At 37.9% G+C, this 57,847-nt stretch overlaps 1 protein-coding gene across 2 annotated transcripts; it reads left to right on the top strand.

Moving 5' to 3' along the window:
• The first annotated feature begins 16,778 nt into the window (after positions 1-16,778).
• LOC132509317 (UPF0547 protein C16orf87 homolog) lies at positions 16,779-43,602 on the top strand. 2 transcript variants are annotated; one of them, XM_060130210.1, is made up of 4 exons: positions 16,779-16,902; positions 22,958-23,054; positions 35,574-35,756; positions 41,942-43,602. In XM_060130210.1, exons 1-4 carry the CDS (start codon positions 16,837-16,839, stop codon positions 42,058-42,060), a joined length of 465 nt encoding a protein of 154 aa, XP_059986193.1. In that variant the 5' UTR covers positions 16,779-16,836; the 3' UTR covers positions 42,061-43,602. The 2 variants fall into 2 exon arrangements, with proteins under 2 accessions (XP_059986193.1, XP_059986194.1); XM_060130211.1 differs by lacking the exon at positions 41,942-43,602 and adding an exon at positions 36,970-37,041.
• The last annotated feature ends 14,245 nt before the right edge of the window (positions 43,603-57,847 follow it).

Below are 57,847 nucleotides of genomic sequence, written 5' to 3'. Positions count from 1 at the left end.
CAAAGCACAAGTGACAAAACAAAAAATAAATTGGACTATATAAAAATTTAAAACTTTTTTTGCTGCAAATGATATCATCAAGAAAGTGAAAAGATGATGCACAGAATGGGAAAAACTATTTGTAGATCACATATCTGAGAAGGACTTGTGTCCAGAATATATAAAGACCTCTTACACCTCGATAGTGAAAAGAGAGAGCCAGGACATGGAAGCAACCAAAGTGTCCATTGACAGATGAATGAATAAAGAAGATGTGGCACATATATACAATGGAATATTACTCAGCCATAAAAAGGAACAAAATTGGGTCATTTGAGAGATGTGGATGGATCTAGAGACTCATACAGAGTGAAGTAAGTCAGAAAGAGAAAAACAAATACCGTATGCTAACACATATATATGGAATCTAAAAAAAAAAAAAAGGTCATGAAGAACCTAGGGGCAAGACGGGAATAAAGACGCAGACCTACTAGAGAATGGACTTGAGGACACGGGGAGAGGGAAGGGTAAGCTGGGACAAAGTGAGAGAGTGGCATGGACATATATACACTACTAAATGTAAAATAGCTAGTGGGGAGCAGCTGCATAGCCAGAGAGATCAGATCAGTGCTTTGTGACCACCCTAGAGGGGTGGGATAGGGAGGGTGGGAGGGAGGGAGATGCAAGAGGGAAGAGATATGGAGATATATGTATATGTATAACTGATTCACTTTGTTATATAGCAGAAACTAACACACCATTGTAAAGCAATTATACTCCAATAAAGATGTTAAAAAAATAGTAATAACCTGATTTTAAAAATGGGCATAGGATTTGAATAGCATTTGTCTAGAGAAGATATACAAATGGCCAATAAGTACATGAAAAGATATTCAGCATTGGAGAAATGCAAATCAAAATCATGAGATACTATTTCACACACTGATGGTAATAACAAAAAAAGATGGCAATAATAAAAAAGACAGGAAATAACTATTGTAAAGAAAGTAGAAAATTGAAACGCTCATACACTGCTGATAGGAATGTAAAATGGTGCAGCCACTTTGAAAACAGTCTGCCAGTTTCTCAAATGGTTAAACAGAGTGATCCAATGTGATCCAGCAATTCCACTCTTAGGTATATACTTAAGAGAATTGAAAACCTATGTCTACACAAAAACTTATACATGAATCATGCTTGTACATGCTGTTATTAGCAGCGTTATTCATAATAGCTAAAAAATGGAAAGATTCCTGATGTCTATTTGATGATAAACAAATGTGGTATATCCATATAATGAGATATTATTTGGCAATGAAAAGAAAGGAAGTAACATATGTTACAACGTGAATGACTTGAAAATATATTACGTGAAAGAAGCTAGTCACAAAAGATCACATACTGTATGATTCCAACTATAGGAAACATCCACATAGGCAAATTTATAGACAGAAAATAGATTAATAGTTTAGGGCTGGGAAAGGGATAGAGAGAGAATGGGGAATAACTTAATGGGTACAGAGTTTCTCTTGTGGGAGGTGGAGCAAGAAATGTTCTAAAATTAGATTCACAGCCCTGGGAATATACTAAAAACCATTGAATTACACTTTATTATTTTTTGTTCCATTTGTTTTTTTCTCAAGCCTTCCCAATAATTCCATGTGATCTGGCCAGCTGTCTTCAGGATTAAATAGTCTTCTTTAAGGTAATTCTTAAATCTTGCCCTAAGTAAACAGCCTCTGAAGTTAGTGCAAAGTCTACTAAGGTTTATTTTTTTTTCTTCCAGTTTTATTGAGATATAATTTACATACAGCACTGTGTAAGTTTAAGGTGTACAGCAAAATGATTTGACTTTCATACATCATGATATGATTACCTCAATAAGTTTGGTGAACATCCATCATCTCATATAGATACAAAATAAAAGAAAAAGAAAATTCCTTCTGATGAGAATTCTTAAGATTTACTCTCAACAACTTTCATATATAACATACAGCGAGTTAATTATATTTACCGTGTTGTACATCACGTCCCTAGTACTTATTTACCTTATAATTGGATATGTGTACTTTTTGTGCACTTCATCCAATTCCCCTTCCCCGCCGCCTCTGGTAACCACAAATCTGATCTCTCTCTCTTTTTTCTTTAATTTACCCCTCAAAGTCTAGAATTCTTTTTTTTTTAATTTTTGGCTGCGTTGGGTCTTAGTTGCGGCACGTAGGGTCTTTGTTGAGGCGTGTGGGATCTTTTTTGTTGTGGCGGGCTCTTCGTTGTGACGCGTGGACTTCTCTCTAGTGTGGTGTGCATGTTTTCTCTCTTTAGTTGTGGCGCGTGGGCTTCAGAGTGCGTGGGCTCTGTAGTTTGCAGCATGTGGGCTCTCTCATTGAGGAATGCGAGCTCAGTAGTTGTGGCCTGTAGGCTTAGTTGCCCTGCAGCATGTGGGATCTTAGTTCCCCGACCAGGGATGGAACGTGTGCCCCCTGTAGTGGAAGCGTGGAGTCGTAACCACTGGACCACCAGGGAATTCCCTATATTCTCAGTATTAATCTCCTGTCAGATATATGATTTGCAAATATTTTATCCCATTCTGTAGGTTGTCTTTTCACTTTCTTGATAGTGTCCTTTGATGCACAAAGTTCTTAATTTTGATGAAGTCCAATTTATCTAATTTTCATTAATTTTTATTGTTAATTGTGGTAAAATACACAACATATAAAATTTACACAAAATATAAAATTTACCACATTAACCTTTTTTTAAAAAAATTATTTATTTATTTATTTATTTTTGCGGTACGCGGGCCTCTCACTGTTGTGGCCTCTCCCGTTGTGGAGCACAGGCTCCAGACGCGCAGGCTCAGCGGCCATGGCTCACGAGCCCAGCCGCTCCGCGGCATGTGGGATCTTCCCGGACCGGGGCACGAACCCATGTCCCCTGCATCGGCAGGCGGACTCTCAACCACTGCGCCACCAGGGAAGCCCTTATTTATTTTTATTTCGGCTGTGCCGGGTCTTAGTTGCGGCATGCTTGCGGGATCTAGTTCCCCGACCAGGGATTGAACCCCGGTCCCCCGCATTGGGAGTGCAGAGTCTTACCCACTGGACCACCAGCAAGTTCCTATCTTAACCATTTTTAAGTGTATAGTTTAGTAGTAGTAAGTATATACACATCTTTGTGCAACTGATCTCTAGAACTATTTTATCTCCCAAATCTAAAACTCTATACCCATTAAAAAACAACTTGCCATTTTCCCCTTCCCCACAGCCTCTGGTAGCCTCTATTTTACTTTGTATCTCTATGAATATGATTACTCTAGGTACCTCATATAAGTGGAATCATACAGTATTTGTCTTTTTGTGATTGGTTTATTTCACTTAGCATAATATCTTCAGGGTTCATTCATTTTGCAGCATGTGTCAGAATTTACTTCCTTTTTTAGGCTGAATAATATTCTACTGTGTATTTACCATATTTTGTTTATCCAGTCATTGTTTGATGGACATTTGGGTTGCTTCTACCTTTTGGCTATTGTGAATAATCCTGCTATGAATTTGGGTTTACAGATAGCTCTCTGAGACTCTGCTTTCAATTCTTTTGGATATATTCCCAGAAGTGGAATTACTGGATCATATGGCAATTCTAGTTTTATTTACTAAAAAAATTTTTTTTTTAATAAATTTATTTATTTTTGGCTGTGTTGGGTCTTTGTTGCTGCGTGCCGGCTTTCTCTAGTTCAGCGAGTGGGGGCTACTCTTCATTGCGGTGCACAGGCTTCTCATTGCGGTGGCTTCACTTGTTGTGGAGCACAGGCTCTAGGCACGCAGGCTTCAGTAATTGTGGCACGCGGGCTCAGTAGTTGTGGCTCGCGGGCTCTAGAGCACAGGCTCAGTAGTTGTGGCACACGGGCTTAGTTGCTCCACGGCATGTGGGATTTTCCCTGTCCAGGGCTCAAACCTGTGTCCCCTGCATTGGCAGGCAGATTCTTAACCACTGTGCCACCAGGGAAGTCCTGGTAATTCTATTTTTAATTTTTTAAGGAACCAATGTACTGTTTTCCATAGCAGCTGCACCATTTTACATTCCCAACAACAGTACCCAAGGGTTCCAATTTCTCTGCATCTTTGCCAACTCTTGTTATTTTCTGTTGTTTTGTTATTGTTAACAGCCATCCTGATGGGTGTGAGGTGATATTTCATTGTGGTTTTGATTTGCATTTCCCTAATGATTAGTGATGTTGAGCATTTTTTCATATGCTTGTTGGCCATGTGTGTATGTTCGTTGGAGAAATATTTATTCAAGTCCTTTGCCATTTTTTAATCAGGTTATTTGTTTTTTGTTGTTATTGAGTTGTAAGAGTTCTTTATATATTCTGGATATTTAACCATTTATTAGATATATGATTTTCTTCCATTATGTAGGTTGCCTTTTCACTCTGTTGATTGTGTCCTTAGCATGGAAGTTTTAAATTTTAATGTAATTCAGTTTACCTACTTTTACTTTAATTGTTGCCAAATTCAATGAAAATTTCCCCAAGGTTTTCTTCTAAGACTGGTTTAGTTTTAGTTTTTACATTTAGGTCTCTGATCCATTTTGAATTAATTTTTGTATATAGTGTGGGTTAGGGTCCAGCTTCATTCTTTTGCATGTGGATGTACAGTTTTCCCAGTACCATTTGTTGAAAAACTGTCCTTTCCCACTGAAAGGTCTTGACATGACCGTGTCAAAAATATATATATATATATATTTTTTGGCTGCACCACGCAGCATGCAGGATCTTAGTTCCCCACCAGGGATTGAACCTGTGCCCCTTGAAGTGGAAGCACGGAGTCTTAACCACTGGACTGCCTTGTCAGAAAATCAGTTGACCATTTGTGTGAGGGTTTGTTTCTAGACTTCCTATTCCACTGGTCTTGATGTTTGTCCTTACGCCTATACCATAGTTTTAATTACTGTAGCTTTGTACTAAGTTTCAAAGTTCGGAAATGTGAGTCCTCCAGCTTTCTTCTTTTTTAAGATTATTTTGATTATTCAGGGTCCCTTGCAATTCCATATGAAAATGAGTATCTGCTTTTACATTTCTGTGAAAAAGGCTATTGGAATTCTGATAGGGATTGTGTTGAATCTGTAGATTGTTTTGGGTAATACTGACATGTTAACAATGTTAAATCTTCCTATCCATGAACACAGTTGTCTTTTCATTCTTTAATTTCTTTCAGCAATGTTTTCAGCATATGTCTTTTACCTTCTTTGTTAGATTTATCCCTAAGTGTTTTATTATTTTTGATGCTATTATAAATGGAATTGCTTTCTTAATTTTCTCTTCAGATTATTCATTGCTGGTATATAAAACAAAACCGATTTTTGTTCTTGGACCCTACAACTTTGCTAAACTTGTTTATTAGCTCTAGTGGCTTTCTTACGGATTCTTTGGAATTTTCTATGTATAGGATCATGTCATTTATGAATAGAGATAGTTTTACCTCTTCCTTTCCAATTTGGATGCCTTTTCTTTTCCTTGTTTAATAGCTCTGGCTAAAACTTCTAAGTACAACGTTGAATAGCAGCAGTGAAAGTGAGCATACTTATCTTCTTCCTGATCTTAGGGGGAAAGTTTTTAGTTGTTCATCTGTGAGTATGACGTTAGCTATGGGTAAAATAGACCTCTTAATACTAGTGCAGGGACAAATGGGTAGCCATTTGGAAAATGATCTACTTTTATCATGGAATAATGAATGATCTACTTTTAGCATTTTCCAAATGGCTACCCATTTGTCCCTGTAATATTATTTAAAAGTTCACCTTAATCTACTGCTAACATGAACTAATTCCTCTATAATCTTGGTGTAGAAAATAAAGGTATTTAACTCTGACTTAAAATCCAGAAGCATTAAAAGAAAAGTGATAAATTTCACTAAATTAAATTCTTGCATGAAAAGAATCCCATAAAAGAAGTTTGTGGGGAAAAGTATTGACAATCTATGCCACAAAAAAGGATAATTTTTTTTAGATGAGAATACTTCTATAATTCTTTTTTTTTAATTAATTTTTATTGGAGTACAGTTGATTTACAATTGTTAGTTTCTCCTGTACCGCAAAGTGAATCAGTTATACATATACATATATCCACTCTTTTTTAGATTCTTTTCCCATATAGGTCATTATAGAGTATTGAGTAGAGTTCCCAGTGCTATTGTCCTTATTAACAATATTTTTTATGTACAAAGAGGTCTTAAAAATTGAGAGAAAAAGTTATAACAACCAAGTTATAACAACCAGATATAAAAGTGAGAATTAGCCATGAGCAGACAACTCACAAAAAATAAGCCATAAACATGACTCTCAAATATATGAAAAAAAGTTCACATTCACTCATAATTAGAGAAATGCAAATTAAAACAATACCTGTCAATGGCAAAAATTTTAAAATATGACAGTATTCTTTGTTGGTGAAGCTGTGGGGAAACAGGTGCTCTCATACATTGCTGGTGAGAATAAAAATTGTTATAATTGTTGTAATTTTTATAATTCTCCTTCTGAAGGGAGATTTGGCAATACCTAAAAATACTACATAGGTATTTATTTACCCAGCAAGACCATTTTTGGGAATCTACCATGAAGATATACCTCCAACAATATGAAAATACATATGTAGATATTCATTACAGCATTGTATGTAACTACAAAATACTGGACACAATCTAAATGCCTATACATAGGAAAGTAATTAAACTGTTGTGTATCCATACAGTGGAATAATGGAGCTATAAAAAAAGAATGAGGATGATCTCTATCAATGGAGATGTGGATATGGAGTGTTTTCAAGAATATACAGTTAGGTGAAAAAAGTAAAGCACAATAGTACTTAATAGCATACGCCTTTTATGTAAGAAAGAAGGAGATATAAGACAATACACATATTTCTTTTATGTAAGAAAGAAGGAGATATAAGACAATACACATATATCTGTTCATCTGTGCAGAATCAGTACCGGCAGGTTAAACCAGAAAATGAAGTGACTGATAACCTGTAGGGGGTAGGTGGGAAAGGGGTGCAAGGAAATGGAGAGGCGGGAATTCGGTAGTAGGAATGAGGAAGGAGTGACATTGAATAGAATGGGGAAGAAAAGAACTAACCCAAGTAATTTTGAAAAATATCATCTTGACTGGATACTGTAATGTTAAAGACATAAAAGAACTGTGCATTAATGCTGTAATCTAGTCAGTAAATGTATTTCTAACAGGGGTATAGATTAGCAATTCTATCTATGCTTTATGTGTATACTAACTGAACAAATAAATATGTTTTTAGATAATAAGAACTGGGTTTCTCATAAGGAGAGGAGGAGGCTAAAATGAACTCTGTTGGGTTGGATTGGAATCTGTGATATCACTATATGTGTGGGTTAGTATGCATACATATATTTCCTAACTCTGTCCACTGTGAGGAACTAGAAGTGATGACACCTCAGCAGTAATGAACAAACTTAGCATCCAATTTTTTATTTCTAAGTATGATTCTCCAATAAAAGGAACCAGGGCTCCTTAGAGAAGTGGTCGACTGCAGGACTTAGACGGGGTAAAGGTCCCTGGAAAATCTTTAGGTGTGCCAGATAATAACAAAGCGCTTTAAAAAAAAAAAAAAGAAAAGGGGGAATATTGTTGAAGGAACATGGGAGCCAACCTGAAGGAGTTCCTAATGGCCAAAGCTGGAACAATTTGAGCAAAAGAAATAATGATATCATTGAATTAATAAAGTAAATATCCATGAGTCCATACTGATATAAATTTAAAAATGGGGGGGAAAGGGACAGTTCTTCCTTTATAGTAGAATTTCAATTAATAACTGTGGAAGAATTGCAGGAAGTAGAAAGCCAGCATTAGCTAAACAGTAATTATTGTTGCAGACAAGATGCACTGATGGACAGTAAAATTAGTGAGTTAAAATAAAAGTTTTGTATAGAATCTAAGTATAGTAGTTTATACAGATTCGGTTTTCTTTGATGATTGAGTTTTTATTGTTTATTTTCTCTACAGAAGTGAACAATACCATGTCTTTGAAAGATTTACGAATTTTTTTTTATATGAATTTAAACTAGGACGTAGTGCAGCCACCGCAAGTAGAAACATCAATTCTGTCTTTGGAGAAGCCTCTGTTAGTGAAAGGACTATCCGATGGTGGTTTGAAAAATTTCATTCTGGGGATCTGAGTCTGAAAAATGAGCCTCGAGGGAGACCCAAATCTGTTTTAAATGAAGATCAGTTGAGAGCCATGGTGGAAGCTAACCCCAAAACAGCAATTCGAGGTCTTGCAGCAGACTTAGGAGTTTCTGCTACAACAATTTCTCGACACCTGGCTGCAATAGGAAAGGTGAAAAAATTGGACAAGTGGGTAGGTACCACACCAGTTAATGGACGATCATAAACTCAGATGGTTAGAGGTATGCTCATCTCTTTACATTTGAAAGAACAGAGACATATTTTGGAGAGGATCATAAGCTCTGATAAAAAATGAAATTGAAAGTGGTTGGGACAATGGTTGGATTTTGATGAAGTTCCCGAACATGTGTTCAATCACTGCAACCAAAAAAGGTTCTGGTAATGGTATGGTGGTCTACAAAGAGTGTTTCATTACCGCTTTTTTAACCCAGGTATAACTAACAGTAGCATCTTCACTGTCAAAAAGTTGAAATTATATATCAAAAAAGGTGATCTAAAAGCACTCTGTATTGGTTAGCAGACATGGACCTATACTGTTGCACGACAACATTTGACCACAGAAATCACAAACCATCATAGAGAAGTTAACTGAACTGAACTAAGAAAATATCCCACATTCATCATATTCACCTGACTTTTTTTCAACCAATTACCACCTTTTCTGTCATTTGGAACTCTTTTCTGAGAAACAAAACTTTCTCCAATTGAGAAGCAGTAATTGGAGGATTTGAATAAACATTAACAATGCTAAATTTTATAAATATGGTACATACCATTTAATATTTGGGGAATGCAGTTAATGCTAACAGTGCATACTTTGGTTGAATAAAGCTTTTCTTTTTCTCCAAAATATTTAACATTTTAATTTGACCCATAAAAATGCAATTTCATGTGGTTCAACTTGATACCTTCCCAGACCCTGGCAGAATGTGAAGACTGAAAGGTACCTAAGGTATGGAAAACTACAAGCTGCCCATGAGTTTTGGGCTTCTTCACTGGAGGAATGTGGAGCAACCCAGTGTATTTGTGTGTGAAAGATGCTTAGGAGTCAGCCATGCAAAGGTCTGGGTAAAGTGGGTTCCAGGGAGATGAGCTGCCTCATTAGAGGCTCTGGGGCTCTCAGAAAAAAAAAAAATTTTTTTAATTAATTAATTTATTTTTGGCTGCTCTGGGTCTTCATTGCTGCATGTGGGCTTTATCTAGTTGGGGCGAGTGGAGGCTACTCTTCATTGCAGTGGACAGGCTTCTCATTGTGGTGGCTTCTCTTGTTGTGGAGCATGGGCTCTAGGTGTGCAGGTTTCAGTAGTTGTGGCTCGCGGGCTCTAGAGCGCAGGCTCAACAGGCTCACTTGTGGCGCACGGGCTTAGTTGCTCCGCGGCATGTGGGATCTTCACAGACCAGGGCTTGAACCCGTGTCCCCTGAATTGGCAGGCGGATTCTTAACCACTGCGCCACCAGGTAAGTCCTCTCAGAAAATATTTTTTGACTAAAGAAATGAAAGTATGTTTCTAACACTAGAAGGCATGCACACATGGCTCAGTGATGCTTTTGGGTGTTAATACTTACTCTGTCACACAGAGCCAGTCATTTCTTTCATATGTTTTCCATTCTGATTTTATATTTTTTATAAATGTAGGTGGCCTGTCAGAGACCATAATTAATGGCCTCTTTATGATTTTTTAACTAGATTGCAGTTATTCTTTGTGGCATTTAGGGATTAAGTTGGGATAAAGATACCAGGATGGTCCTCTTCCTGCCTCTTTCGCTCATGACAACATGCTATGTCTAATCCATGAAGGAGAGGAGAGTTAAGGAATCTTGAAAGGTTAAGAGGTGAGAGGACATCCTGGAATGGATCTTACCTGGAGGGAGAGAGAGACACAGAAAGGGAGGGAAGAAGGGAAATGGAGGGAGAGATGGAATGGAAATTCCCTAAAGTAGAATTGACTATGAGCCCAAGGATTAAGGACCATGGAATGGATTACTGCAAAAAAGAAAAAAAAAAATTGTCCTTTCCTTTGGGTAGATGCAACCCTGCACTATGACACATGGCTTGGTGAGCAGAGCATAGGGTGCTTTCAGTCCTAATTTATTCCCTGGCTGGATGCCCTGGTTGGGAGTCACGTGTTCATTTACTACTCCATCTTTGGGTTTATCAAGGAATCTACAGAGTTTCTCTGGACTCTTGCTTACTCCCAGGAGAGTGAAGCTTCTGATTAGTTCAGACTGATAGGGTAAGAGGACTAAGACCAGAAGTGTGGGAAGGACTTTATTTCAAAGACAGCACAAGGGTGAGGCTAAATAGTAACAGGGTGAGAGGCAGTGGCTTGGCCAATGGGAGAGAAAGTGGTGTTTCTGGATGGTAGTTGTTCTATGACCCATCTGTCCTTCCCTCAATTCTCAGACCCCTTGTCAGACTTCCAGAGCTGGATGCTGAATTTTGGTCTAAAACAATCAGTGGATATCCTTGTCCAGCCCAAATCAGTGTTTCCGGGATGGGTAGGAAACCCAAATAGGAGCAGTGAACATGATGAGACAGGAAAAGGAGCAAATATAGGATTGTGAGCTATCTTAGCCATCTTCCCTACCATCTCCAACAAGGGGTGTAGACCCAAGAGACAGAAATGGGCCCTGTGTTTCTTGTGAGGACGTGGATCCAGTTGTGCCTGAAACTGGTACTACTTATCAGTGTTTTTTGGTTATGTGAGCCAGTAACCTTTTTTGCTTAGGCCATTTTGAGTTGGGTTTCTATTTGGGAAAAAAAAAATTCCTGACTGATAATGCTCCCTGAGCCTTACATTATTTAATTGTAACCTTTGCAGGGCTTGGGGAGGAAGAGGGACAATTAATGTAAAGGACAGGCACAGAGTAGATGCCCAATAAGTAGTATTTAATACTATGAGAGAAAAAGCAAAAGGAGGCAAAGCGAGGCGTAGGACACTTCTGGAGGCCCCTCTGTGTTCAGGGCAGGCCAGTGGGCTGAGTTCAGTGCTCAGCGAAGGCTGGTACCTGTCTCGTACTGTCCAGAGGTACCCAGCTGTAAAGGAGGGCTGGCTTCTTGAGTTGAGCCTGTGGCTTTCCTGCAATGAGTGTTCCCTGACCCAGTGTGTTACTGGCCTCACAGGAAGGAAAGAAAAGCTCTCTTTCAGGACAAAGATGGCATCTTCTTTGTTATTTGTATCTTTTTTTTTTTTAAGTCATAGACCGTTCCATTTTGGAAATATGGAGTATAATGTGAACAGAATCAACACAAAATGACTACATTTTCCTCATTGTGATGATCATCTCTCCGTTGCTTTGGAAAAATAGGAACTACAGCTTTAAACTTCTAACTCTTTAATTTAGGAGCTATATTGGGTTTTCAAGAAAAATAAGAAATTTTATACACACCAAGACCTCCCAAGTGTCCCAGTGCTCTTGTTATCCTTTCCCAGAAAAGAAAGAAAAGCTTTAAAAGGTTCCTTGGTAGAAACTTTGGCTTGTTTTAGTGTCAAAATAAAGGAGTTGAGATGGAGGCTGTTACATCTCACCTCCCCTTACCCCCCAAGAACTTGGGTTGTAATTACAAAAGGGGATAAAAAATGGCTTTGAGAGAATTCCCCGGTGGTCCAGTGGTTAAGACTCTGCACTTTCACTGACAAGCGTTTTGGTTCGATCCCTCATTGGGGAACTAAGATCCCACAAGGCGAGCGGCGCGGCCACAAAAAAAGAAGAAAAAGAAAAAGGCTTTGAATGGCCATTTTGGTTTCTCAAGTACATAATACCTATATTAAAATAGTTCCTGGGGACTTCCCCAGTGGCGCAGCGGTTAAGAATCTGCCTGCCAATGCAGGGGACACAGGTTCGAGCCCTGGTCCAGGAAGATCCCACATGCCAAGGAGCAACTAAGCCCCTGCCCCACAACTACTGACCCTGTGCTCTAGAGCCCATGAGCCACAGCTAGTGAAGCCCATGCTCCTCAACAAGAAGCCACTGCAATGAGAAGCCTGTGCACTGCAACGAAGAGTAGCCTCCCCTCGCTGCAACTAGAGAAAGCCCATGCACAGCAACGAAGACCCAATGCAGCCAAAAATAAATAAATCAAAGGAAATTAAAAAAAAAATTCCTGCCTGGTCTAATTGCTTACTATGAGACTAGAGCACCTACAGCCACTTCAACAGCACACATGAGGATCTTGAGCAAAGTTAGAAGTAGCATCGAAAGCCAGTGGAAAGTGGGCTCTTCCAGCACCCATCCTCAGTATGTCAGATTCTCTCTTCCTCTTTCTTTTGGTGCTTCAGCCATAATAGCTTCCTTTCATTTCCTTTTACCTCAGTTAATTTGCCCATGCTGTTCCTTCTGGCTGAATATTTGCTACTCCTCTTTACCTCATTAACTCTACCCATCATGCATATTTCCTCCAGGAAGTCTCCACTTCCACAGGGAAGCCCCACCCTACCACAGGTCAGATCTCCTTGTCAGTGGCCTTAGAGCCCCAGAATAGTACCTTCATAATTGTGATCACTGTAGTTATATATTTATTTGTATAATAGTATGTGTTTGTATGAGATTCACAACAGCAGGAACTTTATTTTACTCACAAGATTGTATCCCCATCAAGAGCACAAGGTCCAGCACATAGTAGGTACCTAGTAAATATTAAATGAATGAATAAGTGTCAGGGCCAGTATCATCCATTTTGTAGAAAGCCCTTGTTTTGGTAATGGTGTAAGTAAGGAATATGTTTGACAGCAGATAATTGAAAACCTAATGAAAAGTGGTTTAAAAAGTAGGTCTTGTTTCCTATAATTTATGAAAAATTTCAGACATACAAAATACTTAAATTTTACAGTGGACACCTGTATGCCAACAGCCTAGATTGTACCACTGACATTTTACTATACTGTATTTGCTTTATCACTTATCTACCCACGTAGCCATCTTTTTTTATGCATTTCAATATAAGTTGCAGGCATTAGCACATTTCCCCATAAATACTTCAGCATACATATCATTACTTAGATTTCAATATTTGCTTAAGGTTTTTGTTGAGATAAAATTTAAATTCAATAAAACGCCTAAATCTTAAGAGTACTTTTCATTTTGACAAATGCCAATACTTGTGTAACACAAACCCCTATTAAGATACAGACTATTACTATCAGCCCAGGAAGTTCCCTCATAACCCTTTTCATTTTATCCCCACCCTTATCCTCCAAGAGGCAAATGCTGCTCTGATTTTTTTCTACCATGGAATAGTTTTCTTGTTCTAGGACTGCATATAAATGGAACTACAGTATGTGCTCTTTTGTGTAAGGCTTCTTTTACTGAGCATAATGTTTTTGAGATTCATCCATTTTGTTGTATGTATCAGTAATTTGTTCCTTTTAAAAGCTGATTCATATCCCATTAAGTGAATATACTACAGTTTATCTATTTATGTTTACCTATTGATAGACATTTGTGTGTTTTTTTCCCCATTTTGGGTCCATTATGAATAAAGCTGTTATGAATATTCTTGCACAAGTCTTTTTGTGGACATATATTTTCATTTCTCCCGAATAAATACTTAAGATTGGAAATATGGGTCATAGGCTATGTGTATATTTAGTTTTCCTAGACCTTTTTCGAAAGTAATTACAGTATTTTATACCCCCTTCCACTAACATTTGATGTTATTAGTCTTTAATTTTATCTATTCTAGTGGGTGTGGAGCTGAATCTTATTTTGAGCTATTTTCTGCCTTTCACATTATAGGGCATCTAGGGAGGCAGGTCACAACTGGGGTGCTACTCAACAATGAGCAACCCAGGCATTTTCTAGTTTTCTATTCATCCTTCTTAGTGGATTGATGATAATTCCATGCATGTCACCTAGGGTAGCCAGCCTCTAAGATGGCTCCCAATGATCTCTGCCTTTTGGTGTTCTTGCCCTTGTGTAATTTCCTCTCATTGAGTGTGGGCTGGACTTAGTGACTTGCTTCTAATAGAATACAGCAGAAGTGATGTGATGCCACTTCTGAGATTAAGTTATAAAAAGAATGTGGCTTCTGTCATTCTTTCTTGGATCACTCATTCTAGGGGAAGCCAGTTGCCATGTTTCGAGGCACATCTGTGAAGAGCCCATGTGATGAGGGACTGTGGCCACCAACAATTAAATGAATGAACTTAGAAGTGGATCTCCCCCTAGCTGAGCATTCAGATGAGACTGCAGAACCACATCTGTTTTAAGCCGTTAATTTTGGGGGTAATTTGTTATGAAATGATAGATAACTAATACAACACCTCATTGTCTCACTGTCATAAGATGGCTGCTTTACCTCTAGGGCCTCATATTCATGCTCCAGACAGTAAGAAAAGTGTGAAAGGCAAAGGACAAAGAGGTTTTTTCGTCATGAATCACTTCATTTTTATCAGGAACTCAGAGCCTTTCCAAAAATCTCACTCAGCAGACTTCGGTTTACATCTTATTGGCCAGAGATAACACCACATGACCCACTCCTACTTAGAAGATGGCTAGAGAGAAGGGGGGACCTGGATGAAGTTTGCATCAGACAGTTGTCAGTGCCTGCCATGTAAAGCACTTCAAAAGCCCCACAGAGATGAAGACCTCTTCCTTAACACCCACACCAGCCAAGTGCCCTTTTGGGGAGATTTCCATAAAAAGGACCCAGTCAAATGAAATTTTTAGAAAACTCCTCAGGGCCAGGATTGCTGGGCCTGGGTTCCCGATTCATGCCCTACACCATTCTCCTGGGAAAACTGAGGTACTATCTTCCTCTGCTACTTCTATTCCTCCATTTCTTTGCATTAGAAACTTCAGAGTCATCCTGAAAATGTCCATGACCACCACTCTCCCCCAGCAAAATAGCTCCTTAAGTTTTGCTAATATTATGGCCTTCATATTTAAAAAATTCCGCCCCTCTCTTTATTGTCCATCCTCTCCCCATGCCTCAGGTCTAAAACCTGAGGTATTTTTCTGGCCCAATCATTATCAACTTCAAATATAATCCTGTTACTCCCCAACTTAAAACCCTTACTGCCCCATTGAACTCAGTATGAAGTCCAAACTCCTTCCCATGGTAGCAAAGACCCTGCCTGCATAGCTGGATATGATCCACATCTCCAGCTTTAACTGTTTGCCTTGCACTTGGTGTGCTCACAACGCTAAACTCCTGACCTCTCTGCTTTTGCTTACACTGTCTCATCTGCCTGGTGAGTTCTCACTTTTGATTGGGCAATTCCACCTGACTTACTTAGGGATTCAGTTTTGGAGATAACTCTTCTAGAAAGCCTTCTAGGACCACCAACACCCTCAACAGTGGGTCAGGTGACCTCATTAGCTGTGTACAAATCCTCTTCCCTTTTGCGGGGGTGGGGGGGTCATATTAGGTTAACCTAGTAGAAAATTCAAATAGTACAATAGGATATGGAATATGTCTCCCTCCTCTTCCTGCCCTCCAGTTCCTATTACCAGTTTCTTAATGTATATGCAAGCATAAATAAATATATTTTCATATTATTTTTGCACAGTCTTAAACAAGGTGTACTATACTTTGTTTTTCTAGTTAATACTATTTTCGAGATCATTATATCACTTTACATACAGAACTATCATTCTTTTGAAGAACTGCAATGACATTTTTTGTATGCATAACTTAATTTGCTCAAGCAATTTGTTGATGGACACATGGGCTGTTTCTGATTTTGCTTTGAAAAGCAGTGCTGCGAAGTGCAACATTTTTGCACAAATCCATTTGAGCACATGGAGAGTATCTTTCCAAATTCTTAGGTATGGGATTGCAAGATCAAAGGCGAGGTGAATTTTAAATTTTGATATAACACTCTAGTCAACCGACTTATTCTTTCCAACAACAACCCAAATCCCCTGTATTCGAATGTTGGGCCGTCTACACTTCTAGACTACGTGTTTGAGGGCAGGCACCTCCTAGTATTCACATTTGTGTGGCAGAATTGGCCCTCAATACATATTTGACTTAACGAATTTTATACCTCGCAGAACCGAGTCCAGGGCTGGCATATAGCAGATTCATCAGATGTCTATTACAATTCCTCAATGATTAGACTCGCTAACATTTACTGAAGTTTATCAAACGGCAGGATCTGTGCCAAGCGCTTTACTTCCCACCGCCTTTTTCACTCACGTTCTCCTTCCTCCGGGGGAGGGGGCGGGCTCAGCACCACGACCCGCCCTGTCTGTGCATTCGTTGGTCGAGCCTGACGCCCGTTACTGCCGAGTCCCGGCCAAACCACGCCTCCACGCCGTTCGTCTGGCCCAGAGAGGGCGTGTCCATCGTCCCACCGGACGATCCAGTCGGTCTCCTCTCGTGAGAATCTATACGCCCTAGAGGACAGGAGCGGCGTGGGTGGGGGCGTGTTCCGCGGTCCCTCGGAGCCCGCGCACGCCGCGCCCCGCCCCCTCAGCACGCAGGCTCCGCGCGAGCTCGCGCACGCGCGCGCGCGCGCGCGCTCTTCAGAGCCTCACTCTGGCCAGCGGGGACCGACGGGCGGAGCCCGGGCCGCTGAAGTACGAGGGGCGGAGCCCGGGCCGCTGCCGCCGCCGCCGCCGCCGCCGCCGCCGCTACCGCTGCTGCCGCCGCCGCCGCCACTGCCGTCGCCGCCGCTGCCACCAGAGAGGAGCATGTCTGCAACTCGAGCCAAGAAAGTGAAGATGGCCACCAAATCATGCCCCGAGTGCGACCAACAGGTGGGCGCCGGGGGCCGGACACCGGGCACACGGGCCGGTGGGGCGGGTGCGCGCGGGCGGGCGTCCGTTGCCGGCGGCCGCTGGCTGTGGAGAGGCCGCCTCGCCGGGGTCCCAGCGGCTGAGCGTGTGGGCCGGCCCTTGAGCACTGGCCACCATGGGAGCCCTCAACCGGCCGGATAGAGCCCAGGGGTTGCCGGGGAAGCGCCCGGGGCCGCGGCCCGGCCGGTGCCCACCTGGCGGCGATCAGACGGGCGAGTATCTTGCCCTGTGGCCAGCGGCGTGAGAGGGGGCGTGGATTTATCGTGAGCTGACGGGGCGCCCTGTTCGGACCCTCCCAGAATCGCCTGTCCGGCTCCGGTGACAGCGGCAGGAGTGTGGGGCAGCAGCCCAAGTGGACGAGTTCGGTCCCTCAGCCCCCTCCTGCCCTGAAGAGAATCCTCGATGTGTCGACTCTGAATCTGGGCTCCTGGCTCCGAAATCCGCCTTCTGCCAGGCAGGGTTGCTTTGTTCCCGTTTCAGACGTGTACGGTAGACCCCCAAAACTGTCCCCCCGCGACCTGGGCGGATGCTTGAATGTGACAGGCCCGCAGTGTAATAGTTTTAAGTTTTGGCGAAATATGGAGATTTTTTCTCTTAAATATATTTATTATATTTTTGACGTAAATAATCGTGAATCCTTTCTGTACATTGTTTTAAATGGAACGTTATTGAATGACGCCCCCATTGAAGCCCTTCCTGAGCGCTCCTCACTTGCCCCTACCCGCCGCGGTATCCACTGTTAAAAATTTGGCATTTTCTGCTTCCAGATCTTCTAAAATATATATATGTGGTTTTATGAATTTTAAATGACTGCTTTCTACACAGAATTAATGGTGTCATAGCTGTAAGTTAAAAAAATCTCATCTTACCAGGCGCATTAAGGATGCCTCATTTTTTACTAGAATAATAGAAGTTCCTCTAAACCTTATAATCGAATGAGTTAAGACTCTCAGTTAAAAGCATTAGTAAGGGCCCTATTTCACGCCAACATGCAGATCTGGGTGTGTTTTTTTCTTTTCCACTGAGAGGATTTTTTTCAAAATGATTACCTCTTCTCCCTTTTTCTTTCTTTCCTTTTTTTTAAATCAGGAGTAATTTGAAATGGATGAAGTTTTTTTTTTTTTTTTTTTTTGCGGTACGCGGGCCTCTCACGGTTGTGGCCTCTCCCGTTGCGGAGCACAGGCTCCGGACGCGCAGGCTCAGCGGCCATGGCTCACAGGCCCAGCCGCTCCGCGGCATGTGGTATCTTCCCGGACCGGGGCACGAACCCGCGTCCCCTGCATCGGCAGGCGGACTCAACCACTGCGCCACCAGGGAAGCCCTGAAGACTTTTTTAATAAGCTGATTTTAGTGCATACTTTAAGGAGTAAGCTTAAAGGTTGATCAAATCTTTTAACAGAAAATGTTACATGTTTTATTCAGTATCTTTTATGGGCAATGATAGATATGCTGATCAGAGGAAGACTGTGCAAGGAGAATTACGGTTTATTGATTGTTTGAGTTTATTGAGTATGCATTCTAAAAACAATTTAGCCATGTTTTCCAAAACAGAGTTAAATTTCCTTTCTTTTCTTTTAAAATTTTTGTTTGCGTTGGGTCTTTGTTACTGCGCGTGGGGCTTTCCCTAGTTGCGGCCAGCGGGGGCTACTCTTCGTTACGGTCCACGGGCTTCTTATTGCGGTGGCTTCTCTTGTTGTGGAGCACGGGCTCTACGTGCGAGGGCTTCAGTAGTTGTGGCTCGCGAGCTGTAGAGCGCACACACAGTAGTTGTGGTGCGCGGGCTTAGTTGCTTCGCGGCATGTGGGATCTTCCCGGACCAGGGCTCGAACCTGTGTCCCCTGAATAGGCAGGCAGATTCTTAACCACTGCGCCACCAGAGAAATCCTAAATTTCCATTCTTACCATTAAACTAAATTTGTTAAATTCTGAAAAAGTTGGACTTTTCTATTTAAGTCTCCTTGTTGAAGATTATTTCAATATTTAAATCATTTCCATTTGTTCCGTTTAATTGTGCAGAAGTATAAGGTTTACATGGTATGCATTATGCATTCCAGTTTCTGTAGGGCATCAGTTATTGCAAATCCTGACCTTGTTGTATTTGGCATACAGTAACCTTTTGGGGAAAATAACCTGTTTTTAATATCCTCGTTAAAAAAAGAGGAAAGGATAGTAAACTTGTAGGAGTCCCTGTAACTATTCAACAAAACGTGATCAGCATTTTATTTGGAAATATCACATTCTGTTTTGTTGTTACACACACAACCTCCACTCCAGCTGCCATAACAAAATACCATAGATTGGGTGGCTCAAACAACAGTAATTTATTTTGTCACAGTTCTGGAGGCTGGAAGTCCCAAGATCCTGGCAGAAAAGAGAGCTTTCTGGTGTCTCTTGCAGGGACACTAATGCCATCCTGAGGGCTCCACCCTCATGACCTCATCTAAACCTAATTATCTCATCTCCAAATAATACTATCACGTTGGGGGGTTGGGGCTTCAACATACGAATCTGTTGCTGGGGTGTTTTTGCGAGGTGGAGACACAATTCATTCCATAACAGGCTACAACAACATAATTTAAAATGTTGGTTTGTAGTGTTCTTTATTCTAAATAAGATAACATACATGGTGACTAATTCAAACTTTTGGTGATTCTTAAAAGCGATTTATCTTTTACTAAAAGTAACTCAATTGAAGAAAATAATAGATTAATTTTAGTTTTCTAGTTATTTGAAAGTACAGTTTCTTATAAATGAGAAAAAAATTATAATCCAGAAAGCCATTTTTAAAAAAAGCTTTAGAATACTGCTGTTATTCTAAGTTGCCTGATGAATATTAAATTAGAATTTAGATATAGTTTATAAACATAAATATAAAATCTTTAAAGTTTGAGGAGATTGCCTCAGTTGAGTAGATTTACATAAATTCTGTCTATGTGTGTGTAAGTTTAAAAACAGGTACAGAGATCAGCAAACAAGAAAGACCTAGATTTTCAGTTGCTTTATTACGTCCCCTTTTACATTCCCCCATTTGAAAATATAGTTCTGAAACATCTAAACCACAATACTTTTCATTTTCAACGGGTTTCACATCCACTAACTCAAGTTACTGAGCCATTTTGAGTGTAGTAGTAGTCAGGATTCTTATTATTTTTCTGGGATCTCTGGTGTATGTTTCTGTTTTTGCTTTTTTTTTTTTCTTTATTACATCAGCTTTTTCCCCCTTTTAGGAAAAAATGTTAGGAAATTTTATGTGACATTTAGCAAATATATCTACTGTACGTAACTTAGATGCTCTTAGCAACAAAGAGTATAGATGGATTCTCTGTATTGTGGTTATTTTTGAGCTTTTTAAAGTCAGTGAAACAATATAGGGTCAGGATTTTGTTTTTTGCAGTTGTTTTTTAAGCCTGTCTTACTTGTAAAACATGCCTACAATCTAAATACCTATTTTTCAAGGAATAAATTGATTCACAAGCCATCAGTAAACAACACTTCAAAGTTTTTTCCTTGCATTTTAAAATCCTGAAAGTATAGCATTAGAACTTTCATTACTGTTGTCTTTGGCATTACAACTGAAATTTCATGGAAGTTTAGGTGTTTGTTTAAAATCCAAATTATACAATAATTTAAAGAGATTAATATAACTGAAGTTGTCTACCTCATTTAATAATTCTTTTTACAGGATCTGTATTGTGGTGGTGGTTAGTTGGGTTTTCTTCAGGGTTGGTGTGAGGGGAAGGAACTTTACATTTTCAAAAGGACCTTAGGGTGACTTAGCTCAGGCGCATGAATGTTCCTTGAGCATAAGACACTTTCATTAAGGGACGTAAATCAGCCTGTCAATTGAATTAGTCATCCCAAAGCCGAATGTACATTTCTCATCTAACTGTAGCACACTGTTAATTCTGGACATGGGTTGATATAATTTTTTTGTGTATAAGACAATTAAATTTCAATTTGTTGAGTTTCAATAGCTGAAAGAAAATGGTTGTTGAGTAGCAAAGGGTATGTTGAATAAGAACATCACGTTCTGTGTTTTTTTTGGGTAGCATTAACTTAAAACAATTTATATTGCTGTGGATGTCGTTAATGATGTGTTTAAGTATAAAGGAAATGAGTCAGTACCTTTGAGCTTGGTTTCTCTGAAGATGTGAAATTTTTAAAATGACAAAACATACCTATTTTAGGCAGATTTTACACTATTAAGAAATGTAACATTACATTTTCTGTCATGGTTTGGAAGAATCTCGTTACATTCTTTTTTTTTTTTGCGGTGCGCGGGCCTCTCGCTGTTGTGGCCTCTGCTGTTAAGGAGCACAGGCTCCGGGCGCGCAGGCTCAGCGGCCATGGCTCACGGGTCTAGCCGCTCTGCGGCATGTGGGGTCTTCCCGGACCGGGGCACGAACCCGTGTGCCCTGTATCGGCAGGCGGACTCTCAACCACTGCGCCACCAGGGAAGCCCTCGTTACAGTCTTGATAAAGCAAGCTGTTAGACATACCTGGAGTTTGATTATTTTTATAGCTTCATTGTTATTTTTCATAAATACAAACTAGAATTCTTTGTTCAGTATTTTTATGCAAAGAAAAGGAATTCTGCCAGAATTCTGATTTAGCTTATTTAGATCACATTTATATTCTAGAACATGAGGCATTCTCTACATAAATGGATGAAAGCTTTATAGTAGTGATTAAACTTTTACATAAGCAGAACAGTGGGCAAATGGAACTTATCTCACAAAGGGAATTGTAATTGGTATTCTGTGAGTACTTTTTGTTGAGATTAATTTCTGGTTTTCAGTGAATGTGCCCTGAGTCCAAGGATCATTAAGGTTAATATTAGTGAAACAATTGTGGAGGGAAAGCTAAAGCTTTTTTCAATGATTTTCAATAATATTTGGCTTTATAAATTTATTTATTTATTATTTTTGGCTGTGTTGGGTCTTCGTTGCTGCATGCGGGCTTTCTCTAGTTGCGGTGAGCAGGGGCTACTCTTCATGGCCATGTGCGAGCTTCTCATTGTGGTGGCTTCTCTTGTTGCAGAGCACTGGCTTTAGGCGCTCGGGCTTCAGTAGTTGTGGCACACGGGTTCAGTAGTTGTGGCTTGCAGGCTCTAGAGCACAAGCTCAGTAGTTGTGGCACATGGGCTTAGTTGCTCCACGGCATGTGGGATCTTCCCAGACCAGGGCTCAAACCCATGTCCCCTGCATTGGCAGGCGGATTCTTAACCACTGTGCCACCAGGGAAGTCCCTAACATTTGGCTTTAGAAAAATATTGACAGACTTGAAATGGAGAAAGGAGACACTTGTAAAAATAGTTTACAGATTTAGAAACAGAAGCCTGAAGAGCTTGTGTTTTATCCGACGTCCTTCCTGGAGCTGAGACTGTAAGATACTAGATCTCAACTCCTGCTTTGTCCCACATTCTCTTTTGTTTGTACAACACTTTTGCCCCTCAAACGGGTTGTTGTAAACTTTTTTTTTTCTATTGGTAGTAATAGGCATCTTACCTGCTCATGTTGGAACCTGGGTTGTTTTCAGTTCTTTACCCTTTTGAAATGTCTTGTAGATCTACCTTCTCTCCATTTACATTCTCACTATTCCAGTGGGGCCCATAATATTATGCTGGGATTACTTTAATGATTTCCCAATCACGCCCCCTTTTCCAATTTATTCTATATAAACTGCTTTCAAACTAATATTTTAGGAAATGCTACCTTTTTCCCCGTATATTTTCCTTGGCTCTGACCCTATTGTGGTTTTCTGTTGTTCACTCACATCAGCACATGTTTACCGTGCATTTGCTACATTCATGGTTATTGTAGTGTGTTACTAGAATGTGAAGATTTAGAGGACACAATACCCATCTCATAATTTGTTGTCAGGAGGTGGGGTTTAAATAAATCCACGATTCCTACTTCAAATAATTTATCATTCAGTTTAGGAGAGTACATAAACACTGAGAAGTTAAAGAACAGAAAAATAGTAATAATAAATTGTTTCTTTTTTTTGTCTACAGGTTCCTGTTGCATGTAAATCATGTCCCTGTGGTTACATATTTATTAGCAGAAAACTTTTAAATGCAAAACACCCAGAAAAATCACCATCTTCTACAGGTAATTGTGAGAGTTTACCACATTTTTAGCTTTTTGATGTAGAAATTTAAAATTAATTTTTGTGAATTTACTATTCAATTTTTGTTGAAGTTAAAAATTAAAGTCTATTGAAGTATGTGTTTGGTTTTTATTAGCTATTGGAAATCAGCTTATGACATTAGTATGCCGTTTATTCTATTTAAATGTTAACTCCCTTGTAATGCTGATAACGCTTGTAACAAATTTTCTATTTTTTATTTTTGGAGTATGGAGAGCCATTGAAGGCTTTTAAGCAAGGGAGTGACCTGATCTGATTTTTTTTAAAAAAATTTAAATCTTTACTAAAGGTATAATTGACTTCCAGGAAATTGTGCATATTTAAAGTGTATGTTTGATAAGTTTTGTCATGTGTTTACACCAATCAGTCACCACAGTCAAGATAATGAACATGTCCATCATTCCCATAAGCTTTCTAGTTCCCCTTTGTAATCTTTCCATCTTGTTTCCCACTCCCCCAGATAACCACCGATCTACTTTCTGTCACTATTTTAGAACTTTACATTATATAAATGGAATCATACAGTATGTAATCTTTATTGCCTGACTTCTTTCACTGAGCATAATTTAAGATTCGGCCATATTGTTGTGTATATCAATAAGAATTCATTCCTTTTTATTGCTTAATAGTATTCTTTGTGTGGATATGCCACAATTTGTTTATCTGTTTACTGCTTGATGGACATTTTGGTTTTTCCTCTCATAGTGCTGGTACAATGTGTAACAACTTTAAAGTAGGTTTTTGTTTTTTTTTTTTTAAACTGGTGACTGAAAAAATATAACCTGATTTTGGTGTGAATATAATTTTTAGATACATTGGTTATTTTTTGTAATTCCCTGATATAGAATATCTAAAAAATTTTTTGTTTGAATTTTACCTTCCCATTAATATAGACAAATTGGATTTGTTCAGCAGATATATTTATTAAAAAATGAAATGTTGTTATTTGTTCTTTGATAAAGTCAGAACTTTATATGTTCATGATCCCCAAATAGGAGTAGATTGATTGCAAGTGTATATATGAGCACCTGCTGTATGCTAGGACTGTTCTAAGCCTTGGGCCTAAAGTAATGAATGAATTTACTATCAAGGCGGGTTCACTGCTGTCATGGAGCTTAATGCATGCTTGTAGGCAGGAAATAGAGAACAGATAAACAGGGAGAATATCAACTTGTGAATAAACGCCTTGTAAGAAATTAAAATAGAGTGCTGAGGTGTGTGACTGGAAGGCTACTTTTGATTGAGTGGTTGGAAGCTTCTCTGAGAGGTGACATTTTAGGCTGAGGCTGAATAGGAACAGGGGGGTAGTAGCCATGATAAGATCAGGAAGAAGACCATTCTTGACAGATGAAATAGCAAATGCAAAAATTTTAAGGTTGTTAAATTTTGGTATATTTTAGGAACAAAAAGGCCAGCGTGGTTGCAGTGTAGACAGTAAAACCAGGAGAGTGTTTGATATGAGGCCAGAGGGATAAGCAGAGGCCAGATTATTTATTTAAGGCTTTGTAAACTAGAGTAAGATTTTGGTTTTTGTTCTTACAGTGTGAGGAGAAACTATCCCTGGGATGTGCAATGAGGTGAGGGGAGGGTGGCATGCTCTGATTTGCCTTTTAGAAAGATCATTCTGACTTCTGTCTAGAGAATAGTTTGTGGGGTTACAAGGTGGAAGTGAGCTTTTGCAGTATGTTAACTGAGTGAGGATGCTGAGTTAAGCAAAGAATGGTTATAGTAGGAGATGATTCAAGAATTACATATATTTATGTCTGTGAGAGGTCTGTTTATCCTAGGTCTGTGGAGAGATGGGAGGAAAGTAGTTTTAATTCCATTTCTGCCTCTGAGTTTGCTCCCTTTCAACATGGTAATGGACTTACTATTAATTCATTAGTTCTTAAAGGCTGTTGCTGGATTGGTTATATAGGAGTCATCCAGAGAACTGTTAAAAATCAATTCCTGGTTCTTGTTTCCTAAGAGTATGATTTGGGTATGGGAACCTTGGAATGATTCATTCAGTAGATTTGCTGGGGTGGCATGTCAACTCAGTTCTGAGGCTCCAAAATGAATAAGACATGGTCCATGCTATTAGTGGGACAATTGTGTTTATTAGTTTTTCACTCAACAAATATTTTTGAGACCCTTCTATATACCAACAATTCAGGTGAGAAATGAGGTAAGGAAGAAATGTAAATGAGGACAGAGAAAAGGGACAGATGCTACAAGTGTTAAGAATTTAGAATCATTTGAAGGAAAGGGAAGACTTTAGAATGACTTTCAGATTTCTGACTGGGATTACTGGTTAGAAAGGGAAGATAAAAGGGAAGACAAGTTTTGAGGGAAAGATGAAGAAACTATGTTTGGATATAGTTGTGAAATATCATCCGTGTGGATTTTTTTTTTTTTTTCCCAGTTGGACATACCGTCTGAAGCTCAGGGAATAGCCTCAGCCAGAGAGAAAGGTTTGAATCATCATGGTTGTTGATATCATGGAAATGGATGAGCTAGTTCTATAGAGTCTATAGGGTAGGAAGAGGAAGCAGGTTCAGGGACTGAACTCTGGCAGACTCCAATCTTAAAGGGTAGAAGTGGGTAGGGAGGTCATGTCAGCTGAGAAGAAATGTCAGCCGCAGGAGAACAGCCAACAGAGGTGGTGTTACGTAAGTCAGTGTGATGAGTGAGAAGCAGTTCATTATTATTTTACGTTTGGAGTTTCCTAAGGTTCTGTTGTTTAATAAGAGTAGACTTGCGACCTTGAAGTGAAGATGAAACATTGAAGCCTAGAAATCCTAGGGAGGAGGAAGAAGAACCAGCAAGACAAACAAAGAATAGAAAGGACAGAGAAATATCAGGAATAGACTGTGCTGTAGAACAAAAGGAGGAAAGGGTTTTAAGAAGGATTAAGAGTACTCAAAGCCTGGAAATCAGTTTGGTGTAGTACAGACATGTACTGTATGTTGTTATATATTATATGAAGATCTGGCTTCAGATTCAGATTCCAGTTTGGACACTCTCTAACAGGTTAATTAACCTCCAGGGGCAGCTGCTGTTTAGTTGTGTTTATGTAGGTTTATAGTACCAACTTAGAGGATTGAAGTGTAGGTGAAGTGTATATGAAAATGTCTAACATAAAGAAAGCTTGGTATGTTATAGGTACTCAATAAATACTAATTTTTACAATTAAATTTCTTTTTAAAAATTTTTTCTGGCTGCATTGGGTCTTCATTGCTGCACACGGCCTTTGTCTAGTTGCAGCGAGCGGGAGCTACTCTTCGTTGCTGTGCGTGGACTTCTTATTGTGGTGGCTTCTCGTTGTGGAACATGGGCTCTAGGCACGCGGGCTTCAGTAGTTGTGGCATGTAGGCTCAGTAGTTGCGGCATGCAGGCTCAGTAGTTGCGGCATGCAGGCTCAGTAGTTGCAGCATGCACAGGCCCTAGAGTGCAGGCTCAGTAGTTGTGGCGCATGGGCTTAGTTGCTCCACGGCACGTGGGATCTTCCCGGACCAGGGCTCGAACCCATGTCCCCTGCATTGGCAGGCGGATTCTTAACCACTGCACCACCAGGGAGGTCCCCAAGGAAGACTGTTATTTGCATAATTAAACATTTAAAACAAAAAAGAAACATCCTTAAAGCTCAGATTGCACTTATCTTAAAATCAAAGCTATAAAAGATTATTTGAAATTTCAGTGGGTTGAAACCTCTTATTTAATTATTGTAACTTTGTGTGACCTGCAGGAGGAAAATAATCTGTTAAGTCATAGATTTATCTAGATTTGAAATGTTGAAAACTCACATTTTGCAAATATACTAATCATCTTTATATCTTCATAACATACATGAAAATAGGGAGATGGGACGCTAGAACAATATAGAACTTTGCTAGCTGAAAATATAGATAAATAAAATCTATTACAGAAGTTAATTTTAAATTGTAAAAATATATTAATTTCGGTGAGAGGAAAAGATGAGTGTTACAAATAAAGCTGTATTAATGCTCAGTGTTTTGTACAAGTGCATAGAACCTCAAGGCAATTAATTATTCTTTGATTCTTTTCTAAATGAGTTAGGAATGTAGTATTGTTTCTTTTATCCTTTTTAGGGGGTCAATATTAAATGGAGATAAATTTTTAAAAATTGACTATGTTGTTCATGTAGGATTTCATTTCTAAATTGAATGGTTGACTGAGAGTTTAAAAAGTAGCCTTGGGCTTCCCTGGTGGCGCAGTGGTTGAGAGTCCGCCTGCCGATGCAGGGGACATGGGTTCGTGCCCCGGTCCGGGAAGATCCCACATGCTGCGGAGCGGCTGGGCCCGTGAGCCATGGCCACTGAGCCTGCGCGTCCGGAGCCTGTGCTTCGCAACGGGAGAGGCCACAACAGTGAGAGGCCTGCGTACAGCCAAAAAAAAAAAAAGTAGCCTTGAGGTTGAGTCTTCATCTGCCAATTTGAAGAAATTTTTAAAAAAAGAAATTAAAGGAAATACTGTATTTCCTAAAATTGAAAGTATCTGTACTGTGGCCTAAACCTTCAGTACTGTAGGTAGTAATCTATTCAAGTATTTGGTCATTTACCAAATACTGACAGAAGCAGTTTTTGGTGAGAACAAACTCTGTTCCAAATCTTTAAATTTAGTTTTCCAAGTGGGTGTTCTGGGTGGTTTAGTGACATCAAGGGTGCTATTTTGCATTTAATAACAATGGATATACCTTTAAAATTTTTTCATTATAAAAACTGTAAAGAAAAAGTAAACTGAAAATCTAACTGAGATACTAGTTTATACAAGACTTCCGCTAAAGGTAAGAAAAAGGTTTAAAACGGTAAGAATTTTGGGGCTTCCCTGGTGGCGCAGTGGTTGAGAGTCCGCCTGCCGATGCAGGGGATACGGGTTCGTGCCCCGGTCCGGGAAGATCCCACATGCCGCGGAGCGGCTGGGCGCCATGAGCCATGGCCGCTGAGCCTGCGCGTCCGGAGCCTGTGCTCCGCAATGGGAGAGGCCACAACAGTGAGAGGCCCGCGTACAGCAAAAAAAAAAAAACGGTAAGAATTTTGAACAGCTTATTAGTATTTAACTGTTAATTTCTCAGTGAGTATAAACTTTGGGTTAAGCTTAGTCAAATAAATAACAAAATTAAATAAATTCCATTTTTTATTGAGGGAAGGAAAAAGGGATAAAAATATTAAACCTAATTTTTAAATTATTCTCTAACAGGGAAAGGCTGATAAATAAGCAAAGTCCATAAACGACATACTCGCTCATGTAGTTAAGGAAGAAAAATGGGGAAATGATTATCACCAGTACCTTTTAGAAACCCAAAATGATTGAACGTTAATCAGTAGTAAGTGATCCTCAACTCTGAATTACTTGACAGTGAAGATTTGGTTTTGTTATTTCAGAAAACATTGTTCCTTACATGCTAATCACTTAAAATTGCTGTACATTCATATATGGAACATAGTTTTTATTTTGCCTTTTGATGAAAAAATACATACCTTCATCTCTGTGCCTTTCTTTAAAGTTCTTAATCATATAGTTTATATAATGATATCTATATTCATCTTTAAAAGACATTTTTCATAGAATCCTCTGATTTCTTCTAATCAAGACTGATTTTAGGTCTGCTGCACAGCTGTCATGCTAAAATTTCTTTCCATTGTACTATAAGGATAATCCTACTTTTTCTTTTTCTTTTTTCTTTTTTTTAAAGATATTTTGATGTGGACCATTTTTAGTCTTTATTGAATTTGTTACAGTATTGCTTCTGTTTTATATTTTGGTTTTTTGGCCATGAGGCGTGTGGGATCTTAGCTCTCTGACCAGGGATCGAACCTGCACCCACTGCTTTGGAAGGTGAAGTCTTAACCACTGGGCCGCCAGGGAGATCCCTACTTTTTCTTTTTTTTTTTTAATTAATTAATTTATTTTGCTGAGTTGGGTCTTCGTAGCTGTGCATGGGCTTTCTCTAGTTGCGGTGAGCGGGGGCTACTCTTCATTGCAGTGCGTGGGCTTCTCATTGCAGTGGCTTCTCTTGTTGCAGAGCACAGGCTCTAGGCGTGTCTCAGAGCACAGACCAGGGCTCAAACCCGCGTCGCCTGCATTGGCAGGTGGATTCTTAACCACTGCGCCACCAGGGAAATCCCAGAATTTAGTATTTTAATCGTTTTAAGTTGTACGGTTTAGTGGCATTAAGTACATTCATATCATGTGCTTAATCATCACCACTGTCCATTTCCAGAACTCTTTTCATCTTCCCAAACTGAAACTCCACACACATAAAACAATAACTCCCCATTTTCCTCCCACTCCCCGCCCCCATCACGCCCCAGGCCACTACTATTCTTTCTGTGCTTGTGAACTTGAATTTGACTACTGTAGTTACCTTCTATAAGTGTAGTCATGCAATATTTGTCCTTTTGTGTCTGGTTTCACTTAGTATAATGTCTCCATCCACGCTGTGACGTGTCAGAATTTCCTTCCTGAATAATATTCGATTGTATGTACTTACTACATTTTGTTCATGCATTGAACAGAAGTTTTTAATTTTGATGAAATCCAAGTTGTCTATTTTTTCTTTTGTTGCTGGTACTTTTGGTGTCATATCCAAGAAATCATTGACAAATCCACTGTCTTGAAGTTTTTCCCCTAAGCATTTTATAGTTTTAGTTGTTATATTTAGATCTTCAATCCATATTGAGTTAATTCTTGTATATCGGGGTCCCCAATCCCCGGGCCGCGGACCGCTACCAGTCCGCGGCCTGTTATGAACCGGACCGCAAAGTAGGAAGTGAGTGATGGGCGAGCGAGCAAAAGCTGCTTCTGCTGCTCTCCATTGCTCGCATTACCTCCTGAACCATCCCCCTGCTCCGCCCCTCCCCCCCCCCCGGGGTGGGGGAATATTGGCTTCTAGGAAACCAGTCCCTGGTACCAAAAAGGTTGGGGACTGCTGTTGTATATGGTATAAGATAAGGGTCCAGTTTCATTTTTTTGCCTGTGGATATCCAGTTTTCCCAATTACCACTTGTTGAAAGTACTGTTTTTTCATGGCTACTGTTATTGAAAATCATTTGACCATATATTCGAGGATTTATTTTTGGGCTATTTTATTCTATTGGTCTGTATGTCTCTGGTAAGGCAGTACTACTTTTTTTTCTTTTTTTTGCGGTACGCGGGGGTGTCACTGTTGTGGTCTCTCCCGTTGCGGAGCACAGGCTCCGGACGCGCAGGCTCAGTGGCCATGGCTCACGGGCCCAGCCGCTCCGCGGCATGTGGGATCTTCCCGGACTGGGGCATGAACCTGTGTCCCCCGCATCGGCAGGTGGACTCTCAACCACTGCGCCACCAGGGAAGCCCAGTACTACATTTTTTTGATTACTGTAGTTTTGTTAGAAAAGGTTTGAAATCAAGAAGTGTGATTCTCTGTTCTTTTCCAAGATTGTTTTGGCTATTTGGGGTCCATTGAGATTCCATATGATTTTAGGATGGAGTTTTCTATTTCTGCAAAAAAATCTTAATGATATAGTACTTTCAGAAGGTATGCTTTGAAATGTTTTAAGATTTTTTTGTTTCCTGAACTACCTTTGTTCCTCATGTTTTTGTTTTTATTTTGTTTTTGGCCTTGACCAGGGATTTAACCCGGGCCACAGCAGTGAAAGCCCAGAATCCTAACCACTAGACCACTAGGGAGCTCCCTGTTCTGCATGTTTTATCTTGCTTCTTCTCTCTCTCACACTTTTTATTTTCTTCAAATAGCTGGTAATCCTTAATTGCCTGTTGATATTTATAAATGAAGGTCTTGGTTTATCAGTGTAGATAACTTGCATGAATATCCTACACTGTTTTGAAAGTCTATTTTGACATCTCTTTAGTGTACAATTGGAAGAAGCTTATTGGCAGGCTTTTAGATGTAAATTAGGTGAGCTGGGGAATGCTGTTGAAATCCATGATTGCCAAAATAAGGAAGGTTTCATTCTGGGACAGAATGTGAGATCCTTTATAGTATTTCATTTTTATGAGGAACTGCCTTTTTTGTTTGTTTGTTTCTTCTTTCTGTGTTGTGGAGGGTCAAAGTCCCCTTGAACATCGCTTGATTCCCAAGAGCTTTACGTCTTTATGTGTTACTTTGTATACATAGGCCCAACTGTTCTGCAGTAGTTCTAGTTATTCTGATGATCACCCTGTGGCCTGCTGTTCCTTACTGTACTTTTCGTCCTGTCCTGGGAATATCTTTGGGAAGAAGAGCGATCCCTGCTATAGGAGATATCTCTTATTTTTATTTTGAATTTTAGTGTTTTCTATTCTGGTTACTTAGAATCTGTTAGCTTGCCAGTTTGCTGAAATTCTGTAATTTTAGATCGTTAATAGCACCCTTTCCTGTTTCAAGCACTGCAGGTTTATTTTCCTTTTTCCCTTTACCTTTTTACCCATGTTTGTGCTCATTTCAATAGGATTTTTGAGAAGATAGTGAAATAAATCATGTGTTCAGTCTGATTTTATTTATTCAGCACCACTTAACATGTGTAGGTAACGTTCTAGGTTCTGTGAATGAGACAGACAAAAGCACCCCAGCTTTCATAGAGCTTATATTTTGATGGGGGAGACATATTGAGCATATAAATAAATGTAGTAGTAGTAGTAGAAGTAGTAGTAGAAGAAAATTATAGAAAGACTATAGTAGTAGTAGTAGTAGAAGATTATAGAAAGTAACTTGGGCTGGGAGACTCAGAGGGGTGACCTATAAGTTGACATCTGAAGGAAATAAAGCCTGTCTCATGAAGAGCCTTGGGAAGAAAGCTCTAGGCAGAAGGATTAGCAAATGCAGAGACTCAAGGGAGGAAGGAACTTGTTTTATTAAAAGGAAGGCATATCTGCAGAGTACTGAACAAACTGGCTACTGGTATGAGATTAGATGGATGAGAGGCAAATGTCAGGTCTTATGGGGGACTTATAGTCTTTGGTCAGGAAATTTGACTTTCTTTTAAATAAAGTGAAAAGCTAATGAAAGGTTTTAGAAAGGAAGCTTATTTATACAGTTTTTTTTTAAGATAATTTTGGCAGCTATTTAGGGAATGTGTTCGGTTGCCCATAGAAGTGGGAGAAATGAAGAAATTGTGGATGTATTTTGCACAGAGTACCTATGGACTTCTATGATGATAGAAGAAACAAGCTGAGTCACAAATGACTACAAGTTATTTGGCTTTTGCAACTGGTTGGTGCTATTTACTAGTATAATGAAGGTTGGAGGAGGGAAAATCAAGAGTTATTTTTTGGCACATCTGAAATGCTTGTGAGTCATACAAGTGAAGCTGTCAGGTAGGCAGTCTAGAGCTTTGGGAAGAAGTCAGAGCTGAAAGTAGAAATTTTGGAACGATTATAACAATAGTTTTTAATGTTTTGGGTCCATGGTTTATCTGGGCTCAGGACAGAGTCCTAAGACTTTAATATTAGAGATGGAAAAGAACCTGCAGGGAGGAGAAGACAGCAGAGGTGATAAAGAGGAATGACTGGTGAGATGGGAGATTTGCAGAACCTGAAAATCAAGTAAAAAATTAATTTCAAGGAAAAGAGGGGGCTTCCCTGGTGGCGTAGGGGCTTCCCTGGTGGCGCAGTGGTTGAGCGTCTGCCTGCTGATGCAGGTTCGTGCCCCGGTCCGCGAAGATCCCACATGCCGTGGAGCCTGCGCCTCCAGAGCCTGTGCTCCGCAACGGGAGAGGCCACAAGAGTGAGAGGCCCGCGTACCACAAAAAAAAAAAAAAAAAATTAATTTCAAGGAAAAGAGTAGTCCTGTGTTGAAGTTTTGAGAGATGGTATTAAGATGATTAAAGAGAGGTGTCTATTAGATTTGCTGACAGGGGTTTTTGTCCTTCTTGATGATCATTTTCATTGAGTTGGGAGCTATACTGGAATGAATTGATGGGTGAATGGGAGGTGAGAAACTGAAGGCAGAAAGTACAGATACTTCGTTTTTGAGAAGTTGGCTATGAAGAAGTTTGCAGAGATGGGTGGGTAGCTGAAGGAACAAACTTATATTCAGTGTTAAACTCTAAAAGGCATACTATAAAAAGCTTTACCTGTTACTATTTCTTTCAACTTTTTTTTTTGAGAAATTCTAAGCATACTCTGTCCCATCCACATCCACTCCTTCTCTTGTATATTATTTTAAAGCAAATTTCATATCAATTATAAATATTTCATTACATGTTTCTAAAAGACAGACCTTGGGACTTCCCTGGCGGTCCAGTGGTTAAGACTCCATGCCTCCAATGCAGGGGGCATGAGTTTGATTCCTGGTCAGGGAACTAGGATCCCATATGCCATGCGGCACAACCAAAAAGAAATAAAATTAAAAATAAAAAAAATAATAATAAAAGATAGACCTTTAAAAACTTAAGCACAATAAAAAATTAACAATAATTCCATAATATCAAATATCCAACTGGTGTTGAAATTTTCAGGTTTCTCATAAATGGTTTTTAAAAACAGATTTCAAATAAGGTCCACACGTTGCATATGACTGATATCTTTTTTGGCTCTCTCTTTATCCATTATTTTCTCTTTTATTCCTTGCAGATTATATGTTAAACTATCACTTGTCCATTTGGATTTACTGTTTGTGTCTCCATGGTGTATGTTAACACATTCTTTGAATGATTTCTCTTTTTCTTATAAATTGTAATTTGGATCTAAGGGCTTGATGAGATTTGATTTTTTTTTTTTTTTTGGCAAGACTACTTAGGTAGGTATTCTATAAGGAGGCACAAAGTCTACTTATCTCTGTTTTTGTGATGTTAGCTGCTGTTGATGTTTACATTTAGTTCATTTCAAGTTGAAAATGGTAATACTCTTATTCCTTCTTCAGTTTTTTAGCCACAGTGATTCTAAAATAAGAAATTGCTCTTCATCTACCCTTTTGTTACCCAGTGAGTGGTACAGTTTGAATAGAAAAGGCAGGGTAAATGCTTTATTCTTTTCCTTTATTTCACTTTTCAAAATAGTGAGTTGGTTCTTTAGGTGTTTCAGTCTATTATAGTTATTATTTTTATTGATGCTCAAATTATAATAGTCAACAGGAGCCTCTTCAAGTTAGCCCTTGAGTCCTTTAACAAGATGCTGGTGATCTTAGATAACTTTCTTACAGTTTGGAATAACTAGGTATTCTTGCATTATCTGGCATATGTTAATCTGAGACCTGGAATTAACTAATTCTCCAAGGATATGGTATTTGGAAATAACTATTAATATTTTACTTAAATTTATTTTATTTTATAGTAGCCTATTAAGCGTACTTAATTTATATAGCCTTTTATTTCATTTTATTTTTAATTTATTTACTTTATTTATTTATTTTTTGCTGCATTGGGTCTTTGCTGCTGCGCGCGGTCTTTCTCTAGTTGCGACCAGTGGGGGCTACTCTTAGTTGCAGTGTGCAGGCTTCTCATTGCGGTGGCGTCTCTTGTGGAGCACGGGCTCTAGGCACGTGGGCTTCAACAGTTGTGGTAGGTGGGCTCAGTAGTTGTGGCTTGTGGGCTCTAGAGCGCAGGCTTAGTAGTTGTGGTGCACAGGCTTAGTTGCTCTACGGCATGTGGGATCTTCCCAGACCAGGGCTCAAACCCATGTCCCCTGCATTGGCAGGCGGCTTCTCAACCACTGTACCACCAGGGAAGCCCTATATAGCCTTTTAAATTGTTCTCTTTAGTTCTTGGGATATGAATTTTCTTATATGTTTTGCCCCTTTACCACCATGGTTTTAGGCATTTGGTGAATTTTCTTTCTTTCTTTTGAATTCAGGTACGTATTAAAGCAATTTAAAAAAATTGTTGTTTGTCTTATCCAACCTTTTGATCTGTTTGGAGTGAGAGGGGTGGCTCCTTGCATTAATTAAATCACGATGTTGAGTAAGGTTCCCCTATTGCTATTTATTTGGGATAAACATGCTCTTAGAATGTCAGAAATGACCTCTTCTGTGGATAAAGTGAAAACTGCTTACTTCCCTAGTATTTTTATATTTTTCCTAGATACTTTCTGTTTGGTTTTTATTGGGAACTTTAATATAAATATTATGGCTAAGGTCAGTTTTGCTTCTGTGTATTTGACATATTTCAATCTGTAATTTGGGTAGGGGGAAAAAAGGAATGGAATATTTATTTTCCTTTTGTAATACTTCACCATTTTTAACTTGGATACAGAGAGAAGGAAAAAGGTTGCTGTGGAATTGTGTGAACTTGTAGAGGCTGAAATTAAAAGTATCAAATAAAGAAACTTGTCTTCTGTTATAAGATTCCTACTACCTCATGTGTTAATGTGGATCTGAATTCTTTTGAATTTCTTTCTTTCCTGCATGGGTGAGGGACATATAGATGTTATGGTTGTAGTTTTATAAAATATGCCAGGCAGCAAACTCTAGTGCTATTTAGAAAAAAAAAGAAGAAAGCAATGAGAACATGGGCAAACAGTTCTTGCTAAGCCCTAAAATATATCACTTTTATTCATCCATACAGAAAACAAGCATGAGGCCAAGAGGAGGCGAACAGAGAGAGTTAGGCGAGAGAAGATAAATTCTACAGTAAATAAGGATTTAGAAAACAGAAAGAGGTCTCGAAGTAACAGCCATTCAGATCATATCAGACGAGGAAGAGGAAGACCTAAAAGTGCATCTGCCAAAAAACATGAGGAAGAAAGAGGTATGAGTAAATCCAAGCAGTTGTTTTTTTTTTTTTCAGGTATTAAAGTTTTCTAACATCTGAATTAGATAGTAGTGAAGAAAGTGTTTGGTAGGCATTGAACTCCTGGACTTAAAATTCCAACTCATATTTTAGTTTGTAAAAGCATTTCCTCTCAGGTAGATGTTTATTTTAAAAAAGTCACATAAATTTAATTCTTATTGGAAAATTAAAGGCTTAAATTAGGTAAAATTCACCTTGCTGTAAACTGATGATAGTAAAGTTCAGAGATAATTTGTGTATGACATCCTGGATAAGTCTGTTAAAATAGTTATACTTTTTTAAAGATAAATCTGAATTCTGTTAAGACTTATTTCAAACTATTATACTGTGAGTTTTAAAAATTTACTCTCAAGTGTTCTTCAGTATGAATTTTTAAATTACTCCTATTCTGTTTCCTATTTTGAGGCAGCTTTTGGATAGTAAGGTGAATTCTTCTTGGTCTAAAACATATTCATATTCTCCTTATAGATTTTCTCTTTTCTTCTGATAAGTAGTGTGTCTACCAATAACTTGTTTGTAACCATCAACTAAAACTTCTCGTTTTCTTTGATTTATACATCTTTTAAAAAACCTTTTATTGTGGAAAATTTAAAAGATTACACAAAAGTAAAAAGAATGGTATAATGCACCCCATATGCCCATGAATATCTTTTTAAAAGTGGGACTTTCAAGCCAGTAATTAAATGAAAAAACAAGAGAGTTGCTTTTTATAATTCTTTAAAAATCTCTCTCAAGTAAATCAACTATATTTCAATTAAAAATAAATAACAATGTTGTTAGACACCACAAAAGCCTCTATTAAAATAATTTCTTCAGTGAAATGTGTTTATAACTTCTTATGTTATTTGTGAGTTATGCTTTGCTTTTTCAGGTATTCAGTCTTAGGTATTCAAATATAAATGTATTTTAGACATTGAGAATTTTTTACCTGTTCACCGTTTCTCTCTGCTTTGTGTGCTTCTATTTGAATAAAAGTGCTACTGTTAGGGAAAATAACTTCACTGGTATAGGTTTTATCAAAGTTAAAGATTTTTTAATATTGTATGGTTAAAGGACTAAGGTTTATAATGTCTTTGACTGTATTCTGTGAAGACTGTGCTTCTATACTCCTTAATTTCCTTGGGTAATTTTACTGCTTTTTCTCTTTCCTTCTATTATGCTGATCTTCCAGAGAGGTTGAGTTGTTTTCTCAACTTGAGGGTGCTTCTTTAACAATGGGATGATCAGAAAATATATGCTAAAGACTGTTTCAGAATGAAAACTAGGTAAAGAAAAGTCAACAGAGGGGCTTCCCTGGTGGCACAGTGGTTAAGAATCTGCCTGCCGGTGCAGGGGACACGGGTTCAAGCCCTGGTCCGGGAAGATCCCACATGCCACGGAACAACAAAGCCCGTGCACCACAACTACTGAGCCTGCGCTCTAGAGCCCGTGAGCCACATCTACTGAGCCCCACGTGCCACAACTACTGAAGCCTGTGCACCTAGAGCCCGTGCTCTACAAGAGAAGCCACCACAATGAGAAGCCTGCGCACCGCAACGAAGAGTAGCACCCACTCGCCACAATTAAAGAAAGCACAAGCACAGCAACGAAGACCCAATGCAGCCAAAAAATAAAATAAATACATTTAAAAAAAAGTCAATGGAGAAAAAAGAAAAGAGGGAAATACTGCTTGGCCCAGAAAACAGAACATTCTTTACAGTTGAAGTAAAGGAAATATAACCCAAAGAATGGAAAAGGAATGCTTCTAGTCAGAGGAGATGAGAGAATAGATAATGACAGTCTTTTATTTGGGGAAATGAAGGCTCTGTAGTTGTGGTAGGACTATATATGCAGGTTTGGATCTTTTATTTCATGTTAACTTGAAAAAAGTGTTTATTTGGTATAAGTTGGTTTCAGGTATTTTTAGTTTATTATAGAAAAGTTTTAAGAAAGCTATTTCTAGAGTAAGATGCTTTTAATACAAACAGGGAGGACCTCAAGGAATTTTTGTATAATAAAATAGAATCTTTTAATGTAGGCCAGGGGCAAGGGCATTCAGCAAACTTTTTCTGTAAAGAGCCAGATAATAAATATTTTAGGCTTCGTGGGCTATAGGGTCTCTGTCATAGCTAGTCTGCTCTGTCATTGTATCTGGAAAGCTGCCATAGAGAATACGTAAATGAATGGGCATGGCTGTGTTCCAGTAAGACTTTGTAAAAACAGGTGGGAGGCCAGATTTTGCCAATTGCATTTTACCAATTTTGCAGGCTGTATTTTACAAACCCTTAAGGCAGACCATGTTTTCTAAATATAATACTGATAGAAAATATGAACTTTTGAAATGTCTATATATTTTAGAATAGACTTCTTTGATATGCTTCTTAGTGTTAAGTAGCTACTTAAATTCAGTGTTTATTGATTCCCAGCTCATAGGGCCCTTGAAGAATTTGAAGCAAGCTTTACCTTTATTCTAATAAGGAAAACCTGACAGTGTGTCTAAAAGCACATTTTTAATTGGCTTTACTGTTTCCTATGTTTTGAAAAAAATAGGAAGAATAAGGAATGAAAAGGAAATCTTTTTAGACATCTAGATAACAACATTATGATAAAAGCCAACCATTAAACTTAACAGTTTTGGATGGTTTAAAATAAGTCTTCATTTTATATGTAGGGGGTATGATTATTCTGGATATTAGTAAGTAGGAGTGACATTTTTTTTTTTGCGGTAGGCGGGCCTCTCACTGTTGTGACTTCTCCCGTTGCGGAGCACAGGCTCCAGATGCGCAGGCTCAGCGGCCATGGCTCACGGGCCTAGCCGCTCCGCGGCATGTGGGATCTTCCCGGACCGGGGCACGAACCCGTGTCCCCTGCAGCGGCAGGCGGACTCTCAACCACTGCGCCACCAGGGAAGCCCCAGGAGTGACATTTTGACTGATTGAAATATATTGGGCAATTCTGAATACCTTATTAATGAACATAGAGAGTTAATGTAGACTTCACGTTAAAGATGGTGGATTGAATAAACACATCTAGCTCTGCACCCTCCCCAAATCCTAGTAAAATGACAAGGATGAAAGGGATTTTTTTTTTTAAAGGGCCAAGTCCCACAAGGACAAGGAGTGGGAGAAGCAGCAAAATTCTGCAAAGTGCTAACTTCTTTAGCAGACCCAAGAAACCCAAATTGTAAACTCCTTTGAGGAAAGCTGAGAAAGAAACTGATTTTTGTTTCACATCTGCCTAAGGTCAGGAATTTTTACCTCAGTTATTGTCTGAAAGTGTAGAGGTGAAGGTGAGGCTAAAAACAAGACTATTTGAAGTCTGTGTTTTAATAGCCTGCTAGGGCTCTTTACCCTGACCTCCCCTCCCTGCAAGTTTATCCTTTGAAAGGGAAAACACAGTCTCTGGTCTAGGAAACACCAGGCATCATTGAGGGCAGGAGTACCAAATTAAGATGAGGAAGATTAGGTGAAAATTGGAGATGGTAAATACTGAGTTCTCCAGTCAGGCTTTCACAGAGGAATAAAAAAATAACTTGGATATGATAAGTTTTTGCAGGGAGAAGAAAAAAATTAAAACTACCATTAATATTCTTTGTAAGAGAAGGTATGGTAGTCATGAAAGAAAAACAAGATGATGTTTAAAAGGAATTGCAGATGTCAAAAAAGTACCTGGAAAATGAACTTTAAAATGAGAATCTCAAAATATATATATATGTATGTATATGTCTATACGATTTGCAGAAATGTAAAACTTTAACAGAAGCCTTATAGACAAAATTGAAGAAATGTACCGGAATGTATAGCAATAGGAAAAGAGATGAAAAAATGAATAAGAAACGTAAGAAATTTAGAGGACCAGTTCGAGGTCCACATCTGTAAATAATTGATGTTGCAGAAGAAGAACATAGAAGATGAAGTAGTTGGGAAGTCATCAGTGAAATAATTCAAGTAGTTTTCCCAAACGGGAAGGACATTGAGTTTCCATATTGAAATGCCTCACCAAATTCCCAGACCAATGGATGGTTAAAACTAGATATTATGCCAAAGCATATCATCATAAGTCATATCTCTCTGGTTAAAGGGAAGGTCCTTCAAGTGTTCAGAGAAAATAATCAAAGTGGTACAGTGGAATACTACCCAGCAAGGAACAAACTACTCACGTATGAACAACATCAGTGAATTTCAAAAACATGTTGAATGAAAGAAGCTAGACACAAAACAGTACGTACTATACCATGGCACTTATATGAAGTTCAAAAACAGGCAAAATAAATCTATGGTGGTAGAACAATGGTTGCTGGTGGGGTGGGAAGGGATTGACTGGAGAGGAGCATGAGGGATTTTCTGTATCTTGATTGTGGTATGGGTCATCCAGTTGTACACTTATGATCTGTATATTTAACTGTAGTAAATTTAGCAATAACTTAAAAAATAACTGTAAAAAGTGCTATACGGTTTTCTTAACAGTGACACCAGTAGTTGGAAGACAGTATTTTGCCTTTAAAATACTAAGAGGAGGGCTTCCCTGGTGGCGCAGTGGTTGAGAATCCGCCTGCCGATGCAGGGGACACAGGTTCGTGCCCCGGTCGGGGAAGATCCCACATGCCGCGGAGCGGCTGGGCCCGTGAGCCATGGCCGCTGAGCCTGCGTGTCCGGAGCCTGTGCTCTGCAACGGGAGAGGCCACAGCAGTGAGAGGCCCACGTATTGCAAAAAAAAAAAAAATACTAAGAGGAAATATTCAAGTCTTTACTCAATCACACTATTAACTAGTGTGAAGAAAGACTAAAGACACTTTCTAATATTCAGGGTCTCAAAAAATTTGCTACCCATACTCCCTTTCCCAGGAGGCTACTGCAAGATATATGACATCAGTGAAGAAGTAAACCAAGAAAGTATCCTGGACCTACGGCACGGGGTCCAACTCAAGAGAGAGATGAGGAGAATCTCCAGCATGATGTTGACGAGAGATCTCCAGATGATAATTGTGCAATAGGCCTAGAAAGCAACCATTTCACATTGGAGCATAGAATTTCTTCAAGAAGATAAGATTGATATGTGTAAACATTCTGAAAGATTTATCCAACTAGGAGAGAGTTTGGGTTCAATTAGTAATGAAAACTAAGCAAGTGAAAAAAAAGAATCTCTTCAGTGAAAACAGTGTACAGGAAAAGTGAAATCATTTACACAGTGAATAATGTAAACACAATATTGATCTCATCAAAATGGTAATATAACTATAATGGGAAGATGTGATAAGAGTATGGTGGGGGCAAGAGACAGAAAACAATAAATCCTAATATTTCATGGTGGAAAGTCAATTAATAATGCCTATAACCAAAAATCCAAGATGTTGCATCAGATAAATATGTTACTTAGGTAAAAACCAAAAGGAATACCTGGAAAAGTAGTTTTATTTGAAGAGTAGGAAATGTGCGTGAGGGAAAGAGGACTTCTGTTTTTTTGTAACACGTTTTGTAAAAATAATTTGACTCTAAACTATATTCATGTTTAACTTTGATTAAAAAGTCAATACAAAACAAAAAACGAGACAAATGTGGAATCATAGTAGAGCCTGAAAAAAATCATTTGGGAGAATATACACAAAAGATGTTAATCGTGATTTTAGCTGGCTCATAAGATAATAGGTGATTTTTCTTTTTTATTTTTCTGTATTTTTCAAAGTTTCTACCATGGACTTGGATTACATTTGTAATCAGGTGGGGAAAAGTAGAAATAAATGTTGGTTATTCATGTTTTCCATAGCAGGGCTAAGGTGAAGAACTTAATATATTCATAAAGGCACCATTGATGTTCAGAAGGGACCATATTTAGGGTGAGGAGATTCATTTTGATTGAAACAGCTCATGCTAGTGAGGAGTAAGAAATATTTGAGATTCTTACAGAAATGATATCGATATTAGACTGTGTGTATAGAAATATATACAGTCTCCATTTAGTCTTAGAATTGATTTCATGGCATTTTAGTAACTCCTTTGTGTAATTTTAAAATTTCAGTTCAGTAGCATAATACTTTATAGCAGTTAGTGTATGTTGTATTATTATGTATTATATTTATTGTCATTTAAAGGAATACTTGAAAACTTTAAAAAAAATACTGCATCTACTGCCTTTATATTAAGAGCTTTCCCTTTTTCTTTTAACAGAGAAACAGGAAAAGGAAATTGACATCTATGCTAACCTCTCTGATGAAAAGGCTTTCGTGTTTTCAGTCGCCTTGGCAGAAATAAATAGAAAAATTATTAATCAAAGACTTATTCTCTGATATTTGTCTGCAAAATGTGTTGAAACTTTCTTCAGGATTACATCAGCAAATTCTCAAACAGTTACGAACTCCCAGGAGCATTCTGACTGCATCAATAAGGGCCATTGATTGTTTTTTTTTCTTTATCATTTAGCCTGTGGCACACTTTGGGAGCAAAGCTGCAGGCTTGGACTGTTCTGGGATTTCCTTGTTTACCAAGGAGTATTGTCAGTGTTTGTGTTTGGGATATAGTGTATTAACCCCCACCCCCCACTGAAAAAAAGAAAAAATGCTGGATGGCTTTTACAAGATTAAGGGGTAGGGTTGGGAGTGGAAGTAAGGAAACTAGAGAAATAAAATGATAGTTTGCAGGTTTGCCACCAGAGATGCAATATTTTAAATACTTTGAGAAAGAGTGACTTTTAAAAATATATATTTCAGATTTTCAGCACTAACATTGCATATTTGCAGTTCATTTAGTAAATTGGCATTTTATTGAATGGGGAATTAATAATATAGACTGTAAATTTTGTCTTAAATTGATTTTTTTCTTGGCCTTTATTTTTATAACTTAAGGTATGAGTTATATTTTAGAAGCTACTTTCTAGTTTGGAAGTTTGGGTGCTATATGAAGAAAAACATTTAAGGATATATCATACTTCAGATATTAAACACCTTGTTTTCTTGAATGTAATTTATTTATTAATTAAAAAAAATACTTTTTTGCTCTCAAGATGGTGCCTGTTAACCTAAACATAAAATATATTTATTACATGCAAAATATTTCTTAGATAGCCACTTTGAAGCAGTAATGTTCTTTCTGAATGGATGTTCATTTATACATCCTGAAAATTATTTAAATTGTTACTTAACCTCACTCTGGAGGAAAAAAATAAACCTTAATATTGAAACTAATAGATTAAATAGTTTGGTATAAGCTTTTTGTTCTAGTGAAGTTTTGTGAACTGTATTTAAATTATTAATTTTCTAGTGTTAAATGATAATTGTTTATATTTGATTTGTTTTATATAAATGCTTTTGCATTTTTGTATATCGATTTAATGCTTAACATATTCAAACTTGATAATGATTTCCCTTATTTTAAGTGGACTGTGGCCTCCCCGCACCCCCCCTCCCCCATCTGTTTGGAAGTCCTGAAGCCTTATTAGGGAATGTAGGCAGCAGTTAGACTTAGCCCTTACTTAAGAGAACTTTCCTTTTTAATTTCAACAACAGCATTGTCAGCTTCAGAGTGCATCTCCCATTACCTCCCAGAAGAAAAGAGGTTTACCTTTTTTTCTACTTTATTTAAATGGTAGCCAGCAGAGGGAGCTTAAGAGGTTCTCTAGGTAGGATGTAGGATTTTTCCTAAGAATTCCTTTTCCCTCAATCCCCATATTTACCTGCAAGTACTACTACAATTATCTTGTATGCATTTTAAAGCCCTAGTAATAAAGTTTATTCCCAGAAATGTTAATGTGATTTTATCTATGAAATATAAGAAAAGTTTAAATTTTGAGAAAAAAACTTAAGATTAATATCTAAAAATGCTTGTGAACTTAATATAGGCATACCTCCAAAATATTGTGGGTTCAGATTCAGACCCCTGCAATAAAGCAAATATTGCAGTAAAGCAAGTCACATGAATTTTTTGGTTTCCCAGTGCATATAAATGTTATGTTTATACTGTACTGTAGTTTTTTCAGTGTGCAATAGCAGTATGTCTTTAAAAAATGTATATATCTTAATTTAAAAAATACTTAATTGCTAAAAACTGCTACCCATCATCTGAGCCTTCAGCAAGTCATAATCTTTGCTGGTGGAGGGTCTTACATTGATGTTGATGCTGCTGACTGATCAGGGTGAAGGCTGGGGTGGCCGTGGCAATTTCTAAAAATAAGACAACAATGAAGTCTGCCTCAGCGACTGGCTCTTGCTTTCATAAATGATTTCTTGGTAGCATGTGCTGCTGTTTGATACCATTTTACCCATAGTAGGACTTCTTTCAAAATTGGAGTCAGTCCTCTCAAACCCTGCCCTGCTTTATCAACTGAGTTTATGTAATATTCTGAATCCTGTGTTGTGATTTCAACAATCTTCACGGCATCTTCACTAGGGGTAGAGGCCATCTCAAGAAACCACTTTCTTTACTCATTCATACAAAGCATCTGTTAAAGTTAGATCATGACATTGCAGCAATTTAGTCAGATCTTTAGCCTCCATTTCTGATTCCAGTTCTCTTGCTAGTTCCACCACATCTTTGGTTACTTCCTCCACTGAAGTCTTGAACCCCTGAAGGTCATCCATGAGGGTTGGAATCAACTTCTTCCAAACTCCTGTGTATGTTGATATTTTGGCCTCTTTCCATGAATCACAAATGTTCTTAATGGCTTCTAGAATGGTGAATCCTTTCTAGAAGGTTTTCGATTTACCCAGATCCATCAGAGGAATCACCTGTCTATGGCAGCTATAGCCTTTGAAATGTATTTCTTAAATAATAAGGCTTGAAATTTGAAATTACTCCTTTATCCATGGCCTGCAGAATGGATGTTATGTTAGCAGGCACAAAAACAATATTAATCTTGCTTGTACATCGCCAGAGCTCTTGGGTGACCAAGGTGCGTTGTCAATGAACGTTAGTACTTTGAAAGGAATCTTATTCTGAGGAGTAGTTCTCAAGAGTGGGCTCTAAATAGTAAACCATGTTGTAAACAGATGTGCTGTTATCCAGGCTTTGTTTTTCCATTTATAGAGCACAGGCAGAGTAAATTTACCATAATTTTAAAGGGTCCTAAGGTTTTCAGAATGGTAAATGAGCATTGGCTTCAACTTAAAGTCACCTACTACATTAACTCTTAACAAGAGAGACTGTCCTTTGAACCTTTGATGGCAGGCATTGACTTCTCTCTAGCATGGAAGTCCTAGATGGCATCTTCCAATATAAGGCTGTTTTGTCTACATTGAAAATCTGTTGTTTAATGTAGCCATCTTCATTAACTAGACCTTCTGGATAACCTGTTACAGCTTCTGCATCAGCACATGCTGCTTGCATTTTTATTTTATGGAGACAGCTTCTTTCCATAAACCTCATGAAACAACTTCTACCTTCAAACTTTCTTCTGGAGCTCCCTCACCTCTTGGCCTTCATAGAATTGCAGAGAGTTAGGGCCTTGCTCTGGATTATGTTTTGGCTAAATGTTGTGGCTGGTTTGATCTTCTGTCCATATGGAAGATCTTCATATCAGCCTCCATAAGGCTGTTTCTCATCATTTATGTGTTCACTGGAGTAGCACTTCTAATTTCCTTCAAGAAGTTTTCCTTTGCATTCACAACTTGGCTAACTGGTGCAAGAGGCTTAGCTTTCAGCCTGTCTTGATTTTCGACATGCTTTTCTCACCGAGCTTAATCATTTCTAGCTTTTGATATAAAGTGAGAGATGTGACTTCCTTTCACTTGAACACTTAGAGTCCATTTAGAGGTATTAATTGACCTAATTTCAACATTATTGTGTCCCAGAATAGGGAGGCCAGGGGAGAGGGAGGAAGACACGGAATGTCTGGTGGCGGAGCAGTCAGAATACACATATTTATTAAGGTCGTTATGTTGGCACAGTTCATGGCACCCCAAAATAATGATAATAGTAACAGCAAAGTTCACTGATTGCAGTTCACCATAACAAATATAAAAATAATGGGAAAGTTCAAAATATTGTGAGAATTACCAGAAATGACACAGAGACACAAAGTGAGCAAATGATGTTGTAAAAATTGCACCTATAGACTTGCTTGATGTAGGGTTGCCACAAGCCTTCAATTGTTAAAAAAAAAAAAAAAAAGGAAGTATCTGCGAAGCTCAATAAAATGAAGTATGCCTATGCCTGTGGAGGTCCCCAGGAAAGGCAAGAACAGCTTATGGAGTAGGCATCTCTTTAAGAATTATTGATGTCAGAGTCATTCCATTTAAAGCTGAAGACCCTTAGAAGAAAGTCATGTTAAAATAGTCATTGGATACAATAAGGGAGGAGACTGGTGACCAGGCTAGAGTTTGCCACTTAGAAATGTAATTGTTTCAGATGTTCAAATCATTGGCTTATTTTAAAAGTTCTTTGACAGAGGGGCAAACTAGTCTTCCCCTGTTATGTGATGTAACCTATTTAATCAATTTCTCTAAAAATCATATTTGCTGATAAATATGTATATAAACTAACTCTTTGTAAAGCTGAATTTGTCTATGTATGTTGTAGTGGTCTCAGGAAATAGTACTTTGTCACTGGTGTTGAAGAAACCTTTCTTGTTAGCAGATGTCCTAAAAGCATAATTATAGTAATTTAATTAGATAATCCAAAGTTTGTTCTGCTCTAATATTTATAAGTGATACAATTATTCAAAATGTTCTAAAATGATTCCATAATTAGATTAGGTCTGTTGAAGGTATGTTCATTCTTAAATGTGAGCAAGATTAAATAAAAGTTATTTGGGGGTTGTTAGGCTAACCTATACAAATTTGTGTTTACTTACCCAATCCCATACTATTCCAGAATGTTTTGGGGGACACTTAAGTGCTTGAGATTTGATTTTGTGTGCTTTTTTAAAAAAAGTATGAACATTTCTTATATTTTTATGGGCAGATGAAAATTATCTAAAAGTAAGGGAAATACTGCAGATTACTTCTTTGCCAATCAGTGGAAATGATCACACAGCTTGAGGCAGTTTATATCATGATGAAATAAAAATTTTAAATACACATGACTTAGAAATTTAGCCAAAGTAAATTCACGTCTTTAAATTTCAGAAATACTTTAAAAAATAATGGTCGGTATGGCATGACATCTGTGTTTCTTCCTAAAAGTACTATTAGAAATGTTTTTCCTGAGATAAGAATTCCAATGGAAAACTACTTGACTTTCTAAACTGTGGTAATTGCACTTAATTCTCCAATTCTTACTGTAGAAATGTCTCAGCAATATATTTAATTTTTACTTTCCTCCTACCCAACCTGGTTGTTTATCCTTTAAATTTGGAGAAATTAAGCTCTTTACATAACTTCATACAAAAGTATTAATCAAATTTGTTTGATTCTGCATTCAAAATATGCTTAAGATACAGGTAGTCACTCACACTGCCGAATTTAGTGTGTTCTTCCCTAAAACATGTGTCTATTATTCTTTGAAATTCCTTTACAGTTATTATTTTGGGAATTCCCTGGTGGTCCAGTGGTTAAGACTGTGCTTCCACTGCAGGGGGCATGGGTTCGATTCCAGGGAACTAAGATCCCACATGCCGCCCGGCGTGGCCAAGAAAGAAAAAGAAGAAAAGGAAAAAATGTAAAAAAAAAAAGTTATTTCCATTCAGCCTTCTGGTTTTGGTTTGATGCCTTATTTTCTTGAAGTTTCACTAGCATTTTCTATCTTTTTAGCCTTTAAAACATTTTTTATAAACTAATCTCATTTTAGTTAAACTTTTTTGTGTGTGTGGCTGGTATTTTTTTGTTTTGTTTCTCTCTTACTACTGTTATATGCCTTGTTTTTACATTTGGAGGTATATTTATAGTATCTATATGCACACACTTTTTTTGGAATGTATTCACAGTATATTTTATTTAATTAATTTATTTTAACATCTTTATTGGAGTATAATTGCTCTACAATGGTGTGTTATATAACAAAGTGAATATATTTGCTGCTTTAACAAAGTGCTTTATAACAAAGCTGCTTTATAACAAAGTGAATCAGCTGTACATATACATATATCCCCATATCTCTTCCTTCTTGCGTCTCCCTTCCACCCTCCCTATGCATATACTTTTTTAAAGTTATTCTTTTGTGCTGTTTAACCCACTTAGTTATTAGTAGTATTTATTGCTCAAAGATTACAATTATAATAATGAGTATTCTAAGATACAAAACAAACTCTCTGGAATGAAAAGTATGAGAAACATAATGAAGCTCTAGGCTGGACTGGAACAATTATTCTTTTTACCACAGTCAAATATTTTCCTTTTGTATTATTAAGGAATCTATTTTATCCTCTTATTGTTGAGGCGTCCTCCCCCACCCCGCCGCCACCTCCTTAATGTTTTATTAGTTTACAATCTGTATGCCTTTTATTTCTTATCCTTGCCTTATTGTACTAGCAAGGACTTCACTCAATACAGTGTTGAAAAAGAACGGTGAGAGAAGAAATCCTTGCCTTGATTCCAATATTGAGGGTGGGGCGTGAAATTCAGTCTTACAGCATTAAGTATGATGTTAACTATAGATTTTTGTTGCAGAATACTCCTTACCAAATTGAGGAAATTCCATCTATCACTGTATGCTGAGGTTTGTTTGTTTTTAATCTGTTTTATTTGAGTCCCAATCTTATTACATGTAAAATAAGAAGAAGGACATGTTTCCTTCTCCCATCATTTTGCAGTTACATTGAACTTTCCTATGAAATGACCCTAGTTTATTTTTTAATTTTTAATTTTATTGAAGTGTAATTGATTTACAATGTTGTATTAGTTTCCATTATACAGCAGAGTGATTCAGTTATATATATATATATATATATATATATACACCCTTTGTCAGATTCTTTTCCCTTATAGGTTTTTTTTTTTAATTTTTTATTGGAGTTTAGTTGATTTACAATGTTGTGTTAGTTTCAGGTGTACAGAAAAGTGAATCAGTTATACATATACATATAGCCACTACTTTTTAAAGATTCTTTTCCCATATAGGCCATTACAGAGTAGAGTTCCCTGTGCTATATAGTAGGTCCTTATTAGTTATCTGTTTTATATATGCTAGTGTGTATATGTCATTCCGAATCTCCCAATTTACCCCTCTTCCTCCTTACCCCTGGCAACCATAAGTTTTCTACATCTGTGACTCTGTTCCTGTTTTGTAAATAAGTTCATTTGTACCCTTTTTGAGATTTCACATGTAAGCAATATCATGTGATATTTGTCTTTGTCTGACTTACTTCACTCATTGTGACAATCTTTAGGTCCATCTGTGTTGCTGCAAATGGCACTATTTTGTTCTTTTTTATGGCAAAGTAGTATTCCACTGTATATATGTACCACATTTTCTTTATCCATTCGTCTGTCAATAGACATTTAAGTTGCTTCCCTGTCTTGGCTATTGTAAATAGTGCTGCAATGAACATTGGGGTACATGCATCTTTTTGAATTATAGTTTTCTCCAGGTATATGCCCAGGAGTGGGATTGCTGGGTCATATGGTAATCCTATTTTTAGTTTTTTAAGGAACCTCCATACTGTTCTCCATAGTGGCTGTATCAATTTATATTCCCACCAACAGTGCAAGAGGGTTCCCTTTTCTCCATGCCCTCCAGCATTTGTTGTTTGTAGATTTTTTGATGATGGCCATTCTGACTGGTATGAGGTGATACCTTATTGTAGTTTTGATTTGCATTTCTCTAATAATTAGTGATGTTGAGCATCTTTTTAAGGCTGGATACTATAAAACTCTTAGAGGAAAACAGGCAGAACACTCTCTGACATAAATCACAGTAAGACCTTTTTTGAACCACCTCCTAGAGTAATGAAAATATATATAAATGGGACATAATTAAACTTAAAAGCTTTTGCACAGCAAAGGAGACCATAAACAATGTGAAAAGACAACCCTCAGAATGGGAGAAAATATTTGCAAATGAAGCAACCAACAAGGGATTAATCTCTAAGATATACAAACAGCTCATGCAGCTCAATATCAGAAAAACAACCCAATCAAGAAATGGGTGGAAGATCTAAATAGACACATTTCTCCAAAGAAGACATACAGTTGGTTAAAAAGCACATGAAAAGAATTCCCACTTCTACTGCTGCTATTCAACATTGTAATGGAGGTTTTAGCCAGAGCAATGAGACAGGAAAGAGAAAGAAACATGAAAATTGGAAAGAAGCAAAACTGTATCTATGTGCATAAAACATCCTATACATAGGAAATCCAAAAGAATCCACAAGAAAGCCACTATAGCTAATAGACAAACTCAGCAAATATGATCATATGACTTTTACCTTTCATTTTGTTAATGTGGTGTATCACATTGATTGATTTATAGATGTTGAATCATCCCTGCATCCCTGGAGTAAATCTCACTTGATCATGGTGTCTGTTCCTTTTAATGTACAGTTGAATTTGGTTTGCTAATATTTTGTTGAGAATTTTTGCATCTATGTTCATCAGGGATATTGGCCTTCGATTTTCTTGCAGCGTCCTCAACTTGTTTTGGTATCAGGATAATGCTGGCCTTGTAAAAATGAGTTTGAAAGTGTTCCATCCTCTTCAGTTTCTTGGAAGAGTTTGAGAAGGATTGGTATTAATTCTTTCTTAAATGTTTGGTAGAATTCACCAGTGAAGCCATCTGGTCCTAGACTTTTCTTTATTGAGAGTTTATTTTGTTTTGTTTTGTTTTTTTTTGCGGTACGCTGGCCTCTCACTGCTGTGGCCCCTCCCATTGCAGAGCACAGGCTCCGGACGCGCAGGCCCAGCGGCCATGGCTCACGGGCCCAGCCGCTCCGCGGCATATGGGATCTTCCCGGACCGGGGCGCGAACCCGTGTTCCCTGCATTGGCAGGCAGGCGAACTCCCAACCTCTGCACCACCAGGGAAGCCCTATTGAGAGGTTTTTAATGATTCAGTTTCCTACTAGTAACTTGTTTGTGCAGATTTTCTGTTTCTTCATATTCAGTCATCAAGGTTGTATGTTTCTAGGAATTTATATATTCTATGTTGTCCAATTTGTTGATTGTATAAGTATTCATAGTAGTCTCTTATGATCTGTAGCTCTGTGGTATCAGCTGTAACGTCTCCTCTATCATTTCTTTTTCTTTTTTAAATTTGAGTCCTTTCTCTTATTTCTGGGTAAGTCCAGCTAAAGGTTTGTCTATTTTGTTTATGTTTTCAAAAAACCAGCTTAGTTCATTTATCTTTTCTATTGTTTTTTCTTCTCTTTCATTTATTTGCACTTCAATCTTTGTTGTTTCTTTCCTTCTTCTAACTTTGGGTTTAGTTCTTTTTCTAGTTCCTTGAGGTGTAAAGTGAGGCTGTTTATTTGAGATCTTCCTTGTGTCTTAATACAGGCTTTTATTGCTATAAACTGCCCCCTTAGAACTGCTTCTGCAACATTTCATAGGTTTGATATGTTGTGCTTCAGTTTTCACTTTTTTTCATGATATTACTTGATTTCCCTTTAGATTTCTTCTTTGATCCATTGGTTGTTCAGGAACATGTTGTTTAATCTCCACATATTTGTGGATTTTCAGCTTTTCTCTGTTAATGACTTCCACTTTTACACCATTGTGGTCAAAAAAGATACTTTGTATGATTTTAATCTTCTGAAATTTGTTAAATGTTGTTCTGTGACCTATCATGTGATCTACTCTGTAGAATGTTCAATTTCTGCTTGAGAATTATGTGTATTCTGCTACTGTTCAATGGAATGTTTTATGTTTGTTAGGTCCAGTTGGTCTAAAGTATGATCAAGTCCAACATTTACTTGTTGATTTTTCTGTCTAGATGATCTAACCATTGTTGAAAGTGGGGTATCGAAGTCCCCCTATTAAACTGTATTGTTGTCTGTTTCTCCCTTCAGATCTGATAGTATTTGCTTAATATATATTTAGGTACTCCGATTTTGAGTGCATATATATTTATAATTGTTATACCCTCTTGCTGAACTGACCCTCTTAGCATCATATAATGACCGTCTTTGTCTTGTTACCATTTTTGGCCTAAAACTTATTTTTTCTGATGTTACTATAGCTACCCCTTTTCTATTTTGGTTTCCACTTGCATGGAATGCCTTTTGCCATCCCTTTACTTTGAATCTATGTGTGTTCTTGGAGCTGAGTCTTTTGTAAGCAGCATATTGTTGGCTCTTGTTTCTTAATCTATCCCGCTGCTCTATGCCTTTCAATTGGAGAAGGCAATCCATTGACATTTAGAATAATTGATAGGTGAGAACTTGCTTAATACCATCTTATTGTTTTCTGGCTGTTTTATAGTTTCATATATTTTCTTCCTCTCTTGCTATCTTCTTTTGTAAGTTGATGTTTTTCTGTAGTGGTAGTATGGTTTCCTTTTCTTTATCTTTTGTGTATGTATTGTAGACTTTTGCTTTGTGGTTACCATGAGGTTTACATAAAACATCTAATAGATTTAATAGTCTATTTTATGGTGAAAACAGTTAAACTTATATCACCTATAACATATCATATATAAAATATTCTTTTACTCCCCCCTTTTATGTTTTTGATGTCACCATTTACATATTTTAATTGTATATCCATTAACAAATTGTTAACTTATAGTTATTTTTAATACTTTTGTCCTTTAACATTTATTCTACAGTTAAGTAGTTAGCACATCACCATTTTACAGTATTAGGGTATTCTGAATCTGATTATTTGTTAACCTTTACCAGTGTGTTGTATGTTTTCATGTTACTAATAAGCATCCTTTTCTTTCAGCTTGAAGGACTCCTTTTAGCATTTCTTGTAAGGTAGATTTAGTGGTGATGAATTCCCTCTACTTTTGATTATTAGGGAAAGTTTTAATTTTGCCTTCAGTTCTGAAGGACAGTTTTGCTGGGTTAAGTATTCTTGGTTGGCATTTTCTTTTTTTTTTTTTATTGGAGTATTGCTTTACAATGTTGTGTTAGTTTCTGCTGCACAGCAAAGTGAATCAGCCATATGCATACACACATCCCCTCCCTCTTGGACTTTCACCATCCCACCCAACTAGGCCATCACATAGCACAGAGCTGAGCTCCCTGTGCTATACAGCAGGTTCTCACTAGCTATCTGTTTTACACATGGTAGTGTATTTATGTCAAACTTAATCTCCCAATTCGTCCCACCCTCCCCTTCCCACCCCGTGTCCACATGTCAGTTCTCTATGTCTGCCTTTCTATTCCTGCCCTGCAAATAGGTTCATCTGTACCATTTTTCTAGATTCCACATATATGCATTAATATACGATATTTGTTTTTCTCTTTCTGACTTACTTCACTGTATGACAGACTCTAGGTCCATTCACATCTACATGAATGACCCAGTTTCATTTCTTTTCGTGGCTGAGTAATATTCCACTATATATATGTAACACACCTTCTTCATCCATTCGTCTCTTGATGGACATTTAGGTTGTTTCCACGTCCTGGCTATTGTAAATAGTGCTGCAATGAACATTGGGGTACTTGTGTCTTTTTGAATTATGGTTTTCTCAGGGTGTATGCCCAGTAGTAGGATTGATGGATCATATGATAGTTCTATTTTTAGGTTCTTAAGGAACCTCCATATTGTTCTCCACAGTGGCTGTATCAATTTACATTCCCACCAACAGTGAAAGAGGGTTTCCTTTTCTCTGCACTCTCTCCATCATTTATTGTTTGTAGATTTTCTGATGATGGCCATTCTGACTATGAAGTGATAACCTCATTTTAGTTTTGGTCTGCATTTCTCTGAAAATTAGTGATGTTGAGCATCTTTTCATGTGCCTTTTGGCGATCTGTATGTCTTCTTTGGAGAAATGTCTGTTTAGATCTTCTGCTCATCTTTTGATTGGGTTGTTTGTTCTTTTGATATTGAGCTGCATGGGCTGTTTGTATATTTTGGAGATCAATCCTTTGTTGTTTCGTTTGCAAATATTTTCTCCCATTCTGTGGATTGTCTTTTCGTCTTGTTTATGGTTTCCTTCCCTGTGCAAAAGCTTTTAAGTTTAATTAGGTCCCATTCACTTATTTTTGTGTTTATTTTCATTATTCTAAGAGGTGGGTCATAAAAGATCTTTCTGTGATTTTTATCAAAGAGTGTTTTTCCTATGTGTTCCTCTAAGAGTTTTATAGTGTCTGGTCTTACATTTAGGTCTCTAATCCATTTTGAGATTATTTTTGTGTATGGTGTTAGTGTGCTAATTTAATTCTTTTACATGTAGCTGTCCAGTTTTCCCAGCACCACTTACTGAAGAGACTGTCTTTTCTCCATTGTATATTCTTGCCTCCTTTGTCATAGTTTAGGTGACCACAGGTGCATGGGTTTATCTCTGGGCTATCTATCCTGTACCATTGGTCTGTATTTCTGTTTTTGTGCCAGTACCATACTGTCTTGATTACCGTAGCTTTGTAGTATAGTTTGAAGTTCGGGAGCCTGATTCCTCCAGCTCTGTTTTTTTTCTCAAGATTGCTTGGGCTATTCGGGATCTTTTGTGTCTCCATACAAATTGTATAATTTTTTGTTCTAATTCTCTGAAAAATGCCATTGGTAATTTGATAGGGATTGCATTGAACCTGTAGATTGCTTTGGGTAGTATACTCATTTTCACAATATTGATTCTTCCAATCAAAGAACATGGTATATGTCTCCATCTGTTTATGTCATCTTTGATTTCTTTCATCAGTGTTTTATAGTTTTCTGAGTACAGGTCTTTTGCCTCCTTAGGTAGGTTTATTCCTAGGTATTTTATTCTTTTCGTTGCGATGGTAAATGGGTTTGTTTTCTTAATTTCCCTTTCTGATCTTTTGTTTTTAGTGTATAGGAATGCAAGAGATTTCTGTACATAAATTTTGTATCCTGCAAACTTACCAAATTCATTAATTAGTTCTAGTAGTTTTCTGGTGGCATCTTTAGGATTTTCTATGTATAGTATTATGTCATCTGCAAACAATGACACTTTTACTACTTCTTTTCCAATTTGTGTTCCTTTTATTGCTTTTTCTTCTCTGATTTCCATGGCTAGGACTCCCAAAACTATGTTGAATGAGAATGGCAAGTGTGGACATCCATTTTTCACGATTGAGAATGATGTTTGCTGTGGGTTTGTCATATATGGCCTTTATTACTGAGGTAGGTTCCCTCTGTGCCCACTTTCTGGAGAGTTTTTATCATAAATGGGTGTTGAATTTTGTCAAAAGCTTTTCCTGCATCTATTGAGATGACCATATGATTTTTATTCTTTAATTTGTTAATATGGTATATCACATTGATTGTTTTGCATATACTGAAGAATTTTTGCATCCCTGGGATAAATCCCACTTGACCATAGTGTATGATCCTTTTAATGTGTTGTTGGAGTCTGTTTGCTAGTATTTTGTTGAGGAGTTTTGCATCTATGTTCATCAGTGATATTGGTCTGTATTTTCTTTTTTTGTAGTATCTTTGTCTGGTTTTGTATCAGGGTGATGATGGCCTCATAGAATAAGTTTGGAAGTGTTCCTCCCTCTGCAGTTTTTTGGAAGAGTTTGAAAAGCATAAGTGTTAACTCTTCTCTAAATGTTTGATAGTATTTGCCTATGAAGCCATCTGGTCCTGGACTTTTGTTTGTTGGAAGATTTTAAATTACAGTTTCAATTTTATTACCTGTGATTGATCTGTTTATATTTTCTAATTCTTCCTGGTTCAGTCTTGGAAGGTTATACCTTTCTACGAGTTCATCCATTTCTTCCAGGTTGTCCATTTTATTGGCATAGAGTTGCTTGTAGTAGTCTCTTAATATCCTTTGCATTTCTGTGGTGTCAGTTGTAATCTCTCCTTTTTCATTTCTAATTTTATTGATTTGAGTCCTCTCCCTTTTTTTCTTGATGAGCTTGGCTAAGGTTTATCAATTTTGTTTATCTTCTCAAAGAACCAAGTTTTAGTTGTATTGATCCTGGCTATTGTTTTCTATGTTTCTATTTCATTTATTTCTGCTCTGATCTTTATGATTTCTTTCCTTCTACTAACTTTAGGTTTTGTTTGTTCTTCTTTTTCTAGTTGCTTTAGGTGTAAAGTTAGATTGTTTATTTGAGAATTTTCTTGTTTCTTGAGGTGGGCTTGAATTACTATAAAGTTCTCTCTTACAACTGCTTTGCTGTGTCTGATAGGTTTTGGATGGTTGCGTTTTCATTGTCATTTGTTTCTAGGTTTTTTTTTGTTTTGTTTTGTTTTTGCGGTATGCGGGCCTCTCACTGTTGTGGCCTCTCCCGTTGCAGAGCACAGGCTCCAGGTGCGCAGGCTCAGCAGCCATGGCTCACAGGCCCAGCTGCTCTGCGGCATGTGGGATCATCCTGGACCGGGGCACGAACCTGTGTCCCCTGCATCGGCAGACGGACTCTCAACCACTGCACCACCAGGGAAGCCCTGTTTCTAGGTATTTTTTGATTTCTTCAGTGACCTCTTGGTTATTTAGCAGTGCACTGTTTAGCCTCCATATGTTTGTGTGTTTTATAGTTTTGGTTTTTTTTTTTCTGTAATTGATTTCTAATCTCATAGCGTTCTGGTCAGTAAAGATGCTTGATACAATTTCAGTTTTCTTAAATTTTCCAAGGCTTGATTTCTGACCCAAGATGTGATCTATTCTGGAGAACGTTCCGTGTGTACTTGAGACAAAAGTGTATCTTTCCACTTTTGGGTAGAATGTCCTATAAAAATCAATTAAATCTACCTGGTCTATTGTGTCATTTAAAGCTTCTGCTTATTATTAATTTTCTGTCTGGATGATCTTTCTGTTGGTGTAAGTGGAGTGTTAGAGTCCCGCAGTATTATTGTGCTACTGTTGTTTTCCCCTTTTATCACTGTTAACATTTGCCTTATGTATTGAGGTGTTCCTATGTTGGGTGTGTAAATATTTATAATTGTTATGTTTTCTTCTAGGATTGATACTTTGATCATCATGTAGTGTCCTTCCTTATCTCTTGTAACAGTTTTTAAAGTCTATTTTATCTGGTATGAGTATTGCTACTCCAGCTTTCTTTTGATTTCCATTTGCATGGAATATCTTTTTCCATCCTCTCACTTTCAGTCTGTATGTGTCCCAAGGTCTGAAGTGGGTATCTCGTAGACAGCATATATAAGGGTCTTGTTTTTCTATCCATTCAGCCAGTCTGTGTCTTTTGGTTGGAGCATTTAATCCACTTACATTCAAGGTGATTATTGATATATAAGTTCCTATTACCATTTTCTTAATTGATTTGGGCTTGTTTTTGTGGGTCTTTTCCTTCTGTTGTGTTTCCTGCTTAGAAAAATTCCTTTAGCATTTGTTGTAAAGCTGGTTTGGTGGTGCTGAATTTGCATAGCTTTTGCTTGTCTGTAAATCTTTCGATTTCTCCACTGAATCTGAATGAGATCCTTGTTGGGTAGAGTAATCTTGGTTGTAGGTTTTTCCCTTTCATCACTTTAAATATATCCTGCTACTCCCTTCTGGCCTATAGAGTTTCTGCTGAGAAATCATCTGATAACCTTATGGGGATTCCCTTGTATGTTATTTGTTGATTTTCCCTTGCTGCTTTTAATATTTTTTCTTTAAATTTAATTTTTGTTAGTTTGATTAATATGTGTCTTGGTGTGTTTCTACCAGGGTTTATCCTGTATGAGAGTCTCTGCACTTCCTGCACTTGGATGGCTGTTTCCTTTCCCATGTTAGGGAAGTTTTCAAGTATAATTTCTTCAAATACTTTCTCAGACCCTTTCTTTTTCTCTTCTTATTCTGGGACCCCTATAATTCGAATGTTGATGTGTTTAATGTTGTCCCAGAGGTCTCTGAGACTGTCCTCAATTGTTTTCATTCTTTTTCCTATATTGTGCTCCACGGCAGTTATTTCCACCATTTTATCTTCCAGCTCACTATTGATTCCTTCTGGAGTGTTTTGGATCATCTATACTATCATTACTCTGAATTCTTTTTCAGGTAGGTTGCCTATTTCCTCTTCATTTATTTGGTCCTGTAAGTTTTTACCTTACTCCTTTGTCTGTAACATATTTTATTGTCTTTTCATTTTTTTTTTTGATGGGCGGGGCTTTATTCCTGTCTTACTGGTTGCTTG

This window comes from Lagenorhynchus albirostris, chromosome 19, assembly GCF_949774975.1.
Source record: "Lagenorhynchus albirostris chromosome 19, mLagAlb1.1, whole genome shotgun sequence".
In the NCBI taxonomy this organism is placed as follows: domain Eukaryota; kingdom Metazoa; phylum Chordata; class Mammalia; order Artiodactyla; family Delphinidae; genus Lagenorhynchus; species Lagenorhynchus albirostris.
This window is presented reverse-complemented; position numbering and strand designations above follow the sequence as displayed.

Coding starts and splice junctions, on each gene's coding strand:
- LOC132509317 (XM_060130210.1), top strand. CDS start 16,837: ATGTCTGCAACTCGAGCCAAGAAAGTGAAGATGGCCACCAAATCATGC. Junction 16,903..22,957: donor GCCCCGAGTGCGACCAACAG/GTGGGCGCCGGG, acceptor TTTTGTCTACAG/GTTCCTGTTGCATGTAAATC. Junction 23,055..35,573: donor AAAATCACCATCTTCTACAG/GTAATTGTGAGA, acceptor TCATCCATACAG/AAAACAAGCATGAGGCCAAG.